Here is a 56,607-nt window from a genome sequence, read left to right as displayed (position 1 = left end):
TTGAGAATATGTTAGAGAATCAAATCTCAATAAATTTGAAAATTGGATTGAAATTATTGTTGTTTTGGAATTTAAAAATTATTATTGTTTTAATTGTATTAAAGTTTACATTTTGAATTTACTCTTAAAAAGTTAAAATATTTTTATACTGAATTTTAAAAAACTAAAATATCCTTTTAGAATAATTTTAAAAATATTAAGAAACAAGAGGTTAATTTGTTAATTTCTAAAAAAGAAAACCTTTTCCAATGCATCATTAACCTTGAAATCAACACAATGCACTTAACTTTTACCCAATTTATAACCGCCGAACTTTTTAATTTTAACTTTTAAGAATTAACTAATGGCCGTTGTAAATGCCCAATATATATATATTTTTTTGCTGAACATGTAATTAATATTTACGTGTTTGCTTGAGAAATGAATAAAAGATTAACGAAAAAAGTAGATAAGATAAAATAACTAAAAGAAATTTTTGTTGGCTATGAAAGACAAAATAAAATCCTTGCAAAGTCTTATATAGTTATATCTATTAAGAGTAAATGTCTATTTTTTACTATAAAAAATTGAGGCGCGGATAACATTGACTATGACTAATAATTTAAATTAACTTTGTAATCATGAAAGATTTATTCTGTTTGATATTTTTAATCAAACATCAATTTTTTAAATTTGTCATTAGTTTTGCTGTTTATGTGGTTGTTCATTATCTTATGTGTCATTATTTTATGGGTTAAGTATGATTTTGATCCTTAAGGTAGGGGTTGAAAATTTTTTTTATTTCCAACAATTTTTTACTTACAAAATCGTCCTTAAAATTTAACTTAATTTTAAAATCATCATTCGGATCAAAATACTCCTTCCCCTTCTTTCCTAAAATCAAGTAGAAGCAGAAGGAGAAGCAGAACCAGAAGCAACAATAATAAAACAATGTAATAAACATTAAAAAATGGGTAATGGATCAACAAATCTGTATAATAAAATAATAAAACGATATAATTAACCAGAAGTAGAAATAGAACAACAACAACAATAACAATGAAACAATGTAATCAACCAGAAGCAGAAGCAACTAGAAGCAACAACATAAAAGAATCATAATCAGAAATTAACAACATAATAGAAGTAGAAGCAGAAGCAGAAGGAATTAGAATCAACAACATAACAGAAACAGAAGCAGAAGCAGAAGAACAACAACAGAGGCGAGTGACCGGCGAGGAGGACGAGGAGGAGCAGCGGCGACCGGCGACCAAGTGAGAAGGAGAAGCAGAAACGATGAGCGGCGCGCGACGTCCACGCTCGCAGATATGCTGGCGTCGATGTCGAGGAGCAGCGGCGAGGACCGAACGACGAGGAGCAACGGCGAGGATCGAACGACGAGAAGCAGTGGCGAAATCCAGCGACCGAACAACAATGTGTAACGGCGACGGCGAGAAGCAGCGGCGGCAAATTCCCTTCCCACCTTTCCTTCCCCCTCTTCTTCCCTAAAAATCCTCCTCCCAGCGTGATTCCTTTCCCCTGATCCCCGGTCCTTTAACTCATTTTTTTATATTTTTTTAATTAGGAATAATTTGGTAATAAAAATTAAAATTTTGGTAAAAATGACGATTTTAAAACTAAGTTAAACTTTATGGACGATTTTATAAGCAAAAAAAAGTTGGAGACAAAAAAAATTTTCAACCCCTACTTTAGAGACCAAAATCATACTTAACCCTTATTTTATTTTAATTTAATAATAAAACATTTATTCACTAAACTAATCGCTCATCAGTGAAGGAGTTGGTACCAAATCGAAGAAAAAAGGGTTTTGTGTGCAGAATAAAAATTCTTTATCAATGGTGAAGTCGATTCTCCTCTAATCCAACGGATGTTGTCGCTTTTTACCGGTGTTCATCGTTTGTGAACGTTGTCGGTGTAGTTACTGTCGCGAAAGTCTTCTGTGTCGAGAATTCAGAGCTTGTGCATTCTCATCTTAGTCGTCGTTATTGTGTTAACTTGCTCTCAAAGTACTCGCCATCGCCTTTCCGTCGTTACTTTCGCCGCCTGTGTTCTCGTTAGTGCCTGCCTCTACTCTTTCTTTTTCCATTGTTTTTGTTTTTTAAGTTAGAGCAAAAGCTATTTTTGCTGAATTTTTTTTTAGTAACGATTTGCTTTGAAAATTTTACAAATATTTTACTAATTAGGTTACAAACCAAACCATCAAGCTAAACTTTCATTTGATCGTGTGGGTTTATAAGAGAGCCATTTCATCAGATGCATATCGATTGATAATATAAAGGCATTCCAATTCAAGCGATTTAAATATTCAAAGGTGTGGATTTTTATTTGATAATTTTTATTAGGCACTAATCCCTTATTTATATGTCGGCTACGTAAAGCCTTATAAATTGACACAACAATACAAACAAAAAACACAAGATTATTTGTTGATGGCTGATTAAATTGTTAATTTCAGAATTTTATTCATTGTTAATTTACTAAATTTTGTTTGTTGTTAATTTTTAATTTAAATATTTTTTTGAAATAAAAAGCTCAATACAGTAAGGTAGAGCATTTAGAAAGTCCAGAGTTACAATGCAAACGCTAAACAAAAAATCGTAGTTATTTCAGACATTGTCATCAATAACTAGACGAAACAAAGCCAACCCACTCTATGTAATTCCTAATCGACTTGGTAATAACTTCCGCAACGCATATTTTTTTATTCCTGAAAATTTTGGTATTTTTTTCCAACCACATATTTCAAATGATAGCAAAAAAAATCAATCAATCACCTGTTACGTTCGACTTTTTTTACAGGAGCTCCTATCCAACTCTCAAAGTGTTATTTTATTTTACAAAGATTTTATTTTGTCTTTCATAGCCAACAAAAATCTCTTTTAGTTATTTTATCTTATCTACTTTTTTCATTAATTTTTTATTTATTTCTCAAGCAAACACGTAAATATTAATTTCATGTTCAGCAAAAAAAATATTGGGCATTTACAACGGCCATTAGTTAATTCTTAAAAGTTAAAACTAAAAAGTTCGGCGGTTATAAATTGGGTAGAAGTTAAGTGCATTGTGTTGATTTCAAGGTTAATGATGCATTGGGAAAGGCCTTTTTTTAGAAATTAACAAATTAACCTCTTGTTTCTTAATATTTTAAAAATTATTCTAAAAGAATATTTTAGCTTTTTAAAATTCAGTATAAAAATATTTTAACTTTTTAAGAGTAAATTCAAAATGTAAACTTTAATACAATTAAAACAATAATAATTTTTAAATTCCAAAACAACAATAATTTCAATCCAATTTTCAAATTTATTGAGATTTGATTCTCTAACATATTCTCAAATCTTTTTAACAATTTAAGATGTACGAGAAATATCAATTAGTAACAACTAACAAATCAAAACCATATTTAAAACCATCTATAGAATAAGATAAAGATTGGATTCATTAATAAAACAGAATTTTCTTTTGGTTAAAAAAACTCACAAACTCTATAAAAACTAGATGGCCATAGAGTACAAAACATCAAAATCCTAAACCAGTTACTTTCACCGCCTTCCAATGGAATTCACCTCTTTTTCTTGGGAAATCAATTCCATTGAAGATCCAAGCATACCACAACACTTCTATTTCCACGATTGCTTCTCCATCATCTTCAGTTTCACCAAAGAATTGATCCAAATTACTCAACCCACAAGTCCAACCTCTGACTCTGAGGTTGACTTTTCTTCTACAACTCTGGCCAACGAAGCGTTCTTGGTTCCTTCCGATATCCTGTGTAATTGCACTCCCTTCACAGACCTCAATGGAGAAAACACCGCATTCTTACATGACGTCTTCTCTTCATTGCCTCTATCCCGTCAGATATTGGATCAAATTTTACCTGCAATGGGCGAAACCGCAAGAACGATTCGAAGCCGTGAAGGGTGTGACTCCAGCATGCCGGAGATTGTTGTGAACCTTTATATTACTACGCACATTGTTGTCGAAGATTCTGATTTCTATAATGATGATCTTCGTCAAAACGTTCCTGAACTGGCACAACTCGTGAATCTGTTGGAGAGACCCAGAATTGATAAGCAAGAAGATGATGCTGAACAACAATGCGCGATTTGCTTGGAAGAGTTTGGCCAGAGTATTGAAGATTCAAGTGTAGAAGTTGTTCGCACAAATTGCTCGCATGTTTTCCATGAAAGCTGCATATTCCGTTGGCTCCGGCGTTGTGCCGACCGGCAATCGCCCTATTCTTGCCCGTTATGCCGCTGTAGCATATTTCCAACCTCACAGATGGAAGAGGAATAGGTTCATCTTCAGTTCTTCACCATAATATATTCCACTTAATTACCAGGCTTACCACTTGAAGGAACCTTTCTTTTTTACTGTTCCGTAGGCTTCTTTAATTTGTTTTAATCATGTAGCATTATTATCCTAATTGTTAAGATGTGAATAAATAGTAATTTTCTTAAGATAGGATACATCTCCAATCTTAAAGTATAATTCTAATAGTTGTTTTGTTAAATCAGTCATTGTAAATTAAGTTTACAGAAACAGCTAATATGAATTGGTTAATTTGTCATGTTATAATTAGTTATCTTAATAAACTATTACAAAAAGGTCTCTGCATGAGCAAAACAAGAAAGATATCAATTGGCCATTTTGTCTTTTCAATTCAACTTTCTAAGATCAAATGCTTTAAATTATACTTAGGATATATTCATCCTTATTATTACTGACTATAAAAAAAAAGCCAGAAAGCTTATTTTGATTTCAACCAAAGCATAAGTTTAGAAATATTAGGAATAGGAGGATTTAGATCAGAGAATGGTAACTTATCCAATGAAAATGATTGATTTATATATATATGTATACAATTCATTGAAATTGAAAGCGCATTAACAACTTTACATGGTTGAACTTGTCTCCCTTTGTGTCATACAAAGGAAGAGAACGAAATCCAAGCTTAAGCTCTGAAACTGGCAAGCATGTTTGGCCAGCAAAATCATCTTTGCCTTGATCTTTGTCTTTCACTTGTATTCTCAGCAAAGCAAGCTCTGGAACCGTTAATGGGAATTCAAACTCTTCTTCCCAAACAGGGAACCACTTGTCCATTATTACCTTTGTTTTCTTCTTCCAACAATCAGCTCCAACTCCAACCGTACAAATCTGTCACACACCCCCCTTCAATTCTAAAGCTACTTCCATAATAAAACACTAGTAAAGTGAGTTTGATAGTAATTTCAGCAAGTAAAATCATATAAGGGGTACTAACTATTAAGATTAAAGTATTATTTTTATCTCAACGTTTGGAATAAATTCTATTTGTGTCCTTAACGTTTAAATTGTCCTATTTGTATTCTTAGCGTTTGTAAAAGTGATTCAATGTTATCCTGTCGTCAATTATATATCATGAGCGCTTTAGTTTGAGTTTTGAAAATCTCTTCTTGGAGTTAGAATACAAATGTCTGGGATAGAATCGATGATCCACTCTGAAAAATAACTCATTAAAAGTTGAAACTAATTCTTACAACATTTACATAATTCATTTTTCTAGGGATATAATTGAATCTAAACACAAATAATAGGTATAATATTAAAATCGAACACATCCAAGTGAGACCTAATTGAAAATGAATATATCCAAGTAAGAATAATTGAAAAATATAATCTGATTTGTTAATATAATTGATAATAGGATAAGATTGAATCACTTTTATAAATGTTAGGGATACAAATAGAACGATTTAAACGTTAGGAACACAAATAGGACTTACCCCAAACGTTGGAGACAAAAACAATACTTTACTCAACTATTAATTTCACGTTAAAACAACCGCATATAAATTTTCACTTTGTCTTAAGATAAAAACTCACATAGTTGTATTAATGTAAAGTTAAAAGATGAAAACTCTTAAATAACGATATAGGATGTGTTTGAAAACCCGTTGGAAGGAAAAAAGCACGTTTAAATTTTTTGAAAGCTTCAACTTTTGGTTTGGCAAATTTTTTTCTCATGAACGCATAAGTGATTTTGCTGCCAAAACCACGTTTACAAGAAGCAACTATTTGTAGCTTCAGCGTTTTCTTAGTTGGCTTTTAGCTATAGATACTAACAATTTATTTACTTTTTACCAACTTTATCTTTTATATATGTTATTGTATTATTTATAAAATTCTTGTTATTTCTATTTATATGAGTTCTATTTTCTATTATTTATTATTTTTATTTTTTTCAACTATTTATTTGACATTATACACTTTTATAATTGTGATTTGTGTGTATTATATTTGTTATTATCTTTTTATAATATAATTTATTAATTCTATTAGGTAAAGTAAATTAAACAAAAAATTAACTGTAAATAATAATAATAGTAAAAAATTATAACATACTAAAAAATGAATACCAAAAATACTAAAAATATATTATAAAAAGATCACCAAGAACTTTTAGATTTATTTCAATAACTATAAAGTAAATATTTAATTTTTTTATTATTTTTAATATTCTCTTTTATAATTGTAATTCTCGTATATTATGTTTTATTGTAATTTTTTATAATATAGATTATGATTCTATTAAAAAAGATAAATTAAATAAAAAATTAATCATAAATAATAATAAAATCATAAATGTTGGATTCCAAATTAATTTTAAGAATAAGATTATTGATAGTACTAGAATAAGAGTACGATATAAAAAATACTAAAGTAACATTTAATACTTACAAAATGTAACATATTTGATTAAATATTCTTTTATATATATATATAATTTATATTTTTTATTTTTATTTAAAAATATATTTTATCTATTTTTATATGTTATTTTTATTTTAGTAAGTAAATATTAATTTTATTATAAAATTAACTAATAAGATATATTTAAATATCTAAATTAAAATAATAGGATAATATAAAAAAATTTAAGTTGATGTCCATTTTAGTAATTTTTTATCTAAAAATGATTTTAAATAGTATAAGATAAACAACATTTATTTTACTATAATCTATTTTAATACAAAAATTACCAAACATAAATCACTTTAACACAAATTTATTTTTTATCAAAATCAAATTTATAAAATGCAAACGGGCACATAGTCAAACATATAAACTTAGATTTTATAATACTCCAATACTCCATACATCACCAAATAACATACCTTCTAGATTTTACATGAAATGTGTTAGTTTGGGTAGAACTTTTTTCACTCAATTAAACTAAGAGTTCAATAATATCGGCACTGATAGACGTATTAACCATACCACTAATAATAGATATAAACCCAACAACGAAAATACTATTGTACGTTAAAAAATAAAAAAAGACTATTATATAAAGCTGAATTTTTGTTTAGACATTGTTAAAGTGCCACTAAGAGGGCACAATAAATATTCCGTAACCATAAAACGACATACCTAAAAACCTGCATTATTGCTCCATATTAGTATTATGAAAAAAAGCTAATAATGTATGAATAATTTTTCTACTGCAAAATTTGTGTGTATCATCATCTTCACATACAAATATTATATTCTGTAACAATAAAATAATCCCGTTATTTCTGCACTTTTATAATAAATACCGTTTTAATATTAATTTTTTTTATTGCTAAATATGTATTTCCTTATTTTATTAATTAAAAAATAATTTAATATATAATTAATTAGTAACACATATATCTATTCTATTATATATAATTAATAACGGATGCTGTCCTCAAGATGTCCTAAATGTCTTTTTTTAAAGATGCTGATGTGTGATATTACATGGTAATTAGTATTATTTATAAAATCGGTTAATTTATTTTTTAAATTTGGTTGACTCGGCCGGTTTACATAACCCGGACCAGGTTATGCTTTTTTTTTAACTTTCGAAACAACGTCATTCATCAAAACCCTAGCCCTCACCCCTCACCGTCTCCTTCCGTCCTCCCTCATCGTCACTCTCTCACTAAAACTGAGCTCTCTATCTCTGTCATCGTGGCTCACTGGCTCTCGCACAAGCTCTCTTTCTCTCTCGACTCCGGTCTCTCTCACTGTCTCTGGTGTCGCACTCAAGCTCGTTGTCCCTCTCTGTGTCGTCAGTCGTCTCCGTCTCGCACTCAGTCACGCTTCACGCCTTTTCTGTTCTCGCCATCACCGGCGACAGAAGCAGTAGGTCCCGACACTGGTCGTCATCACCGCTCCCTGTCTCATCACCGTCGCGCACTCAATTGCCTCCTTTGTTGTGCTCGTCATCGCCGGCAGCAGAAGTAGTAGGTCCCGGGACTGATTGTCGTTGTCGTCTTCTTGCTTCGACTCTCAAATTTATTTATACCATGGAGAACAGTTTATACAACAAAAACAATATCCAAAATTCAAGGCATGCACTAGCATTACCTATTATAGTGGAACTTAAGCATAGCTTTGGTGCTTCTTGTGGTGCTTCTTGTTTTTTCACCAATCTTGTTTACTCATTGCCTCAAGTAATGTATACATGAAACAACAAAAGTATATTATGTTTGAATTTCGTAACATATTTTGATTTTTTGCTAATGCAATTTTATTGAAAAATGTTGAACTAGTGGACCTGAAGCATTTCACAGTTTTTGCATGGTGATACTTTTGAAAACACTAGTTTGATATTCTGTCCTGTGCTGCTGTGTCTTATCAAAACAGAAATAAATGAAAAGAATTTTTGTATGACCAATGATTATATGTGTATTTGTTTGGAGTATTTTCAATATTCCAACCTTGTTGTGATGTTGTTGCTGATTTTGTATGTTGGTGTATAGTTTTTTCATCTGTTGTGCAATTGTGTTTGTTGCTATTTTATATATGTTTGTGCTGCTGCTGCTTGTCTTGTGTCTTGTGTGTTGTGATGTTAGTGGAAATTTCTACGAGAACTGTGACAGAAGTTGAAGTTTAAGGTGCTGGTCTCATGAAGACAGGAACGCTCTCCTCTGTAATAGCCAACTTCTGTGCCGCCCCTCCTTTGTATACATTTTCGGTTCTAAAGTCATATTAGGATTCTTTTAGTAACATTTCATATAATGTGCTCCAATTCATTTAAAAATCTAAAATGACATAATATTTTTGTAGTTGTTTCACTTTTACCCCACCTCATGGAAAAAAAAATTGCAGTCACTTCACTTAAATAGATTATTGCATGACACCAAATAAAAAAAAATAGATGATTGCATGATTTAGTCAAAGAAAAGTTAAGCCCATGAGCAAGTACCAAAAGAAAAGGATTTGTTTTACTTGAGGAAAAGAAAGTGTTGAAAGTAATCCTACCCAAACAACCACCAGTATGTACCTTTCCCTTACTAGTACTTCAATGACTAGTGTATTTTCTGATCACTTTCAATTTTAGACAACTAGTAAAAGTCATTTTGTGTGAGTCAGCTTCAAATAAATAAAGCAATTATAAATAAACTTATTTTTCAAGGCCATTTTATTTGAATACTCTAAAACTTTATATTTAGAATACAATTATTTATGGTTAGTTCAATAATCACTCTTGCTTTCATCTTGCGTGTGTAAAGATGCAAAGCTTATTTCCTGCAAATAAAAGAATAGACAAAGTGGGTTAATATTTAGCTCATTCACCAGATAAATAGATTCAAAATAAAGAAGCAGTAATTGATAAATAAATTTTATTACATAATAAAGAAGCATTAATTGATAAATAAATTTTAATACTTCAAGACCAAAATATCATAACATGTCACAAATTGAGCACACAAAAAATGATGATAGAATAAATCAGAGGTACAAGTTAGAAATACAAACTAGAAACAAAGTTCTATTCAATGCTTTCCTACAGTTAAAGAATATAGGAACTGCAACCTACCTTCTTCATGTACTTCATCATAATAGACACAAGTTTATAACAACAAGGGGCGCCATCTTCCATCTTACACCAACTTGAAGGTAAAATATTAACTTTTTTCCCACTAACCACTAATGCCTGCCGTGGTTCCATTTCCTCTGTTCTTACCACCACTAATGTCTGCTCTGTTTCCATTTCCTCAGCTCTTGCCACCATAATAACCGGTGGTTCCTTTTCCTTTTTCTACTTGGTTCAATTATAACAACAACATTAGAAATGGTCTTTTTTAAAAGAACTAACTAAAAAAGGAAAATATAACATAATTAAAATAAAGATATTGTTCATACCCTGATCCAACACCAAGGTCCAGGTCCAATTAAAAGGCCCAATCCAAAGATTAGCCTTCATTCGACACGAACCTTCTCTTAAGAAGTCGGATTTAACCACGACTTGCTCTAAGGAAGTCGGGAGTAAAGATTAACTGGCAGATAACACCCATTCAAATAAGTAACTATCCCTAAAATCTCTCAACTCACTTCCAGGAGCCATATCCTAATTTTCCTAAGATAAAGGGACGGTTATCCTCCTTAAAAGGTGGAACTACTCCAACGGTGGTTATTGGTTCACCACTATAACTACACTGACACCCCTCAGGTATCTTTAAGTTTCAATACTCTCTAAACTTGCTTAGACCTTGCTGACTTAGGCATCAGAGTGTCTTTGCAGGTACCACTCCCCATTATTCTTTCGTGCGTATACAAGTCAGACGGAGGCTCCCACACGTGAACCTAGTCAAAGAGCTCCCTCCTCTAGACGATTAGACCAACTCAATGAGTCCAGCCCACTAATTTCCGGTTACCCATCGTAACATTGGCGCCGTTGCTGGGGACCCGCGAGATCAACCAGTAATGACAGACAATTCACCCGAAGATAGCCACACAGCGTCTGATTCTGAGCAAGAGAATCTGGACATTAGAAACAACAATGAGGATGTCGACGCTCACCAAGGGGTGACCAATCAGCTTAAAGAAGGCACCTCAGGACTGAAAAATCCGAAAACAAAATCTTCTGAAGGGCGCGAATCAGCAAAGGAAGGACAACCTCACGCAGTAGATTTCATGGGATTGTTCCACGGCTACCAAGGGCGCCGGGAGCAGTTGGAGCAAGAGTTAGAACGACAGCAAGAGGCAGAGAGAAACTTGAGGAACGAGATCGAGCGACGAAAAGAGTTAGAAGAAAAGCTCTTAAGGCTGGAGTCCACTCTCAAAAGTCGAAGCTCCCGTAGCGACCGAGAGGATTCCCCCTTGGGAGGAGAAAACCCATTCAGTGAGGACATAATGAGGGCAAAGGTTCCAAGAAACTTCAAAAGCCCTGATATGGACCTCTACGACGGGACCACAGATCCAAAGCATCATTTAAGCAACTTAAAAAGTCGGATGTGCTTGTCCGACGCTTCTGATGCTACTCGCTGCAAGGCTTTCCCGACCACCTTGACGAAAGCAGCGATGAAGTGGTTTGACAGTCTTCCTCCAATGTCGGTCACTAGCTTTGACGACCTCTCGCAAAAGTTCTTGATGTGATTCTCCATTCAGAAGGACAAAGTAAAGCACGCACCGAGCCTCCTGGGAGTAAAACAGGAGGTTGGAGAACCTTTAAGGGACTACATGAAAATGTTCAATAAAGCGTACTTAGAGATTCAAGACCTGCCCATGGAGGCAGTAATTATGGGCCTAGTAAATGGACTTCGAGAAGGCCCCTTCTCCCAGTCCATATCAAAGAGGCACCCGACCTCCTTAAGCGATTTACAAGAGAGAGCTAAGAAGTACATCAATATGGAGGAAAACGCCGGGCTTCGAGAACCAAATTGGCGATCCGAGCACCCTCACTCGTCAAAAGAGAAAGAGAGAGAGCCCATGAAAAAAGAGGAAGTCGACCCCGAAAGGCCTAGGAGATATCACTCCTATACTCCTCTAAGAGTTCTCCTAGTTGATGTATACAGGAAAATTTGCCATACTGAAAGGCTACCACCCCCTAGACCCATCAAAAATTAAAGGGGGGGAGTCGTGGCGACTACTGTGAGTACCATAAGATATATGGCCACTCAACAAATGATTGTTACGACCTTAAAAATGTGATAGAAAAGCTGGCCAGGGAAGGTCGGTTTGATAGATATCTCATGGAAAGGTCGGACAATCATAGAAAAAGAAAGCGAGATGACGACGACCGAAGGGATCCACCACCACAGACCCCGGAAAGACATATATATATGATCTCAGGGGGATTCGGTGGAGGAGGCCTCACAAAGTCATCTCGCAAGAGGCACTTGAAGGAAGTCTACTAGGTCGGGAGCGAGGCCCACAACCTACCAACTATCTCATTCACCAAAGAAGACGGGCAAGGAATCATTCATGTACATGATGATCCAGTGGTGATAACCATGGTCCTTGCCAACGCCCATCTTCACAGAACCCTGGTAGATCAGGGGGAGCTCAGCCGACATCCTTTTCAAATCAGCGTTCGATAAGTTGGGGTTGGATGAAAAGGAGTTAAGAGCTTATCCTGACACCCTGTATGGACTGGGGGATACACAAATAAAACCACTAGGATTCATACCCCTTCACAAAATTTTTAGAAAATGGACGAAATCCAAAACTCTGAGCATCGACTTCATAGTCGTCGACGTGGGGTTAGCCTACGATGCCCTAATCGGCAGAACTACCCTAGATCGGCTCAGAGCAGTGGTATCCACCCCTCACCTTTGCATGAAATTTCCAACACCAGAGGGAGTAGCAACCATCAGGAGAGACCAGAAACTGGCAAGGAAATGCTACAATGAAAGCCTGAACTTGAGAGGAAAAGGCAAGAAGGTGCACACAATTGAGCTCGGGTGGGGTTCGAGCCAAGGAAGAATTGTGACCACAACTCGGGGGAAAAACTGAGGAAGTACAGGTCAGAGAAGAGGAAGAAAAAAATACCAACATAGGAGCCAACCTGAAAGAAGATTTGAAGAAAAAGCTTATAAGGCTCCTACAAGAAAATTCCGACCTCTTTGCTTGGAAAGCTTCCGACATGCCAGGGATAAATCCCGAATTCATGTTGCACAAACTATCAGTATACCCCGGTTCGCGACCTATTCAGCAAAGAAGAAGGAAGCTTGGACCTGAACGAGCTCAAGTAGTGGAAGAACAAGTGCAAGCCCTCTTAGAAGCCGGGTTCATCAAAGAGGTCAAATATCCGGCGTGGCTGGCAAATGTGGTGCTAGTCAAGAAGCAAAACGGCAAGTGGAGGATGTGCGTCGATTACACTGACCTGAACAAGGCGTGTCCCAAAGACCCATATCCACTTCCAAGCATTGATATCCTAGTAGACTCCAGCTCAGGGTACCAATACTTGTCATTTATGGATGCATACTCGGGATACAATCAAATTTCGATGTACAAGCTGGATCAAGAAAAAACATCATTCATCACGCCTAGGGCAAACTATTACTATGTGGTCATGCCTTTTGAGATCAAAGGCTGATGAATAAAGTGTTTGCTCCTCACCTTGGAAATTTAATGGAAGTCTATGTAGATGACATGCTATTGAAAACCAAGGATGAGACCGACCTCTTAACGGACCTCTCGCAAGTCTTCAACACCATAAGGTTGCATGGGATGAGGCTAAATCTCGCAAAATGCACCTTCGCGGTAGAGGCTAGAAAATTTATGGGATTCATGCTGACACAAAGGGGGATTGAAGCAAACCCCCGACAAGTGTAAGGCAGTCCTAGAAATGAAAAGCCCGACTTGTCTGAGGGAGGTCCAGCAGTTGAACGGCCGACTTACAGCTCTCTCCAGGTTCTTGGTAGGATTAGCACTAAGATCCCTACCACTCTTCTCTCTACTAAGAAAAAGATGCCAGTTCGAATGGACTTCTGAATGCGACAAAACATTTTAGGAGTTCAAAAGGTTTTTAAGCCAACCTCCCATTCTAACCCGACCTCAAGTCGGGGAAGAACTTGTCCTGTATTTGTTTGTAGTAGACAAAGCTGTAGCATCAGCTCTAATACGGGAAGACGAGGTCGGGCAGCATCCGGTTTACTTCACCAGTAAAGTTCTACAGGGCCCTGAACTAAGGTATCAAAAACTAGAGAAGTTTGCGTATTCCTTAGTAGTAGCCTCATGAAAGCTACGACCTTATTTTCAAGCCCACACAATAAGGGTACGAACACCAACCCATGAAGCAAATCCTTCAGAAGACGGATATTGCGGGTAGAATGGTTCAATGGGCAATAGAGCTCTCCGAGTTTGATTTAAAGTACGAAACTCGGACGGCGATCAAAGCCCAATGCCTCACCACCTTCGTGGCGGAATACGCAGGAGACCAAGAAGAAGCTTCCACTACATGGAAACTATATGTAGATGGATCCTCAAACAAAATAGGAAGCGATGCAGGCATAATACTAGTCAACCAAGAGGGAATCCAGATAGAAGTCTCCCTCAAATTCGAATTCACAGCTTCTAACAATCAGGTAGAATATGAAAAAGGGAAAGGATAAAAAATAGGGTCTCTAAAAGGCCTAAAGCAAGTACTACAATAAACAGAGTCACTAGGCCTACGGTCAGACGCATCGTAAACACTCACCTAAAATAAAACATGCAAAGTAAAAGCATTTCATAAAAGAGGAGAAGGAAAAGAACTGACCTTTACTTCTGGAGAGGATCAGGTGCGACAGCAAGCACTCGAAGAAGGAAGAAGCTTTCTTTCGAACGAAGAGTGTAAGTGAAAATATTTTTAGAAACGAAACAAAGAAAGAGAGGGAAAGTATTTATAAACACGCCTGGGGCATAATGGTAAATCAACGTAATCATTAAAGAGATGCGTCGTTACCAATGTAACTACTCCCCACGCATAAATACGAAACCTCAAACAGATGCGACGTTTGATTAGACGCGACGGTCGAAAATTTTGAATGATGTTAGATTTTGAAAAATCACGTCGGTTCCCCACCATGTCGGCTACAAGCCTGAGTTAAAATACTCGAGTCCAACTCTTAAAGAAAAGAGATTATACTCGAGTAAGGGCACTGTTCATACCCTGGCCCAACACCAAGGCCCAGGTCCAATTGAAAGGCCCAATCCAAAGATTGGCCCTCATTCGACACCGACCTTCTCTCAAGAAGTCAGATTTAACCACGACTTGCTCTAAGGAAGTCAGGAGTAAAGATTAGCAGGCAGATAACACCCATTCAAATAAGTAACTGCCCCTAAAATATCTCAACCCACTTCCAGAAGCCATATCCCAGCTTCCCTAAGATAAAGGGACGGTTATCCTCCTTTAAAGGTAGAACTACTCCAACGGTGGTTATTGGTTCACCACTATAAATACACTGACACCCCTCAGGTATCTCTAAGTTCCAATACTCTCTAAACTTGCTTAGACCCTTGCTGACTTAGGCATCGGAGTGTCTTTGCAGGTACTACCCCCTATTTTCTCGCGCGTACACAAGTCGGACGGAGGCTCCCAGACATGAACCTAGTCAAAGGGCTCCCTCCTCCAGACGATTGGACCAACCCAACGAGTCCAGCCCACTAATCTCCGGTTACCCATCGTAACAGATATTAAAATGAGTCAATGCAGCACCAAATCATATGAACTACTGCAAGTTCTTCTTTAATATCTTCATTGCATATACAAAACTTGAAGATACAAATATGCATGACAACGATAAATTTAAATTCAACAATGACACAAGATTAGTTGTTTACATAGTAGCTCACTAATTTTGTAATTCAAATTCAATGGCGTAAGAGGCACACACACTGAGGCCTGAGCAATTTTGTTTAATCATCCTTAACTCTGTTTAAAAACAACACAAATAATAGTGCTTCTTCAGCAACAATACCTGCAATCGTCTCATCATCATCATCATCATTAATCACTAAAACTAATCAGCACCCTCAATTTCATTCTTGCTATAATAATGTTTCCAATCTTCTTTATCAACATTCCTTGGTCTTCAATTACCAGCCTCCATCAAGGTCAGAAGACACACACACTGAATAAGATCATAGAAGACTACAAAAAAGAAGAGCCGCGAAGGACGAAGAGGCTGACGAACGAGCTGCAACTAAGACCAGTGAAGATGCTTCTGTAGTGGCGATGAAGACCGGGCTGGTAGCGGTGACATTCAGGCTGTAATGAGGGAATGCAACGATTCTACTTCATCCCTCAGATGCGAGAAGACGACAATTTTACGTTGAAACTGTCAAAGTGAGACACGGTGGGAGTAAGAGCGGAGGAGCGTGACGGTGAGAGAAAAAACCATAAAAAAAACCATTTATGACCAAATAATAAAAACCGTTAAGGATGAACCGTATTTTGATTTGACCAATACTGCATGTCAAAAATTAATTGGTAGAATTAATGTGTCTTTAAAAAAGTTATTTTTTGTGTGTTTATGTAAGTGGCGTCCATAATTAATTAGTAACACATATATTTCCTTATTTATACATATATTTATTTTGCCTAACTTTATGGCCTATGAAAACATCAAACTAAAATTTATGAGTTTGCATTTTATATGTTTGCATTTTATATGTTTTTACGTTATAGGCATTTTGTATATGTCACACATGTCATAACATAAGTAAATAAGAAGCATCTAAAATTCACACCACTCCGACTAACAAAGACTTTTGAAAATAATAATTGGACAACATTGCATCATCACTGTTTTTATTTTAAAACTCGGAGTTGTTGGGGATGGATACAAGGACACCATATAGATAAACTATTGAGAAACTTTTGTTTCTCACCCCTCTCTCCGTACCATCTTCAGGAACAACGCAGTACTGCTCGATTGAGGTGAAAAGACAAGTGCACTATTAGGAGCAAGATATCAAGGACGTAGATACGAAACGTTAAGCGCTTACCCGAATTCATATTAGGGAGGAAGAATAGACAATGGTTTTAGTCATAGTTATACAAATTAAGAGAATTAGGATTTTTTGTGTATCTTGTTTTATCTTTATTGAGTGATTGCAATTGTGACTATGATATTTCTTTTTTATTATTATTTGGTATGAGTAAAGCTTGTCATTATTTGTGCCTTCATAGTTTAGCATGCCCGTTTTTCATGTTAGTACCTCCAGATCCACTTATATTTGTCAACTAGTAACTATTCTAATAAAAACTAGTTATTCAATATTTTTACATATATAGATTATTTTATATAATGATTTCATATTATTTTTAAAAATTTTGTAAGGTTTTGAATATCAACGACCAATATAATTCAAATAAGACTTAACCCAGTTTAAAAGCATTAGGGTGTTACAACAGGTAGAATACAAGTACTGCAGGTAGCAAATATAACAATTAACATAATAAGTTCACTTAGGCATTCCGAAGAATGCACAAACAAGCAATTCAAATAATATGCATATGATGCATGCTTGCCCTATGGCTTATGAGTCTCATCTGTCGGTTATCAAGCCAACCTGACAAGTCCGACTGCTAACCCTGGACTGTCTCTCGATGCACATCCCCAAGAGTCTATGCATATCTTTTTCTTATTCATATATATAAATTTTGCTCATTGGGGGATTTCCTTCCTGTGAATTTATACGTGCCCGGTCACCCTTACGTCATAGGGTCAACAAAGTATTGAGTCTCAACCTGAAACACGCAGTGGCAAGCCACGGTACTTTATCCAGAAAAACTCATATTTCAGATAACATAATTGCATAAGCCTCATTTCTTTCATATGCATCCATAATCATTTCATAATAATTCATTATAGTCATAACATTACTTATATATAACATATATTTGCACTTTTATACATAATACATCATAACCCGGAGTAAGTGGGGCGAACGACGCCCTTGCATCTATCCGAGGAGCCTCTATATACTAACCAACCTGGAGCAAGTGGGGCAAAACTACAACCCTTGCGTCTACCCAGGAGGTACGTTCTCGTATGCCCAGGAGGAACAAAAGAGGGGATTCTAACCTCCCACTATCTCGCTGGGGGAGATTTTACAATATCAGGAGGAACAAAGAAGGGGATCCTCACCTTCCACCATCTCCTGGGGTCGCACTTTCAAGAAAGAGTGCTCAGATGAAATATTCATTCCTTTCTTCAGTCAGTTTTATAATTTAAGAAGTATATATACATATATTTATGCCACCTATCTTCTCATACCTAATTCATCATTTCTCAAACTTTCTTCATCTCTAATAAAGTTATCATCCCCCTCCTAACTTCTTCTTATTAATCAACACATAAATAAGGTTTAGGGGCTAAAAGAGTAAAAATAAAGCTTTAGAGATTCAAAATTAGGTTTTAAAATATAAAATTAAGTTTGCTGAAAACAGGGGTCATGCATATGCGTGGGAGTGCATTACCGATATGTCACGCGTACGCGTGGGCGTACATTTTTCCTTCCTCGCGTATGCAAGCGCCCTACTCGCATACGTGAGATGCCCAACCTGAATAGGTTGGTCGCGTCGTATACAGTGGTCGTGTATGCAAGCTATGCAGAACATCAAAAATGTTGAATGCTGTAGAATTTTCAATTTTGCACTCCAAACTTTCGACGTGCATAACTTTTTCGGTTTAAAACATTTTTCATCCGTTCTTCGAATGGCGTAAACTTCAAGAACCCAATTTTTATATGAAATAAGTTTGAAACAATTTGGGGATTCGAAAGCTAAGTCATGGCTCGCCAAAGTTTGACAAAAAATCCGTTTTACACAAAAATCCATCATCCTTTATTTTCAGTAACAACCAACTCAAACCTCAACATTCCATATATATAATTCAGCACCACAACATACCAATCACATTAACACAATATCACACCCTTTCATCACCCATCATTCCTCATTTTCATAAAACTATCATACATACCCTTCACAATTATACCAACAACTATCAACATTCCATCGTATATACACATTCATTATTATTGCCAACTTACCACTCATCATCAAACCACCACTCATCATTTCTATTTCCATCATAATCAATAAACACCAACAACTTCTCAATCCATATCAACAAATATTATCAAAGGTACTAAACAATTAACATACTCATGCATTCATTCCTATCCTATAGTCATCTAACCTAAGTTTTTACAAGATATTATATATTAAATTCAAAAAACCAAAACCATACCTTAGCCGATTTTTCGTATAACTTAAGACAACCCCACAAGGCAAGATTACAAGCTTCCAACACCAAAATTCAGCCACCAAGTTCCTAACCAAGCTTCCAACTTCACAAATATGCTCCAATTCATATACATATATCACCTAATTCACATTACCACATTTATATACCAAATCTCAATATCCAAACTCGCATAATCTAAGAATTTGCAAGGTTTTAAGAGCCCTTACCTTATACGTGACTTGGTTGAACAAAAACCCACAAATTCCTCGAGTTAATTTGAATCTAAAGATCAAGACATCAAATTTTAACAATCAAACCTCCAAAATTTCGAAAATTAAGGGAATTGAGAGGTTGAGATGAGAAACAAGATTTCATACTAAAATTGGTTACCGTATTTTATAGAGCTCGTCACTACTGATGCGTGACCGCAAACAGTGCAGTGATCGGAGCTCCGAATAAAAAGTTATTTGGATTTGAAGGTCAAGTGAGGGTTTGTAAATTTTGGAGGGTGTTCTTCCTCCCCCTTCAGTCCCAGCGTGAAAATGAAATGTTTAAGGGAAGGAAAACTGAATTTTTGCCTTTTATGTGATGGGCTTTGGGCCCAATTCGGACTCGATTCACTGGTTCGGTCCGTTCGACTCAATTTTAAGCTAAATTATTTAAAATTAGTATCAAAATTCTTATTTAATTAGCTCTATCTTATTAGATTATATATAAAATTCCTATTTCAAATTTATTTTATAAAAAAATTAATTTATTGATTAATTATTCGCTAATTTTACGGGATTTACATTGATGCTCCATTTATTAAGCGTTTACCGCTAACCAATGAATTGCTATACAAATAAGGCGAGATTCTAACTCCTAATTGTTGTTTAACCAGACGAGTAAGATGATCACTCAACAAACTCAAATTAATTAAGATAAATACTAATTATTTTTAATATTTTAATATTAAAAATTCTGATAATTTAATTTTAATTATAATTTTGTAAATATTTATAATAATTATTATTATATATATTTTGTTTAATTTTTTAATAAATTTTTTTTATATAATCTTATAATTTATCCCAGAGAACATACACTAATTTTTATATAAATATTAAGAATATTTGATATATGAATGATCAATATTTTTTATTTTTATTTTAATAATATCACTTTTTTCTATAAAATTATTCAAACATATGATAAAAAAATAGAAAAAAAAATGTTAGAGGTCATCAAAATTTATTATTTTTTATTACCATTTAGCTATTAATTCGATTTTTTTAACTTAATTTTTTTAGTCTAGTCAACAATATATTTTATCCCTTACTTTTTAAACATTGATGACTAACTTATGATAAAAAATAATAAATTATGATAACTTTCTAACATTTCTCATTAAAAAAAATTTCATGAAGAGTGGTATTATAAAAAATAGAGTAAAATTATAATTTTTTTAAAAATATACATAATTATTACTTTATTAGTAATTTTTTGTTGTTAGAATAACTTTTAAAAAAATTTAAAAAGTTTAACTTAAAACAGCCGAAGTTCCTGTAGTTAAAGTTTCTGTTTTTACACACATCATGATGTTATAAATTTTTGTTTACATGCAAGTACGTAGTTTTAAGTTTTAACTTTTAACTAAGCCGAACGCGAATCTCGCTTGAAACACATTCCAATTTTCCATATAAGCCTTTCGAATTTCAAAAATTGCATCCATTCATTATTATTCCATCGCCTTCTTTCTCTCTCTCTTAGCTTCCTCCCTCTTCCTTCAATCTTTTCTGCACAAACAAATGCAATAACTTAATTAGGGTTACATCAAACCCTATTATTTCAAATCTCCAAAAAATACTAATTAATTTAATTAATTAAAATGGCGCAAAATATCAAAACGATCAAGTACTTCCACCGGAAGTTCGTCCAAGAAGAGCAGACGGCGCCGGAGGACGTTAAGGAAGCTTTCGCCACGTTCGCGGAGGGCGGCGACACCATGTCCGCCGGCCAGCTTCGCGAATTCGTGGACAAGGTTCAGTGCCAACCGCAATACACCGTCGAGGAGTGTGAGCGGATCATGGAGACCTTCTTGAGATCGCGAAGGGACGAAAGTGATAATGATGAGAACAACAAGAAGAAGAAAAAGGTCGGCGACGGCGACGGTAATGACAATGGTGGTTGTTGTTTCACCCTCGAAGAATTCTTCCAGTTCTTGTATTTTGATGAATTCAATGCTCCTCTCTCTCCTGAGGTATGATTGTGCTTTCTGTCTCTTATCATTCTTTTCAAATTCTAATTGTTAGGTCAAAAATTACATAGGAATGTTATAGGCATCACTTTTGTATACATAAAGTAATGGATGAAAAGTTAAATAAGATAAGGTGTGTCGTGTATAAAAGGGGTGCATAAAAAGTGATGTAAGTATCATTTCTCAAAATTGTATCTGTTAGTAAAATTATAAGTTTTTTTAATGATAATATACAGCATAAGAGAAAGAAAAGAAGTTTGTATGCAAGAGTAATTGTCACAACAAAATCTTCCTTTTTCCCTTTTTTTTTTAATTAAAGATGGTATATTTGGTTGTAAATTTTTAATATTTAAATTTAATTTTATGATATTTTATTTCTGACAAAATATTGAATAAATTTGTAGAGTGATCTTTTAGATTCACATTATGAACTGATTTAGTTTTTGAAATTTTAATTGCACTATTATTATTTTTTAGATTGATTTTCAAATACTATAGTGATCTCTTAATCCCTTTTCACTAGTAATTCATAGTGAAATTTCAATATCACTCTTAACAAAAGTGATGTTTGATTTTTATGCCAAAAAATGGGTGCAACATTATTTTAATATATGCAAAAATCATTTTAGATGCAAACATATATCAAAATAATGTCGTATCTATTCAGTTTATCACTTTATTTGTTGAGTTACTGTTAAAAGAGAGAAAGAATAATTACTATAATAGAGATTAATTTCAAAAACAATAATAATACAATAATTGAATCTTCAAAAACTAAATCAATACATGATGTGAATCATAAGAATTATTACTTTTGGCGATTTAGTTGCAAAGCATGGGTTCTGGATGAATAGTTGTTCACAAAGAAGTACTATTCCAGTTAAATTATTTTAACCAAATTCAGAAATAATTTTACAATTTAGGCATCTTAAGTTCATAGTATGAAGGATGGATATTGGGGTGATTTTCCAGGTACATCATGACATGGATGCTCCATTATCACATTATTTCATAAACACAGGGCACAATTCATATCTCACTGGGAATCAACTAAGCAGCGATTGCAGTGAGGTGCCAATCATACAAGCCTTGAATAAAGGTGTTCGAGTTATTGAACTTGACTTATGGCCCAATTCAAATAAAACTGATATTGATGTAGTTCATGGAAGGTAACGTAGCTATATATACTCAACTATTTAATCTCCTACTTAGAGTTTATTAATTTGATATATTAAACATTGATGTGAACATTGTAGGACACTTACTGCTCCTGTGTCACTATACAAATGTTTAGTGGCCATAAAAGATAATGCTTTTGTTGCTTCTGAATACCCAGTCATTATAACTTTAGAAGACCACCTTACAAAAGATCTTCAAGCTCTAGCTGCAGAGGTAATAATAATAATTAAGATTATTCCATTACTTCCCTTAATTAACTGAGTGTAAATGTAATTAATTAATTAGTTAATTAAGGTTTGTTACGTTGTTTGTAGGTAACAAATGAAATATTTGGAGATTTGTTATACTACCCTCCAGAAGATGCAATGGATGAATTCCCATCACCAGAATCATTAAAAGGGAGAATCCTAATATCAACAAAACCACCTCCAGTTGATGAACTAAGAGATACCTTTTCCAAGCGTTTGATAAAGGATGGTAAGGAATCTGAAAGAGAATCTGCTGATGAAGCTCTATCACCCCCTCCAAGCATTGGTTCTGATGTGGACGCTTGTGATAGGGTAAGCATTGCATGTTTTCTAATAGACTAAAGTGACAAAGAATTTATACTTGGAATAAATTAATTTTTAAATAAAAAATTATTAAATTATTTTACTGATTCTTATAATTTTACTAAATTTTTTATTAAATTTTTATATTTTTTTAATTATATCTTTATATCATATCAAATTTTATAATTAAATCCTATTGGTACAAAAATATTGAAATTAATCGAATATTTTATTAAATAAAATAGAATATTCATTCAAATATTAAATATATTCGTATTATTTAACAAAATATTTTATTAATTTAAATATTTTTATTATAATAAAATTTAATTATAAAATTTAATATAAAATAAAAATTTAATTAAATAAATTATAAAATTTTAATTAAAAATTTAATAAAATTATAAAAATTAATAGAATAATTAAACCTTAAATTTTGTAGGATAATAATGATATAATAAATGATAGATACCTTACATTCTTTTGTTTCGTGTAATTAATTAATGAAAGGATGTGACATATAGGGAGCTAATGGTCTAAGCGTACAATGTGAACAATGGAGATTTAGAAAGTATTAGAGATATGATCATTAGTGTTACATTGTCCTATCAGGTTATGCTTTTGGGATGAGTGGTTTCATGACGTGATATTATTCCTGGTATTCGGATGGTTATTCTGGATAGTATAGGTGATGTTCATTTTATTCGTAAACCAAAAATTTAGCCCATTGTACACATTGTACACTTAGGCCATTGGCTCCCTAGCAGTACCCATCGTTTATTTATCTGTTACCTTGGTTTTTTTATATGATAACATAAACACGTTTACTCTTTTATGGTACATTTGTGAAATTTGATTATAAGATATACATGGTTTTTATGTAATTTACTAAGTGGAAATATATAAAATATATAGTACAATGCAAGCAGTGATCGTGAATGTGAAGAAGAATTGACGCCTTCAAGTGAGATACATAGTGGAGTAATTCATTACAAAAGAATGATTACAATCCATGCTGGAAAACCCAAGGGTCATATAAAAGATTCCTTATCAGTTGATGGCAAAGTTAAGCGTTTAAGTTTGAGCGAACAGGAAATCGAAAGGGCTTCATCTTCTTATGGAGATGATCTTATTAGGTATATTTAATTCATTTAAATCTATATATAGTCATTCATATTGTTGACAACCTTAACAATTTACACTGAGATGGTTGAGTTGTCCAGTTTTACACAGAGGAATATTCTGAGGGTGTATCCTAAGGGGACACGTGTCAACTCCTCAAATTTCCGGCCACATATAGGGTGGTTGTATGGAGCACAAATGGTTGCAATGAACATGCAGGTAAAGGACTTAATTATATATGTTATGGTGATTCAATAGAATTATATTTATAAAATATTATAAAAAAGTTAAGAAGATTATTTTGATGTTATTAATAAAATGATAACATATATTGTTTTCATTTTAAATGTTTTAAGTAACCAATAATTTTTTATTTCATTTTTTACATTTAAACTAATACTAACTGTTTTTTTTTTTTCACTAAGTGCTGATATTCTAACATTATTCTACTCGTTAAGTCATGTTATTATCTTTTATGTTTAGGGAAACAAAAGAACATCACTTCATTAATGACATTTAATAGTACGATCTATAATAATAATAATCGAATTTTGATATAATTTCTATATGTTAATACTAAATCTCTTATTTTTATCTTTATTTTGATAACATTTCTAAAATAATAATAATAATAATAATAATAATAATATCTAAGAGCAGTTGTGTTATAGCACACATATTTCTTTGTTGTATATATCTGATGTTAGTGGCTGTGCGTGGCACCATTAATATATAATCACTTTCTTTAATTTATTTTGTTGATGCATGTCAACAATTAACGCATTTTTTTTTCTTTATTAGGGGTATGGAAAATCTCTATGGCACGCACAAGGTTTGTTTAGAGCAAATGGAGGGAGTGGTTATGTGAAAAAACCTCCACTCCTAATGAACAAAAATGATGACGGCCAATCTAATATTTTTAATCCCAAAACACCATATCCCACCTCCAGAATTATGAAGGTTAGAATATAATTATATTCTTGGTCAAATTACTAAATGGTACTTAAAAAATAATTTTTAAAAATAATTTTAAAGATATCAACGAAAAATAAATTTTTAAATAATTAAAAATTATGAAAAAAATAACAATAAATTTTATGTTTTTATAAACAACAAAAACAATCATATTTAGCAAATCACTACTTATTCATTTGATCCGATTTTTTCTAACAATTAAAAAAATATTTAGAAAGTACAAAAAAATGGAATAAATTTATATCTTTAGTTTGTTATTTTTCAAAAAAGGTCATCTACAATCATTTTTTTAAAAGAATTCATTTGACATAAAATTAAAAAATTTTAAGAATGAAAAAAAATCTTTTTTTTTTAATAATGCTTTAAAAATTGCATTAAAATTTAATTTTAATTTTTTTAAAAATATATATTTAATATCTAATTCTTTTTATCGCATTTTTAAATCTTTTGAAAACTTATTTGTGTTCTCATCTTTTAGGGTTATTTTTATCAGTGATATTAATTTTCGGATACTATTTTAGTAGTTTATTCATATTTTTTTTATTTTTTTTGTTTCAACCTCACAAACCTTTTTTGTAAGATGGTTACTTCAATTAATACATTTTCATACGAAAATAATATTATAAACTATTAGAAAGTTCAATCAAATATGTCAAATCATCTAATGATTTACAATATTATTTTCACATGAAAACATTTTCGTTAAAATAACCACCTTTTTTAAATCACAAATTTTTTAAATTGTTTACATGAATATTAACTTTTAAAAAGTTTTACTAGCAGTTGTATGTATAAGTAAATTTAATTTTCCGTTTATATACAAATTAAAGGTTGATGAAATTTTTTTGAATATCTCCTGCGTGAAACTATACAGGTGAAAATATATATGGGAACAGGGTGGATTTCTAATTTCAGCAAAACACACTTTGATACGTTCTCTCCACCAGACTTTTACATAAAGGTGAGTTTCTTAATTTTGCATATATATATATATATATATATATATATATATATATATATATATATATATATATTAGAATGAAATTAAAGAGCATTATTCCAGTAGTCATATATAGTTGAATATTTGTTGTTATCAAGCTACATTTTTTGTTTCTTTGTTTATTTCTTTCGGGGATTGCACTAGAACGTTGGTTTAGTTTTTAAGATTCAATATTCAAATTTACCCCCCTCCTTTTCAAAGGTAACATAAGTGTTTCGTGATATAAACAAACAAAAACAAAAAATCACAAAAATAGACAGAAAAATTTATCTTGGATTCTGAACCCCCATATTTATTTAGAGGGAAAAAAAGAGTGATATTTTTCTAGCCATTTTTTATATTTAATATTTTTCGTCAATTTTTCCCCTTATGTTTCTACCTTCAGAAAGTATAATAAGAATTCTTTTCAATTTTATGATAAATGAACTTCTGCATCTACTATTTCGTATTTGTGACTCTCAAAATTAGTATTCAAATGCTGCAAATAAAAATGTTAAAAGGAATACTAGTAAACATTTAAATTGGTTTCTAAAAGACTTCAGATAACATATTTTAGTTTTTAATATATTTTAGAATTTAATAATTGTATTATAACAAAATTTGTTAAATATTTATCTGTCTAACACATAATAAAAATTTTATTAAAAACGACAAAAAAATAATCTTCTATAAGAATAATTTTAAAAAACTTTTAGAATAATAAAAATGGGTTGAAAATCAAAGTATCTCACCTAAAATTTATTAAGGTTAATTTAGACGTTTCCTTTAATTAAAAGAGTATGTATTTAATGAATGTAGGAAAGTGCATTCTACGGTACACAGATCAAAGTTGTATAAAAATAATATAAATTTTTTTGTGACTATTTTTTATGGTGAATGCTATGGTGTCTTTTAGATTGTACTTAACTTACTAAAAAAGACAAATAGATAATATTTAATAAATTTTAAATATTTTACTTTTTACTTTAAATATTTTATTTTTTACTTTTAAAAGCAAATTAGATAATTTAGGCATCATAGTAAAAAATACCATAGAACTCACCATTTTTTATTGTACTAAAAAACTTTTTGATTCCATAAAATAAAAATATCTTTACCATATAATTCGGTACTTATGAAAACAGGTGTCTATACATGGTGTACAATATGACAAAGCTAGGCACAGAACAAGGGTGATTTCAGATCATTGGTTTCCAGTTTGGGAAGAAGAATTTGAAATCCCATTGAAAGTTCCAAGTCTTGCATTGGTTCTGATAGAGGCAAGAGAGTATGATAAGCATGAAAAGGATGATTTTGGAGGCCAAACATGTTTCCCTGTCGATGAAATCAGACCGGGCTTCCGTTCAGTCCCTTTATATGATGAAAAGGGCAATAAATATAGCCATGTAAAGCTTTTATTGCGCTTTCAATTTCAACATATTTAGAACATTCTTACTTCTCTCATCTCTCTCCATCTATATATATCTCTCATTTAAACTTTAGATATGTATATTAAATTTAGGAAAAAAAAAACAAACATCAAAATTGTATATTATAGTAGTAGTAATAATACAAAATCTTAATTATAATGTCTTTAATTAATTTTCGGTATGATTAGGAGCAAGGACTATATATCATGATAAATATTGTTGAAAATATTTAAATATAACCTAGCTAATAATGTGATCTCACCTTAGATATTGTAAAGACACACATAATACAAAATTTCAAGGTGTACTGTGCTGATGCAAGACTTAAGGCTAAGAAAATCAATAATATATAATTTTTTTATGCCATACATTTCATTGAAGATATTATACTGTTGGGTAATTATTATGGGGAGATAATAGTGGTTCATAAAACTCAAGTGTGCATGATTAAATGATTCAAAGCAAAAATACTGAAGTGACAAAACATTAGATTTTGGCCATATATCTAAATAAAAGTACAGTATATATCTAAATAAAAATCATATATCTATGAAAAAATATTATTTTTCGTCCATGAATGTACGTATTTAATTTCTCTATCCAAGAATATAAGCCAACTTTGAATATATATATATATATATATATATATATATATATATATAACAAGAATTATTATTAGTTTAAAGATATTTAAATTTTTTAAAACTTATTTAACTTTAAAAGTTATTAAATTAAATGTTTAGTGCATAAAAAATGCTACAATTAATGAAGAACAGTGAGTGGGTGGGAAAATAAATTAATATTAAAAAAGTTTGAAAATAAAATAAAATAAAAAGAAAAAAGTATAATGTTTAGCAAGAAATCAAAGTTGGAAATGAAAAAGACCAGTGAGTAGTGGTTTAACAATTAACGTGGTGGCCCCTGTATATGTGTGTGTTCAAAGTTTTGCGATGAATGAATCAATATCATAGAAATGAATCAATGATGCAAACAAATTCGTATCCCACAAATGCATCCCTACACTTATTACCCATCACAATCACAATTATTTGCTTCTTCAAGACCAATCATACATGAAAGAAAAGAAAAAGAAAAAAAGATATTTAAAAAAAAAAAGTGACGTTTTCTTTTATTTAGCAGCAGAGGTTGCTAACATGAAAGAAAATGGCAAGGAGGCTTAAATTTGATCAAATTATTCATAACATTTTTTTTTAAATATTGATCTTCACAAAATTAGCACATTTCCATCCTAGATCTTACAAATTTTTTTATTAATAAAAGTTTTATAGCAATAATTAAATTAACTATATATGTTACTTATTCTCACATACGTACCATAAACGTACGCCTGCGAAAACTATCATACGAAAGATCAGATCATAATTCAGTTATGAATATGAAACAAAGTTATGTGCATGATCAAGATCTATTGTACTCAAGCACATCATTTAATTAGTTGATACAGTACTTAATTGACCATATATATGTAGTAATGTAGATACTTTGTATATAAAACCTTTACATATGCTTATGTATGTTTTGACAATTATTGTGACAAGAATATCGAAGAAGTTTCAAACTGTTCATTTAATTTCCTATAACCCTTCGTTGAGCAGAAAACGTAACCCTATATCCAAAATTGTTAGATTATCCTTTCAATTTGCTGTTCATATTCCGCTTAATAAATCTTATAATTGAGTTAATTAATTTGGGTGGGTTAAATAATCAGTTTATTTAAATAAATGTTAGAAGTTTAAATTCTATTTTATATTTACACTAAATTATTGATTAATAGTTGAGTCTTAGTTTAAAGAAAAACTAGATATATGATAAGTTCAAAAATATTATTTATGTATTAAAATCAATCATTAAAATTAATTATTATGTATTTTTATATAAATATATATATAATTTATTTTATTTTTAATGTATATTTTATATTTTAATTTATATTTTATATTAACAACAACAACAACAATTATTATTATTATTATTATTATTATTATTATTATTAATTCCTAAAAAATAGGATATTTTTATCTTTTAAATTTGTTTTTAATTTTTTTTAATTAAATTAGTTCTTCAAATATTACGAATTAATCATATTTTTGTCTTTCAGTAATTCTATTAAAATTTTTTGTCAATAATTAATAAAATAGAATATTAACTAATAGCATACATAATACATTAATACCTAATATAAAATATTCAATTGAATGTTGATCAAATATATTTATAAAAATTTATCAATTTAATTGCTACATATCATATTTTATTTTTCTAACTAGCTAGGATTTGAGAAGTCTTGCAGCACATATTATAAGTATGAAATGATTTATTCTTATATATAGTGATTAAAATTGTCATATTTAATTTATTATTTGATATCTTAACTATTTTTTTGTCTTTTTTGATAAATAATAATAAAAAAATTTTATGAATTTAAGCCGTCAATCAACAAGTAGGATTAAAGAAGGAAAAAAAAGACTTCTTGGTTTGTCTTAAGAAAAATGAAAAAAAAGCTATGGTGGTTATACCAACATTACAATTGAAAGGTTAGACTGTTATACCAACTAATATATAAATTAAATACATGACCCACTTGGTTACCTTTTTAAATTAAATATAAACAAAATTAAATATCGTCATGCATGGCATATGCGAATATAAAATCACATATAAAAATGATTTCACATCATAAACGTTATCCATTTTGACACTCCCTTACAGCAAATGCTTCCATTGCGTAATTATGGTTTCGAGATTTATCATTGCTTACATCAATAGTCATTTGTTGGCATCTGGAAAACTAATCTCTCATTAAAAATTAATATCACATTCAAATGGAACAGGACACATCACCATCTTGATAATAACTATTTATTAGAAAAAGTTAAAATCAATGATCATGAAGAACGTTTTCACAGTAAAAAAACATAAGTGGCCATCAGTTGACCTAGACCTTGTAGTTTTCAACTATAACTCTCAGTATGAAACCCCAAAATCAGTATATATATATATATAGTTATTAATATTCGACGATCATGTTACCACACAATTAAATTAAATTAAAATATCTACTTATTAATACATCGTTTTCAATATTTCTAAACTATTATCTTGGAGACTTGGAAGCTTGACCAAGAAAACATTTACATCAAATTAAAATGAAAACTAAACATTTATCAAGTTAATGTTAATTATATATTATTAGTAGCAGGACTAAATTCTATGAAAAAAATTCTCTAAATTGAGAAAATTAATAAATAAAAAAAGAGAGTTTAACCATAATTAATTTTATAATTTTTATTATTGTGAGTTCTATTACTGTATTACATAGTTTTATTTAAGAGTTATTAAAATTTTTTAATTTTATTAATTTTTTATTTTAGAGATATTTGATCTTAATTATATATATACACCATGATCATCAATATAAAAATGTGTTTTACACACATATTCTATTATATATATTCACATTAATAACAATTATTTTTACTACCTATCACATATATGATCTAAAGAATAAATAAAAGAGCAATGTTAGGAGCAGCAACTTTTGTGATTATTAACCATCAACTAGCCATCAATGATGATTCGATGATGTGAAATTGGTGTGAGATTTCATCCAATGGCTCACCTTTCTCTGCTGGTTACATGCTGGCCAAAATTCAATAGAATTGCTGTCTCCTAAACTTTCCCTAAATAAAAATAGCTAATCCAAAATTTTAAATTATCTTAATATACTTTTTTTTGGCGACTTACATACTTTAAACAAAAAGCATAATTTCGCTTTTTATGGAATTTTTATATTTTAAACACAAAATGTTAAGTAACTATGATAAGTAACTAATATTTTTTTCTTACATTTATTTTATATTTAAACTAATATATACTAATTAATTCACCATTTTACTAAAATTATTAACTCATAATATTTTTCTTTAATTTTTTTATTTGGTAGATAAATCAGTCGGCCACATTATATTGTTCTTTAAATGAAACTATACGAGAATTTTAGAATTTGTTAAAAATTTTAAAATTTTGTACTAAATAAGATTTGTCTAAAAATTATTAACATTTTTAATAATAACAAAATATATTTATATTAAATATATATTAAAATTAATTATTAATATAAAATATATATTAAAATATAAAATTTATATTTAAAATAAATTAAATAATTTATATATTTATACGTAAATATATCGTAATTAATTTTAATATATAAATAATATTTTTTAACAAAAAAATAACACATGAATCCCCATGTGTAAAAAATAAGACATGTGATGAATGTTAATGCAGAGAGAGAGTAAAGTTTGTTGGCACTCACTCACAACATAACTCACTCACCCAACACCCTTCTTCTTCTTCTTCTTCTTCTTCTTACCATCATTTATTAACAATCTTAACAAGCTCAACCATTTCTTTCTCTCTCTCTCTCTCAAGAAGAAGAAGAAGAAGGAGAGGAGAATTTAGAATTCCGAATATGTCATCTAAACAGACGTACAGCGTGTGCTTCTGCTGCCGGCGGCGTTTCAAGCTTGCGGCGGCGGAGGCACCGCCGGAGATCAAGTCTCTGTTCGGAAAATACTCAGACGACAACGAGCTCATGACAGCTTCGCACCTTCAGAAGTTCATGGTTGAGGTTCAGTGCCAACAAAACGCCACTGAAGAAGAAGCTCAAGCCATCATCGATAGCCTCAAGCATTTCCACCGAAAGGGTCTCAATCTCGATGCTTTCTTCAAATATCTCTTCAGTGACTCCAACCTTCCCTTGCTTCCTTCTCTTGGAGTAATTCTTCTTTCATTCTTTTGGCTGTTTCTGTTTTTGGACTATTCTAGGTCAATCGTTGAAGTCAACGAGCTTGGATTATCCATTCTTTGCTTTCCAATTGGGGAGTATTGCTCTTGTTAGATTGGATTTTACATTTTAGTTATAGTCTTTGTTTTCGTATACACTTGAGTCTTTGTACATATATGATCTTTTGATGTTTCCTAAAGTTTGGTCTGTTACTTGAAAATTTGGTAATTTTCTTAGTGTAACTGTTGTTTTGACTTTTATGGAAAGTGAGAGAGATTAGTGTATTTTAGCTCAATTTATAGTAACTTGGATTTGGTGCAAATTCTATGATTTTGGTCAATTATTTACCTGTTAGGATTGGCAATAAAAGGTGAGAATCTGTCTTTGTTAGAATAAGGCATTGTTGTTGGATATGGTTCACCATGTTGTATTGTTTCATGTATATTTATAGGAATTTTCTTGTTCTGACTATGCTTCTTTGTGCAATTGTTTTGTTCCTTCTACTGCAGGTTCACCATGACATGAATTTACCCTTGTCCCATTATTTCATATATACCGGACATAATTCCTATCTAACTGGGAATCAACTTAGCAGTGACTGCAGTGATATCCCCATCATAAAGGCACTGGAGAGAGGTGTAAGGGTCATTGAATTAGACATTTGGCCTAATGCATCGAAGGATAATATCGATGTTCTTCACGGAAGGTTGAAAATTTTCTCTTTAAGAACAAGCATAGATAAATTATCAGGATACCATATCAATGTATTGCTGTTCTACTGAAAATTTTGAATATAGTTTGTTCACATCAATATCTATTCTTAATATAGGACATTGACTACTCCGGTTGAGCTTATCAGATGTTTGAATTCTATCAAAGAACATGCCTTTGTTGCATCAGAGTATCCAGTTGTAATAACATTGGAAGACCACCTTACTCCGGATCTTCAGGCTAAAGTAGCCAAGGTTAGTTACTTAGAGTTTTATCAGAATTCAAAGTGCTTACATTCTTATAGTTGACGACTTTCTCCAAATTTTAGATGGTAGCTCAAACATTTGGGGAAATACTATTTTCTCCTGGATCAGAAGCCTTGAAGGAATTCCCTTCTCCTGAATCACTTAAAAGGAGGATCATTATATCAACCAAACCGCCTAAAGAGTACCTTGAGGCAAAGGACAAAGTCGATGATCCACAGCAGGAAAAAGCTTCAGGGGACAATCCAAAGCATCGAAAGGTTTCAGGCGATGATGAAGCTTGGGGGAAGGAAGTCCCAAGCTTGAAAGGTGGAACTATTGCTGATTACAAGGTTTGACACTACACAAATGATGTACATATATTGCCCCTGCATTTAATTTTGTAAGGGAGACTTGTCAATGGATTTATGGTCGTGGCATATTTAGGACAATGAGGATGAAGAAAATTTTGATGGCGAGGAAGATCTCGACGAAGGTGATAAGTCATCACACCACAACGAAGCTTCAGAATATAGACGTTTAATTGCCATTCATGCTGGGAAGCCGAAAGGTGGCATAACTGAGTGCCTCAAAGTGGATCCTGAAAAAGTGACACGTCTAAGTTTAAGTGAGCAACAACTTGAAAAGGCTGCTATGACTTATGGAAAAGAAATTGTCAGGTATCAGTTAAATGTTTTGACTTTTAACTATAATTCTTCATTTTTATGTAGATGTAGTCAAATTTGAATTTATATATACTGCTTAACTACTTCTTTAGTTCTGTTCAACTTTTCTTTTCTCCTTGTTGCTTGTTCAATTGTTGTTTGAATAAAATTTATGTCTCTGTTGTGCGTACAAATGAAAAAGAGAGGTTTTTTTCTTAAAAAAGATTTGTCATTGTCGATTTACTATAGGTTTACGCAGCGGAATATATTAAGGGTGTATCCAAAAGGTACTCGCATCGATTCATCAAATTATAACCCATTAATTGGATGGATGCATGGGGCTCAAATGGTTGCATTTAACATGCAGGTTTCTATTTCTTTCTCTTCTCCTTCTTCATCTCATGCTGGTCCACTCTATTTATATTTTCCATACTTTAAGGAACTTAACCATTGCTATGTATTTTAATTCTGGGACGGGTCCATTAGTTCGTTGTTCTACTTAGAGGTGCATGGTGATATAGATATAACTTTCCAGCTTCAAACAAATTTACACTAAACATATGATGTAACATCTAGCAAAGTGATTTGAAATATCGGATCATGTTCGAAATATGAATCAGTTTTCATTGTGGATGGTTTCATAACAGGGATACGGTAGATCTCTTTGGTTGATGTATGGAATGTTCAAAGCCAATGGAGGGTGTGGTTATGTTAAAAAACCAGATTTTCTGTTAAAGAATGGTCCAAATGGTGAGATATTTGATCCTAAAGCGAAGTTACCTGTGAAGACTACTTTGAAGGTAAGGCGCATTTTGTCTATCAAGTATCAGTTGCCGCCTCCAAGAGTCAAAGCTTAGTGCTAACAAGAAGGTAATGCTTTTGTTATTGTAATTCAGGTGACTGTTTATATGGGAGAAGGATGGTATTATGATTTCGAGCATACACACTTTGATCAATACTCACCTCCAGATTTTTACACAAGAGTAAGTTAAGATGATCTATTAGATCACTCCTCATATTCAATCTCTAAACTTGGGGAGTCCTTAAATAGCAACAACTTTCCATATCTAGAAAGGAAACTTTTTTTATTTATGTAGCAGCAACTGATTAAGTGTTAATGTAAAGGAGTTTTAAACTAACAATGTCTAAGTTAAACTCTTGAACAGTACATGTCAATGCACTTTCATATTCTTACACTTGCATATTCACTAATTCTCTTACACGGTTGATATAATATAAAGAAGATGAAAACTCATGTGCAGTTGTCTTCATGTGAAGATGATAGATTAGAACCGCTAGATGACAATTTAGTCAAATATGTCAAATCATCCTCATTTTTTACTATTATTTTCACATTAAGGCATCTTCATGTGAGTGTTATCTATGAAGAAACTAAACTATTTGTTCACTGAGTTCATTGATAAGCTGTTCATTTTTGCTCATTTGATTCAGGTGGGGATTGCTGGAGTCCCTGATGATACCGTCATGAGAAGAACTAAGGCGATAGAGGATAACTGGGTGCCTTCTTGGAACGAAACTTTCGAGTTCCCATTAACTGTTCCGGAACTTGCACTGCTTCGAATTGAGGTTCACGAGTATGATATGTCTGAGAAGGATGACTTTGGTGGCCAATCATGCCTACCTGTTTGGGAGCTAAGAAGCGGCATTCGAGCCGTTCCACTGTATAGCCGCAAGGGAGACAAATACAACACTGTGAAGCTTCTTATGCGCTTTGAATTTTATTGATTTTGTGGATCCTTCTTGCCTACATTGTGTATAGCCATCAAAATATGTTCAGGTAAGAGTTTGTATGTAGCAGTTGAATGGTGTTGTGAATAATGCCTTTGAGAAATGAGGTATGTTGGTGTGTTATGTCCTGAACAGTGCAAGTTTCTACGTAATAAGAAATTGTGATTTGATGGGAAATACTATAATTCCTGTGGCCTAAATTCTATGAAGCAAGGAAAGTTAGTTAAATTGTGTTCATCATTACTCACACTGATCCACACAACACAAGTATCTTCAGGGGCAGAGCTAGGATAAAATTTAGGGAGGGGCCAAAGTTTAATTTTTTAATATAGAAGGACTAAAATTAAAATTTTAAGGAGGCTAAATCAAAATTTATATATAATTTATAAGAAAAAGTTAAAATTTAGGGGGACCACTTCCCCCTTTTTGTATGAGTAGCTCCACCCCTGAGTATCTTCCTAATCTAATTATATTTTCTAAAAAAAAAAATTAAAAGTTTTTAGATACACCTTCATACATCTAAATCAAATGACGTGTTGGTATGTCTACTTTTATGTTAGACAAAAGAAAAATAATGAAAAGCACAATATATAGTAAATCTGTAATCATGCAAGTGCATTATTTACATCAAAATTTAGCGTTTTAAGAACACTAGGTCAAAAGACAATAATTTTGCTTTTAAAATTTTTAATGTATTTAACGAATTGAAAATGGAAAAATATTTTGAACTTGATCAATTTGTATTTATGAAATCTAGTCACCAAAATTTGTTTTCATGAAATCTATATTTCTAGCCTTTTGTCAGATGCGCCAACTCTTCTTGGCTTATTTCGCTTAAATATATATAAATTATTTAACGTATATATTTAAAGACATTTAAAAATATCATAAAAAATATTTTATTAAAAGTTGTTTAAAAAATATTTTTTTTATATATTTTCCACAAATTGAATGTATTGAAACTATTTTTATTATTATCTTTTTAAAATATACATTTAAGTCACAGAATAGCTAAAGCTAACTCCATATTTATATTAAGATAATTTGTCCATTCACTTGTGACCCATTCTTTACACAGCTACCAACTCTTGTGCTTTACCTTTTCATTTTATTTTAATACGACTTGTTCTTAATTATAATTTTGAAAATTAAAAATATCTGAACAGAACTCTTCTTTATCATATTATTTTACATGTACTTGCAATAAATAAATTTCAAAGGTCGTATTAGATATTACCATTCCCTCCCCCAAAAAAGGATCATATACCATTTTCGAATTCCAATTTTGAAGAAACATTGATAAAGAAATTGCAAACTAAGCTTCAACATCTTTCAACATATTTGGACATATTGCATTGAAATACATTTAAACATGATTTTTAATATTAAATCATGATTTGAACAGAAGTTAAAATCCATACTTCTATATAGTTCTGCTGAAAAACTATAACTGAACAAAGAAAGTGTATTCCAAAATCAAAACGTTTTTGGAATCCTGCTGCTCTTGCTAAGCTCCTTCTGCTAGAGTCCTCTTTGAAGTACTAATATACAGAACTGCATCAGGGAAAATTCACAGCAATTTCAATTATTTTTACAATCATATATCAATCATATTATGGATAATTATGATTCAATAACATCATACTTCAAGCATACCATTATTCCCTCGAATGAAGGCGTCGCCATATTTGTTCTTCAGTTGGCCATTGACATACTCCTCTGTCTGTTCCATTGCAATATTCATATAGCCATCTAGACAAGCCAAGATACCTGCAAAAATAACCACAACGAGTCAATTTAATTCGTCTCCGTACACAAGCATAGAATGAATTCATGAATCATGATAGTAACGTTCAACTGCTCTAATCTAACATTGGGAGTTTTGTAAATATTGCAAACTATGATCTTTCAAGTATTCTACGTGTAAACAATCTCACTGTAAACATGATATATAATAGAGTGCAATGATATGGTTTGATCCATATAGCCGACCCCACCTAGTGGGATGTTGTTGTATGATCTTCAAGTATTAATCTTCATAGAGTAAAAATGTAAAATTTGTGGGGGAGAAATTCAATGACTTGAACCAACTGTTCATAAATAATGTAAACCAACATATAGTCTACATCAAAAGAGACTCTTAGTATTAGATATATCTAATATCTATATCGAGAAGCAGGTACTACCTAGTTTATGCTGAGTGCTCATATGCTACCCAGGAATCTAATATAAGGTCGGCCTAGAAACCAACACATGAATCTCCACCAGATGAAAAACAACTTCCATTTGTCCTATCAACATGAGTTTCAATTACTAGTGATCCACATACGATTCTCTGTCTTGGGAAAACTCATTTTCCATGTGTTGTGAAGACTCCCAACATTCCTTTCTATTTGTCACTGTAAATCCGGTGCATCTTTGGATTGCTCTAAACGTATTTAGATGTGTTGATTCAAAGATGTACCAAATTTTCACGGTGACTAATAACAATTGTACAGAGTGAGTACCATGATCAGTTGATATCCCTTTACGATTATGCTCTTAAATTATACTTATAAAGTTCATTTCACAAAGAGCGAGTGCGAAATGAATCAATTGGTTCACTTTATTAATGAAACTATAACCTCGAGTTATACACATGCCGACCAAATAACCGCCTAACTAACAAATCCAGTTCAATAATAAACTAACTCCACCAAAGCTTTATCTAACTAAACATCCAAGCTTAAAGATGAAACTATGCAAGTATACACACTAAGAGATACCACAAACAAACCACAAGTGGAAAGAGGAAACTAATTTCAACATGATAATTACACTGTTTCCTGGAATCTAGCCAGGACCTTCATGGCAAATTAATAAATGTAAATAAATTTTACAGATACATTTTAGATGCATTGTCACGTTAACAAAAAGAACTCAACCGTGTATTCAACGTGGAATTTTTAACTAATAGAAAGCGAATTTCTAAGGAAATTGCAGTTAGGGTTATAATATAGAGAAAATGAAATTGAGATTACGAACCACGATAATCAACGCCGGAATTGAGCTTAACGACAACGGGGCGGCCGCGAATGGATTTGAGGAAATCGGCAGGGGTTTTAGTGGTTCCTGATGATCCTTTCTCCTTCTCTTTTTCTTTCTCTACTCCACTCATCTTCTATCTTCTGCACACGGCTCTTTAATTCAAATCAAATGAAACGAAAAGAAAGGGAGTATCTCTCACGAAAATAAAATGAATAAAGGGATAAGAAGTGGGGACTTACAAATACTGCGCCGTCAGGTATACAGAGTGGGGAGACGGTGGTCGTCGGAGCGGCTACCGCGGAGGGAGAAAGAAGGCTGAGAGTGAGAGTGAGAGTGCTGTGAACGAGCCAACTGATTTGAAAAATTGTAAGAAACCCTAACACGAACAATTCTCTCTCTTAAAAAAAAAAGTAGGTTTTTTTTGTTTAATTAGTTATTTTTTAAAAAAATATCTTAAACATTTAATTTTATTTTTAACGTTTTTAATTTATATTAAAATTATTTTCGTACTATTTTAGTTTTATCATCAATATTTTAAATAGAGTTAATATCTAAAAATAATTTTAATATAAATTAAAATTTTAAAAATAAAATTAAATATTAAAAATATTTAAAAAATTCACAAATATTAATGGAAAAAAATGCTTTACCTTTTATTTATCTCCCACAATTATCATTTCATTTCCTATATGTCACTAACTTTTTGTCCGAATTTTTTATTTAAATAAATAAAATAAATATAATAATTACTAAAATAAATAATTTAAAAATATTTACCGATTTAAATGTAAACGAGATAAAGTCTGTTCGCGCTTATAAATAGAAGTCGTTTACAACGGTAGTCTAGTTCCATTTTGACTGAGTCAACATCTTTTCTCCATTTTTGTCGCTTTCTTACCCTATTTTAGACTGATACAGTGATGGCGTGCCAGGCAGGAAACGACGGAGACATTAACAGGCTGAACGACACATCGCATTACGCCGGGGTGGCTGACTTTGAAGTTAGTTGCGTTCTGTTTGTTTAATCTAAGTATGTGGCCATTGTTAGGGTAGTCCTAAATTGACAAGAACGTAGTTAAATAGTTTAGTGGTAGGTCTCTAAAAGGATTTAGAACTCTATTTGCTTGTGCAAGGTTGTTATGACTTAATTATTGGTTTGGAACTTTTTTTCCTAGTGCTAGGTTGTTAGTATGTATAACGTTCTAATTATGAAAGATATCCTGGCATATATAATTTAGAGATGTGTAGGCTAGAAACATGGAAGTATGTTATTAATTAGAAGTAATTGTAAGTTAGATAGAAATATTTGCTTTGTATCACATGTTAAGCTGATCTAAACACAAAAAATAAAAAAGTAAGAATTCAATAATGTGCATAAATTTATGATCATCTCTTTATAAGGCTGAATTTTTATTTTATTGTTCAGAGGTCTCGCCTTGTACTGCCCCGACGAGTGAGCCATACCCTTCCTCTACCGAATGCCATCATCCCGTATCTGGCTGAGGCTGGATTCGGCGACACGGTGCCACTCAGGGACTTCACTTTTGATAATTCCCTGATTTCGGCACTCGTGGAGCGATGGCGTCCAAAGACGCACACGTTTCATCTCCCGTGGGCTGAGGTCACTATCACCCTGCAGGACGCGGCGTACCACCTAGGCCTACGCTCACACGACAACCCCGTTGGGGGTGCCTCCGTGACTTTGGTAGGTGGTATGGCATGGAGACGTGGGCTATGGTGGAGCAGCTATTTGGTGCCAGGCCTCCAATGGCGGCACAGCAGGTTGCGCAGAGGAAGGAGTCTTTCACACTGAAGCTGGTGTGGTTGCGGGATCGTGTCTGCCAGATGCCCCCAACCGACGATTCGGAGACCTTCCGACAATACACCAGGTGCTATATTATGTTACTGATCGGAGGGTATCTGATGACAGATAAGTTCAACAACCTGGTGCACATAGCCACATACGTTGGCTACCGCTTCTCTAGGACTTCGGGGAGTGTAGGGTGTTATCCTGGGGCTCGGTTGTGCTGGCCTGGACGTCCAATCACTCTGTTCGGCGGCACAGCAGGGCGTCACGGACATCGCCGAATACACTTCACTGTTGATGAGCTGGATTTATCAGAGATTTCTTCAGTGGTGTCCACCTGATAAAGGAATCTACCAGTATCCACTGGCTGTGAGGTAACTAATGTTTATTTTTCTATTTGCATTAAATATTATTGTCAATTCATATGGTTTGTTACTTAGCCAGTATGCGACACCCCCTCCCACGATGATGGTATATACCTGACCTCGTCCCAGCCTCAGGTGACCCCATTGACAGATCCACATTATTAGCCTCAGCCTCGTTTACATCAGTATGTCACAGCTCTACAGTCTGGAGAGCTCCAGCCATATCATGCTCAGCTTCAGCAGGATCCGACTGCCCCGGTCGGAGATCCTCGATCTTCTCGACCTCAGCGCCAGGCTCAGCCTCCGCCATGTGGCACCGGGCACAGGCGCCACTACCAGGATCCCCACCACCGATGATGATTGCGTATCTGGATTGGAGCTGTTTTTATTGTATTCTACTTTAGTTGGATTGAGGTTATGTATGTACTTTTATATTTTAGTTGGATTGTACTTTAGTTGGATTGTAGTTATGTATATTGTTATTTATGATGGTGTGCTTTCTTATGAGTATTTCTGTATACCTTACTGTCATAGTGTAGAAAATACAACCCTATCATAAAGTACAACTAAATCATAAAATATTGCAATCGAAGTTAAAATATTACACCTCCAAAATTACTAGAACAAAGAATATCACACTACGAAAAAAAAACAACACATGCCAACTATAGTAAATCTAGAAGCATTGTACGACCTAGGCATCTCCCGTGGGCTGATTAGGACATCCCTTTCTTGAATGACCGACTTGCCTATAGAGGCCATACCGCTTCTCATGTCACTCGATCTCATCCATATTATTCTGGAACCTGGTGGACACGGGCCTTCTAGTCGCCTTCCGACGCATGACTGGATTAGGACGCAACATCGTCCTATTCAACTTCGCCCACAACGACTCGTCAGGGATAGGGGAAAACTCCATCTCATACACCTTGAACACAGCTTCCTGTTTGTACACTAGATGCACATATGGGACCCACTCAATGCTAGCGGTGGCGCACCCGGCTAGTGTGTGGCGGCACAGATAGTGGAGAGATTGAAATAAGCCACAATCACACGTACCGTATGATAGCCAAACATGGAAGGAACCTCCCTCCCATCCCTCGAACGGCTCTAGCTCTTCCACAACAAATACAGAGGCCTGCCTATCATAATGAGTGACACGCATCTTTGGTATCCCTTCTCTGTTGTTCTCAATGGCGGCCAAGAGTCTCTACGAGAAGCGACATCTAGCTACCAGCTGTGACTGCGCCTCCCTACCATTCATCACAAATAACTTCTGCAATCTTTCATACGTGATGCATACAATGGCAGAAATCAGAAAGTATCGGGTCCCCTTCAACATTGCATTGATGCACTCGGACAGATTTGTGGTCATGTGACTAAACCGCTGCCCGCTGTCGCAATGTTGTAGCTAAATCTCCTTCCTGAAATGACCTGCCCAGTCCACCATCGACGGGGAGACTCATCTCAAGGCATCCATGTACCACTCGTACCCAGCCTTACTTAGACTATAAGCAGCGTTAATGAGGTATCTCATGCCCTCGGTTGACTTGAACTGAGTCATGAAATTCGCAGCCATGTGTCTGATGCAGTAAGCATGGAAGGCTCTTGGGGGATGCCAGCCACTATCATCGGAGCTTAACGCGGCCTTGATGGCCTGAGATCTGTCGGAGATAACTAGCAGGCCCTCTTGTGAGGTGACGTAGAATCTCAGATTAGTAAGAAAGAACGACCATGACTCAATGCTTTCGGACACCACAATGACAAAAGCAATAGGCAAGATGTTGCTATTCCCATCTTGCGCCACCGCAATAAGCAACACTCCACTGTACCTACCATACAGATGCGTGCCGTCTACAGATACAAAGGGCTTGCAATGCTTGAAGGCCTCGACACATGATGGGAAAGCCCAAAATACCTTGTCGAACATACTGCAGTCGGCAAGTTTTCAAAATGACGCTTTTTGAGCAAAAATGAAGAAAACTACAAACTCGTTAACTCGGTCCTAGACTCACGAGTTTGTCCGAGTTTGACTGAGTCTAGCCGAGTTTACTCAGGATAGAGTCTATGCCCGAGTCAACTCGTACGAGTTTACGAGTTAACTCGAGAGTTTGACAACATTGGTAGTCGCGTACCAAGAGGTGTCCATCGTAGAACGGTTTGACGCGTAGATCACAAATGGTACCAGGAAAATAGCTCTGCAGTGCCTGAAGCAGCTTCGGCACCTTATTGTACAACTCTTTTTAATCACCGTATATTTGTGCGATTGTCTTCTGCTTGTCCATCCACACATTTCTGTAGGATAATTTGAAGTGATAGCTTGCCTAGATCGCACCTTGCAAAACCAAAATGCTCACAGAAGGGTTGGACTGAATCAACGGTAAGATGACCTTGCAGATCAGACTGCTGTCTAACTGATGATGGTCTTGAGACATGGTGGGTGCTAGACAACTGTGCACTCTACCAACCCTCCGTACCACCCTGAACTCAACAAAATAGTATTGCTTTAGCCATGTCCCAAATCTACTTAATATATCGTACAGAAGTACTGAAAAGCACAAGTAAAGTTGAGCTTACCAGTATCCGAGATTCTACCGAAGGGCCACACGAAGGCTCGATTGACACCCATTCTCAGCTTGATGGCACTGCACATGGTACTTTAACTGATCCGATTCAATCACCCAGTACTTCACACTCCTGTGAATACTGTAGTTCTTCAAACCCTGAAGCACTGCCTCTCGGCTTCTAAACCTGTGGCCGACCCAAAACTCTACACCACCGTCTAGGTTGTAATCTTCTTCACCAGTGTCAGAAAATGGAGTCCTCTCATATATGGTGTCCAGATCCAGATTGTGATAGTGAGATGGCACTGCCGATAGCGCCAGAATTGGGTGAGGTGAAGGTAGGACATGGCACGCTACAATCTGGACAGGTGTCTCCAGAACACACTCATCCTCATCCCCACCATCGGACGAGTCGCTGTCCGTACTATCCGCCACGTAATCCTCATCCGACTCCTCCTCGCCCTCGTCTACCTCATCCACTGGAATGGCGACATGAATGGGCGATGGTGCGAGAGGTCGGTCGTCCTGTACATAGGTCGAGTGTACGGAACTCCCACCTGTAAACCCCGGTTAAATTAGTAGATAATTAGTCAATAAATTAGTTTTTAATAAGGAAGATTAGAAATGCAAATATTATATCAAATTAGGATAGAGGTCATCAAAACGAAAATTTTGACACTAATTTCGAAGAAAACGATCCAAGATTGGACCGAACGGACCGAGCCGGTTGAACTGGGCCCAAATAAGACCCATGGGCCCAACCGGCCCTACATTTAATTTAAGTAAGCTGAGCCCTTCTCCTCCCCAATTCATTAGAAGATACGCTGAATGAACGTAAACAGGGGAGGAAAGGAAGGAAAAATTCCCGAACCCTTATGGTGAAATTCTGACTCCCGTAACTTCTCCGTCCGAGCTCCGATCGCCACACCATTTACGGCCACGTGATCATCGCGTCAAGCTCTACGTTTCTACTGGAATAATTTTATAGGTAACTCATTCTTTTATTCTCAGCCTCTTCTTCCCCAATTTTTGGGAAATTAACTGGAGGTATTGAATTTCTTTGTTCTTTGATGTTTTAGGATTCAATTAGCTTGAGGAAAACGTTCACTCTTGCTTATGTGAAGCTTGGGTAAGGTGAGGATACGATAATTTTATTTTAATTTCATTGAATTTGAGTTTTGAGTATTAAATTAGACATATATGTGTTATGAATGTGTATTAGGTTGAAAATAAATAATTGGAGCTTGAAATTGTGGACGTTGGAATTTTTGGTGGAGGCTGGGCTTAGTATTTTATTGGGTTTGGAGCTGTGTTTATTGTGAGAGAATTGATTTGGTCGCTACGTGAGAATCGGCCAAGGTATGGTTTAGGTTTCTTGCATTTAATATATAATGTTCTATGAAAACTTAGGCTAGATGACCATGGGATAAGTTGGATTGAATGGGTATATTTAATACTTAGTATCCTGTTGATGAACATGGTTAGTTTGGTGCTTGTTGATTAACTGGTGATTTGGTGAATTATTGATTTGAGGTATAACTATTGTGGAGGTTGTTGTGATAATGAGGTATTTTGTGTTTAAAGCCTAGGATTTGTGAACTATGATCCTTAGTTGAATTTTGGTTGTTGGATTTAAATATTGTATGAGTATAATTGTTGATCTGAGATAGATTTATTATGATGACTGTTATGATTATGAGGAAGGGTATGTTGAATTGAAAAGAATGCAGGTTTGGACCCGAAAAGGGTGGTAAAGTCCGAATTTTAGAGGAGATGTTGCCGAAATTTTATAAAAATTAGAGATTTGTTTATATGATTATTTAAAAAGATTTAGATTCAAAGGTTATATGGTTTGATTTTGAGTTATTAAGAAAATGAGCATGTTTTAGAAAAGAATGAATTATGTTTTGAATTGGAAGTATTGATGGACGAAATGGGAGGTGTGATAATGAAGGATAAGGATTGAATATGATTGATGTATGATGATGAATGAGATGCGATTGAGAATGATGTGGACGTTGATGAATTATAATTGAATTATTTATATGGCTTATGTATTTGAATGATATGAGATACGAGATTCCCTGGATAAAGTATCATGACTTGCCACTGATACGTAAAAATTAAGATTTACGTGTAACCGGCAAGTATACCGGGTCGTATCAAGTAATAAGACTCACTAGGAGTGAGGTCGATCCCACGAGAATTGGTAGATCAAGCAACTTTAGTTAAATGGAAAGTTTAGTCAAGCAGACACAATTTTGATTTTATGAGTAATGTGACTTTTGAACATAGTTGCAGGAATTTAAATGGCAATTAAGAGCAAGAATATAGAAATAAACTGAAAGTAAATAGCTGAAACTTAAATTGCAAGAAACTTAAATGACATCAAAGATAAATGGCAAGGAATTAAAGTGCTGAATTCTAAAGAACATAAGAGTAAATGACAAGAATTAAAGGAACAAAATGTAAATGACAAGAATAGTAAATTGACAGAATGTAGAAGGGAATTGGGTTGTGGGAAATCAAACAACTAGAAGCAACAGAGATAAGAATTGATGGTAGAGAGGATCATTAGGGATCAGAGATGCTAATGTTCATGAATTGATGTTAGTCAAATCCTTCTCAATCATGTGCTTAGATCCATGGCAAGTGGGTAATTGGATCCCAATCTCTTGGTGATTCAATTTCTCTCAACATAGCCAAATGCCACTCTCGTGATCTATTTGTTCATGAGAAGAGATGAAGCTTAATTCTAATCCAGCCACACAATTCCCATAATCTCAACCAAGGAGAGTTACATCTCACATACTAACCAAGGTGTATTGATTAAGGAAATCATGAGAGGATGAACTCTAAACTGAAGTATGTGGCTCATTCCTCAAATTCACCACATAATTCATATAGATTAACCCCTCTCTCGATGGTGGTTGAATCTTTGAAGATCAAGAGTTCCCTCTTTAGATCAACCACTAGAATTGAGGAGGAAAAGATGAATTCACCAATTCATTCCAACAAGCAGAGCTCCTCCCCCTAATGAAAGTGGGGTTTAGTGAGTCATTGCTCCAATTTCAACAACAATTGCCATAAACCAAAATTAAAAAAAATGTAAAAGAAATATGAAGATGAAGAAGGAAATGCTTAAAGCTTCAGAAATTGAAGAAGAAGAGTTCTCGGGTATACTCCCGGAAGTACCAAAAGAGTTCAAAAATAAAAGTCTAAGAGTCTAAAATTCTAAGTGTCAAAAAGTAAAAGTGAAAAGTGTAAAAGTCCCCTACAAGTACATCAATCTCTTCTATTTATACTACTCTAAAACTCCTTCAGAGATCTTCAATTTGGGACTAGCAATGTGGGCTTTCTCATTGTTCAATTCTTGGCTCAATTGATGAAGTTTTTGGCCTTTGTGAGGAATAGATGGAGTAGAGCAAGTTGGCAACAATTCTGGCCCATTGAGGGGCGTTGTTGGCAATAACTCCAGGCATAATGCACATTGGCAACGTGCATGGCATTTTCCTGGGAGTGAGTTTTGAGACTTGGGCGTTGCTAGCCCAAGTTGTTGCTAACAACGTGCTACTCCTCTTCTTGGCTCTATTTTCATGCTAAATGTAGCCCAGAATTTGAGTGTCAATCCTCTGTTTCAATATGGACTATCATACATCATCGGAAAGCTCTTGATGTCTTCTTTCTATTGCCACTAGAATCACCTCATTTGGACTTTCCTAGCTCAAGTTATGCTTCCTCAAAGAAGGTAAGGTAAAGCTGCCAAGTTGTTGCCAAAAACGCACCTTCAATCCCAAGTTGGCAACGTGCCCGTGCTTTACTCTCCCAAGGCAGGGACTTGGGGCTGGCGTTGTTGCAAAACACGCCCCCTATCTAGCACGTTGGCAACGTGCTCGTGCCACACTCCAAGGCTAATCTCTAGCCTTCTTGAATTTCACTTCATGTTCTTGTTTTTAGGGCCTAAAGATGACTCTGGTTTGGCTTCAATTTTGTGCTCCACCATAGACTATTATATATGGTTGGAAAGCTCTGAATGTCAGCTTTCCAATGCAACTGGAATCACTCAATTTGGATCTCTGTAGCTCAAGATATCTTCCATTGAAGAGGACATGGTCAGGCTGCCTTGTTGGAGTTGTTGTGAATAACGCCCATACAATCCAAGTTAGCAACGTGCATCACAATTTCCTCACCATCCTGGCGTTGTTGCCAAACACGCCAATGCTTTCTTGAGTTGGCAACGTGCTCGAGCCTCCTTTCCTAGCTCCAGGCATTGCTTCCCACGTTGCCAGTGAACACGCCCATAGAAGCTGGCGTTGGCAACGTGCTCGAGCCTTCTTCAAGGCTCTAAAACTTGCTTCCCACGTTGGCAACGTGAATGGTGCATGTCCCTGGCGTTGGCAACATGCATGGCAAGGCTTGTGGGCGTTGGCAACTTGGTTGGTGCTCCTCTCTTCATTTTGGGCGTTGGCAACTTGGTTGGGCGTTGCCAACTTGGTGAGCAATCCAGAAACAATACTTTCCATGTTTGAGGCTCTAAATGAAGCCAACATTTGAACCTTCAAATGAACTTCAATTTCATATTGTGATATATGGTTGAAAAGCTCTTGATGTCTACTTTCCAATGCCACTGATTTCACCTCAATTGGAGTTTTCTAGCTCAAGATACACGTTCTTGAAGAGAGCATCCTCAAGCTGCCTGGGCGTTGTTGCCCAAGTTGTTGGCAAACACGCCAGCAACAACGCCAGGCTCTTCTTCAACTTGGCTTGGGCGTTGCCAACTTGGTGTTGGCGTTGGCAACGTGCTACTCTTTCCCTGGTGGCTTCCCCTGATGGCTCCTGGCGTTGCCAACTTGCTGCTCAAGTTGGCAACTTGCAATGCTTCATTTCCTTGCTCTTGGGGCTTGAGTTTCCCTCTGATTTGAGCTTCCATTCCTCGCCACATTATGGACTATTATATATCGTTGGAAAGCTCTTGATGTCAGCTTCTCAACGCAATTGGAATCATGCCAATTGGATCCTTGTGGTTCAAGATATTCATCCTTGAAGAGGGGGAGGTCAAGCTGCCAACTCTGCTGGACACACACTAGCAAGTTGCCAACTTGATTTCCAAGTTGCCAACTTGCTTGTTCTTCCTTTCTCCAATATTTTCTTGCTCCATTGTCTTCTTGCTTCATCACCTAACATAAACCAAAGAACTTTCCTCAAAGTTTTGCCATCTTATGCAATAATTTTCAAGGGAATCATTCACATCAACTTGTATATAAACTCCTTGATTTATTTGCATGAATTATGCCAAATTTCACTTAATTCTTGGTTCATGGATGCATGGAGGAAAACTCACAAAATTTCTCATTTATTTCAAAGAAAGTGAATGAACCTAAGCTAAAACTAACTAAACTAACTAGTTAAAATGGCAAATATGCGAATGCATCACAACACCAAACTTAAACCTTGCTTGTCCTCAAGCAAGAAAAGAATCATGCAATAGAGATTGACAATCCAAGGTTAGAAGAATAGCAAGTTAATGTTCATGGCAAGCTAGTTTTCTATGCATGCTACAATCACAAAAGAAATGTACATGATTGATGCTTCTATCTAGCTCACTTTATGAAATCTTTTTCTTATAATTCTTCCTTGAAACAAGCTTTTGATTTTTCTTATTAGCTTCTCCTTTTGGGTGCTTTGCCCCATGAGTTAATAACAAAGCTACGATTCTAAATGCTTTGTTTTCAAGTATTACCACTTGATACATAAGCACCACAAGCATTTAATTAGAGGACTTCATTAGGCTCATTTTTTATTTTCTTTTCTTGACTCTCTAATCATTGATGCTCAGAACCTTGAGCTTTGAGGGAGTGCTTTTGCACTTGAGCCTAGCCTTGACTTCTAAGTGTTTTGTTTTCAAGCATTTTACTTGATACATAAACACCACAAGTACTTAACAATGGAATTGTCATTGGTACTCAGAGCCTTCAACTTTCTCATTCTTTCCCTTTTTCTTTTCTTTGCCTCTTTTTTTTTCAAGGTTTTCATGATTTCAAAAGATTTCACAAAATGTCCTAGATGAAAACTTCAATTAAATCAAATCTAATGTACTTGAGCAACAATCAATCATACTAGCCTTCCAATACTTGTATGCACATGCCAAGTTCTTCTTTAATTCCTTGTTTGTTTATGATCATGATGCCTTTTTTTGCTTTTGAATTCACAAAACTCAAGTTGGTAGTCATAATGCCACAGCAACATATTGCAAATCAAAATTCAAGCTATGCTTATTCATACCACACATGCATATAAAGAAGGTAATAAGACAATCATGCAATTTAAAGTGCTGGAAACAAATGAGAGGAAAAAGAACTTTACAACCTTGTAATTTATCTTCTCTATTGTTGTCCTTCTCCTCCTTTTCTTTCCCTTCCCACACCAAACTTAGAATGATTGCTTGTCCTCAAGCAACAATTAGAACCATGGCTATGGGGCTAAGATAGATCATGAATGTCTTACACAATGAAACATTAGTAGCACATGTGTTTCAAGTAAGCAAAATTAAAGATAACAATTAAGGAAATAAAATCTAAATTAAAAGTAGCAATTGTTAAGTAATTTTTCTGATTGTTTGGAGCTAGTGACTAATCATGCAAAGGGTTAAAATGTGTCTTTAATGAAACTTTTTGGTGGAACACCAAACTTAGCACCTCACATTCACCTTTGAATTCTGTTGGTGTGTAACACCAAACTTAGCTCCTTGCAATGCAGATAAATATACTTAACTCTTTTATTGAATTAACTAAGAAAAAAAAAAAACTACCTTTGGTTGGGTTGCCTCCCAACAAGCGCTTTTTTTATCGTCATTAGCTTGACGGTTGTCCCTCTTTAGGGCGGATGATGATCATAGTGCCTTAATCCTTCCCCTCTCACCGTGAGCTTCCTTCCAGTATCATTCTTGATGATTTCCACATGTTCAAGTGAGAGGATTTTGTTCACTGTGTAGTATCCAGAAAAGTGTGGAGATGTCTCTATTGGTTGGTAAGTTAGCATCACTTTATCCCCTGGTGAGAAGTCTTCAGTGGGGATTTTCTTGTTTCTCCATCCTCTTGGCATTTTCTTCTTGGGACTCTCTTCTTTTCCAGGAGATAGTTCAGGTTTTGGGATCTCAATTTTTGGACTGTCCTTGCTATGAATCTTAACTGCTGACTTTGATTGCAGCTTCTCCTCTATTCTTTGAGCTTGTTGCAGCACCTCCACCTCTTCATTTTCTTTCCAGCATGAGCTTGGAAGTGCCTCATCAGGTGCCTCTTTCAAGTTTGGATCTATGGAATCAATCTTCATACACTCTTCCTCTTGGGTGGAGTCTTGCAAATTCTTGAAGACATGGAACACTATATGCTCATCATGCACCCTTAGCATTAATTCTCCTTTTTCGACATCTATCAATGCCCTAGCAGTGGCTAAAAAGGGCCTCCCTAGAATAATGGGAGTGTTGTCATCTTCCTCTATGTCTAGGATGACAAAGTCAACTGGGAGGAAAAATTTGTCCACCTTTACTAATACATTCTCTACAACCCCGAGTGCTTGCTGAATAGATTTATCCGCCATTTGAAGGGCTATCTTTGTAGGTTTCAATTCATGAATCTGAAGCTTCCTCATCAAAGATAAAGGCATCAGATTTATGCTTGCACCAAGATCACAAAATGCTCTCTCAATCATCATGTTGCCTATTGTGCAGGGGATGTGAAAGCTCCCTGGGTCTTTCATCTTCTTTGGCAACTTTTTCTGGATGATGGCACTACACTCCCTGGTCATCACAACCGTTTGTCCCTCTTTCAAGGATCTTTTCTTTGTTAACAATTCCTTCATGAACTTAGCATATAGGGGCATTTGTTCAAGCGCTTCAATGAAGGGGATGTTGATGTGTAGTGTCTTGAATATTTCCAAGAATTTGGAATATTGCTTCTCTTTGTTCTCTTCTTTAAACCTTTGAGGGTATGGGAGCATTGGTTGGTATGCTTTCACTGCCTCCTTCTTAGCTAATTTATCACTTTGTGTATAGGTTTCTTGCTCCTGCTTTTGTTCCTTCACCTCTTCTTTTAAGCCTTCTTTGATGTGCTCTTCCTGAGTAATGGCTTCTGTCTCCACTTTCTTCCCACTTCTCAGGGTGATTGCTTTACACTCCTCCCATTTTATGGCTTTTTCTGTGTCTCTTGGGTTGGGTATCGTATCACTTGGAAGAACATTGGTTGGTCGCTCGGCTTGTTTGGCCAATTGTCCCACTTGTCTCTCAATATTTTTCATGATGACCTCATGTTCCTTGTGTCCCTTAGCTAAGGCTTGAGTGGTTTGAGCAAGTGCTTGCAAGGTTGCTTCCAAACTTGAGATTCTGGCCTCATGATGGTCAATTGGAGGTATGATGGGGGTTAATTGTTGTTGGAAGTTGTTGGGTGGATTAGTGTGGTAATTTTGTGAAGTGGATGTTGGTGCAGAGAAGTTATTTTGGTGAGTTTGTGGATTATGATGGGGTGGTTGATATGTGTTTTGTGTTTTTCTATATTGGTTAGTGTTGTTGGCATAGTGATTTTGGTTATTTGTGTTGCGGGTGTGATTGTGGTTGTTGTTCTTTTGCCAATGGTTTTCACCCCACTTTAGATTGGGATGATTTCTCCAAGATGAGTTGTATGTATCACCATGAAATTCATCCTGAGAGTTTGAAGTATTATGCATGTATTGAACTTGCTCTTGTGGTTGTTCAACAGTGGTTCCTTCACCTTGGCCCCATTCAAGTGATGGTTGATTTGTTGTGTTCACTAATGCTAGCTGGAAACCATCCATTCTCTTTGTTATCAGCTCCATTTGTTGTTGGATTTGTTGGTGCATTAACTTGTTTTGTGCCAAGATAGCATCAACACCTTCAAGCTCCATTACACCTTTCTTTGGGGTTGGATTATGCTGCCTCTCTGATGAGTAATAATACTGATTGTTTGCCACAATCTCAATGAGGTCTTGAGCCTCCTCGGCAGTTTTCATCATGTTGAGTGATCCTCCTGATGAGTAATCTAGTCCTTTCCTCGCTTCTGGACTTAGGCCTTCATAGAAGTTTTGGAGTTTGACCCAATCACTAAACATGTCAGGTGGGCATCTTCTCATTAGTGCCTTGTACCTTTCCCAGGCTTCGTATAACGACTCCCCATCCATTTGCCTAAAAGTCTGAACCTCTGTCTTCAACTTGATGATCTTTTGAGGTGGGTAGAACTTTGCTAGAAATCTGCTCATCACCTCATTCCAATCATTGAGGCTTTCCTTGGGGAATGACTCTAGCCATTGAGTGGCTTTGTCCCTCAAAGAGAATGGAAATAGTAACAACTTGTAGACATCTGGATGCACTCCATTTGTCTTCACTGTGTTGCATATCCTCAGAAAAACAGATAGATGTTGATTTGGGTCTTCAAGAGGTCCCCCTCCATAAGAGCAATTGTTCTGTACCAAAGTGATGAGCTGAGGTTTCAACTCAAAGTTATTGGCCTGAACGGTTGGAGTGGCAATGCTGCTCCCACAATGTCTTGGGTCAAGGATGGTATAAGAAGATAGCACCCTTCTAGGTGGTCCATCATTGTTGTTGACTCCTCCAGGATTGTGCATCTCATCCTCCATGACTTGATCTTCTCCCTCTGAATCCTCTTCACCAACTATTCCCTTTCCTCTTTCTGCTCTTCTTCTCCTTCGAAGGGTTCTCTCGTCCTCAGTATAAAGTCTAGTAGCTCCTGACATACACAAACAAATCCAAAATCACAAGTGAAATATTCTAGAACTAGAGTGGAATTGGAGTTAGTGAAACAAAATATCAAACAGTTAGTGGGCTTAACAAAAACACTAAAAAAAAATGCTTAATCTAAATCACCCTTCACTTAATCATTGTCAATCTTTTCCAATCCCCGGCAACGGCGCCAAAAACTTGATACGTAAAAATTAAGATTTACGTGTAACCGGCAAGTATACCGGGTCGTATCAAGTAATAAGACTCACTAGGAGTGAGGTCGATCCCACGAGAATTGGTAGATCAAGCAACTTTAGTTAAATGGAAAGTTTAGTCAAGCAGACACAATTTTGATTTTATGAGTAATGTGACTTTTGAACATAGTTGCAGGAATTTAAATGGCAATTAAGAGCAAGAATATAGAAATAAACTGAAAGTAAATAGCTGAAACTTAAATTGCAAGAAACTTAAATGACATCAAAGATAAATGGCAAGGAATTAAAGTGCTGAATTCTAAAGAACATAAGAGTAAATGACAAGAATTAAAGGAACAAAATGTAAATGACAAGAATAGTAAATTGACAGAATGTAGAAGGGAATTGGGTTGTGGGAAATCAAACAACTAGAAGCAACAGAGATAAGAATTGATGGTAGAGAGGATCATTAGGGATCAGAGATGCTAATGTTCATGAATTGATGTTAGTCAAATCCTTCTCAATCATGTGCTTAGATCCATGGCAAGTGGGTAATTGGATCCCAATCTCTTGGTGATTCAATTTCTCTCAACATAGCCAAATGCCACTCTCGTGATCTATTTGTTCATGAGAAGAGATGAAGCTTAATTCTAATCCAGCCACACAATTCCCATAATCTCAACCAAGGAGAGTTACATCTCACATACTAACCAAGGTGTATTGATTAAGGAAATCATGAGAGGATGAACTCTAAACTGAAGTATGTGGCTCATTCCTCAAATTCACCACATAATTCATATAGATTAACCCCTCTCTCGATGGTGGTTGAATCTTTGAAGATCAAGAGTTCCCTCTTTAGATCAACCACTAGAATTGAGGAGGAAAAGATGAATTCACCAATTCATTCCAACAAGCAGAGCTCCTCCCCCTAATGAAAGTGGGGTTTAGTGAGTCATTGCTCCAATTTCAACAACAATTGCCATAAACCAAAATTAAAAAAAATGTAAAAGAAAGATGAAGATGAAGAAGGAAATGCTTAAAGCTTCAGAAATTGAAGAAGAAGAGTTCTCGGGTATACTCCCGGAAGTACCAAAAGAGTTCAAAAATAAAAGTCTAAGAGTCTAAAATTCTAAGTGTCAAAAAGTAAAAGTGAAAAGTGTAAAAGTCCCCTACAAGTACATCAATCTCTTCTATTTATACTACTCTAAAACTCCTTCAGAGATCTTCAATTTGGGACTAGCAATGTGGGCTTTCTCATTGTTCAATTCTTGGCTCAATTGATGAAGTTTTTGGCCTTTGTGAGGAATAGATGGAGTAGAGCAAGTTGGCAACAATTCTGGCCCATTGAGGGGCGTTGTTGGCAATAACTCCAGGCATAATGCACGTTGGCAACGTGCATGGCATTTTCCTGGGAGTGAGTTTTGAGACTTGGGCGTTGCTAGCCCAAGTTGTTGCTAACAACGTGCTACTCCTCTTCTTGGCTCTATTTTCATGCTAAATGTAGCCCAGAATTTGAGTGTCAATCCTCTGTTTCAATATGGACTATCATACATCATCGGAAAGCTCTTGATGTCTTCTTTCTATTGCCACTAGAATCACCTCATTTGGACTTTCCTAGCTCAAGTTATGCTTCCTCAAAGAAGGTAAGGTAAAGCTGCCAAGTTGTTGCCAAAAACGCACCTTCAATCCCAAGTTGGCAACGTGCCCGTGCTTTACTCTCCCAAGGCAGGGACTTGGGGCTGGCGTTGTTGCAAAACACGCCCCCTATCTAGCACGTTGGCAACGTGCTCGTGCCACACTCCAAGGCTAATCTCTAGCCTTCTTGAATTTCACTTCATGTTCTTGTTTTTAGGGCCTAAAGATGACTCTGGTTTGGCTTCAATTTTGTGCTCCACCATAGACTATTATATATGGTTGGAAAGCTCTGAATGTCAGCTTTCCAATGCAACTGGAATCACTCAATTTGGATCTCTGTAGCTCAAGATATCTTCCATTGAAGAGGACATGGTCAGGCTGCCTTGTTGGAGTTGTTGTGAATAACGCCCATACAATCCAAGTTAGCAACGTGCATCACAATTTCCTCACCATCCTGGCGTTGTTGCCAAACACGCCAATGCTTTCTTGAGTTGGCAACGTGCTCGAGCCTCCTTTCCTAGCTCCAGGCATTGCTTCCCACGTTGCCAGTGAACACGCCCATAGAAGCTGGCGTTGGCAACGTGCTCGAGCCTTCTTCAAGGCTCTAAAACTTGCTTCCCACGTTGGCAACGTGAATGGTGCATGTCCCTGGCGTTGGCAACGTGCATGGCAAGGCTTGTGGGCGTTGGCAACTTGGTTGGTGCTCCTCTCTTCATTTTGGGCGTTGGCAACTTGGTTGGGCGTTGCCAACTTGGTGAGCAATCCAGAAACAATACTTTCCATGTTTGAGGCTCTAAATGAAGCCAACATTTGAACCTTCAAATGAACTCCAATTTCATATTGTGATATATGGTTGAAAAGCTCTTGATGTCTACTTTCCAATGCCACTGATTTCACCTCAATTGGAGTTTTCTAGCTCAAGATACACGTTCTTGAAGAGAGCATCCTCAAGCTGCCTGGGCGTTGTTGCCCAAGTTGTTGGCAAACACGCCAGCAACAACGCCAGGCTCTTCTTCAACTTGGCTTGGGCGTTGCCAACTTGGTGTTGGCGTTGGCAACGTGCTACTCTTCCCCTGGTGGCTTCCCCTGATGGCTCCTGGCGTTGCCAACTTGCTGCTCAAGTTGGCAACTTGCAATGCTTCATTTTCTTGCTCTTGGGGCTTGAGTTTCCCTCTGATTTGAGCTTTCATTCCTCGCCACATTATGGACTATTATATATCGTTGGAAAGCTCTTGATGTCAGCTTCTCAACGCAATTGGAATCATGCCAATTGGATCCTTGTGGTTCAAGATATTCATCCTTGAAGAGGGGGAGGTCAAGCTGCCAACTCTGCTGGACACACACTAGCAAGTTGCCAACTTGATTTCCAAGTTGCCAACTTGCTTGTTCTTCCTTTCTCCAATATTTTCTTGCTCCATTGTCTTCTTGCTTCATCACCTAACATAAACCAAAGAACTTTCCTCAAAGTTTTGCCATCTTATGCAATAATTTTCAAGGGAATCATTCACATCAACTTGTATATAAACTCCTTGATTTATTTGCATGAATTATGCCAAATTTCACTTAATTCTTGGTTCATGGATGCATGGAGGAAAACTCACAAAATTGCTCATTTATTTCAAAGAAAGTGAATGAACC

The 56,607-nt window shown here is 34.8% G+C and overlaps 5 protein-coding genes across 6 annotated transcripts; 4 read left to right on the top strand and 1 right to left on the bottom strand.

Moving 5' to 3' along the window:
• Window positions 1-3,555: 3,555 nt before the first annotated feature.
• Window positions 3,556-4,296, top strand: LOC130939416 (E3 ubiquitin-protein ligase AIRP1-like). Its single transcript, XM_057867523.1, has one exon. It carries the CDS (start codon window positions 3,556-3,558, stop codon window positions 4,294-4,296), a length of 741 nt encoding a protein of 246 aa, XP_057723506.1.
• A 16,551-nt stretch (window positions 4,297-20,847) lies between these two features.
• LOC130939415 (phosphoinositide phospholipase C 6-like) lies at window positions 20,848-27,467 on the top strand. Its single transcript, XM_057867521.1, has 10 exons — window positions 20,848-21,088; window positions 21,152-21,219; window positions 22,189-22,385; window positions 22,473-22,608; window positions 22,710-22,826; window positions 23,862-24,082; window positions 24,170-24,287; window positions 24,870-25,028; window positions 25,918-26,004; window positions 27,168-27,467. The coding sequence occupies exons 1-10, from the start codon at window positions 20,848-20,850 to the stop codon at window positions 27,465-27,467; spliced, it is 1,644 nt and encodes a 547-aa protein (XP_057723504.1).
• A 4,303-nt stretch (window positions 27,468-31,770) lies between these two features.
• LOC130941325 (phosphoinositide phospholipase C 2-like) lies at window positions 31,771-35,806 on the top strand. The gene is made up of 9 exons (XM_057869790.1): window positions 31,771-32,253; window positions 32,772-32,968; window positions 33,092-33,227; window positions 33,302-33,568; window positions 33,663-33,895; window positions 34,130-34,247; window positions 34,528-34,680; window positions 34,777-34,863; window positions 35,333-35,806. The coding sequence occupies exons 1-9, from the start codon at window positions 31,948-31,950 to the stop codon at window positions 35,624-35,626; spliced, it is 1,791 nt and encodes a 596-aa protein (XP_057725773.1). The 5' UTR covers window positions 31,771-31,947; the 3' UTR covers window positions 35,627-35,806.
• Window positions 35,807-36,945: 1,139 nt separating this feature from the next.
• On the bottom strand, window positions 36,946-39,052 carry LOC130941685 (sm-like protein LSM6A). 2 transcript variants are annotated; one of them, XM_057870253.1, is made up of 4 exons: window positions 38,896-39,052; window positions 38,654-38,796; window positions 37,286-37,399; window positions 36,946-37,183 (listed from the first exon to the last, which is right to left on the bottom strand). In XM_057870253.1, exons 2-4 carry the CDS (start codon window positions 38,784-38,786, stop codon window positions 37,137-37,139), a joined length of 294 nt encoding a protein of 97 aa, XP_057726236.1. In that variant the 5' UTR covers window positions 38,787-38,796; window positions 38,896-39,052; the 3' UTR covers window positions 36,946-37,136. The 2 variants fall into 2 exon arrangements, with proteins under 2 accessions (XP_057726236.1, XP_057726237.1); XM_057870254.1 differs by having other exon boundaries at window positions 38,654-38,808; window positions 38,896-39,038.
• Window positions 39,053-39,576: 524 nt separating this feature from the next.
• LOC130939414 (protein MAIN-LIKE 1-like) lies at window positions 39,577-40,804 on the top strand. Its single transcript, XM_057867520.1, has 3 exons — window positions 39,577-39,657; window positions 40,083-40,361; window positions 40,403-40,804. The coding sequence occupies exons 1-3, from the start codon at window positions 39,577-39,579 to the stop codon at window positions 40,802-40,804; spliced, it is 762 nt and encodes a 253-aa protein (XP_057723503.1).
• Window positions 40,805-56,607: the final 15,803 nt, after the last annotated feature.

This window comes from Arachis stenosperma, chromosome 7 (genome assembly GCF_014773155.1).
Source record: "Arachis stenosperma cultivar V10309 chromosome 7, arast.V10309.gnm1.PFL2, whole genome shotgun sequence".
In the NCBI taxonomy this organism is placed as follows: domain Eukaryota; kingdom Viridiplantae; phylum Streptophyta; class Magnoliopsida; order Fabales; family Fabaceae; genus Arachis; species Arachis stenosperma.
This window is presented reverse-complemented; position numbering and strand designations above follow the sequence as displayed.

Bases quoted from the DNA above. Each gene is read 5' to 3' on its own strand.
- LOC130941325 (XM_057869790.1), top strand. From the start codon at position 31,948: ATGTCATCTAAACAGACGTACAGCGTGTGCTTCTGCTGCCGGCGGCGT. The intron at 33,896-34,129 runs GTATCAGTTAAA...GATTTACTATAG, and splicing joins TATGGAAAAGAAATTGTCAG to GTTTACGCAGCGGAATATAT. The intron at 34,864-35,332 runs GTAAGTTAAGAT...CATTTGATTCAG, and splicing joins CTCCAGATTTTTACACAAGA to GTGGGGATTGCTGGAGTCCC.
- LOC130939415 (XM_057867521.1), top strand. From the start codon at position 20,848: ATGGCGCAAAATATCAAAACGATCAAGTACTTCCACCGGAAGTTCGTC. The intron at 21,220-22,188 runs GTATGATTGTGC...GTGATTTTCCAG, and splicing joins ATGCTCCTCTCTCTCCTGAG to GTACATCATGACATGGATGC. The intron at 24,083-24,169 runs GTATATTTAATT...TGAGTTGTCCAG, and splicing joins TATGGAGATGATCTTATTAG to TTTTACACAGAGGAATATTC.
- LOC130939416 (XM_057867523.1), top strand. From the start codon at position 3,556: ATGGAATTCACCTCTTTTTCTTGGGAAATCAATTCCATTGAAGATCCA.
- LOC130941685 (XM_057870253.1), bottom strand. From the start codon at position 38,786: ATGAGTGGAGTAGAGAAAGAAAAAGAGAAGGAGAAAGGATCATCAGGA. The intron at 37,400-38,653 runs GTTCGTAATCTC...TTATTTTTGCAG, and splicing joins TTCCGGCGTTGATTATCGTG to GTATCTTGGCTTGTCTAGAT. The intron at 37,184-37,285 runs GTATGCTTGAAG...TCCCTGATGCAG, and splicing joins CTTCATTCGAGGGAATAATG to TTCTGTATATTAGTACTTCA.
- LOC130939414 (XM_057867520.1), top strand. From the start codon at position 39,577: ATGGCGTGCCAGGCAGGAAACGACGGAGACATTAACAGGCTGAACGAC. The intron at 39,658-40,082 runs GTTAGTTGCGTT...TTTATTGTTCAG, and splicing joins CCGGGGTGGCTGACTTTGAA to AGGTCTCGCCTTGTACTGCC. The intron at 40,362-40,402 runs GTAGGTGGTATG...ATGGTGGAGCAG, and splicing joins GGGGTGCCTCCGTGACTTTG to CTATTTGGTGCCAGGCCTCC.